This window comes from Lolium perenne, chromosome 5 (assembly GCF_019359855.2).
Source record: "Lolium perenne isolate Kyuss_39 chromosome 5, Kyuss_2.0, whole genome shotgun sequence".
Taxonomy (NCBI): domain Eukaryota; kingdom Viridiplantae; phylum Streptophyta; class Magnoliopsida; order Poales; family Poaceae; genus Lolium; species Lolium perenne.
The window spans coordinates 87,634,318-87,706,406 of NC_067248.2; the positions used below are offsets into that span (position 1 = coordinate 87,634,318).

Consider the following 72,089-nt stretch of genomic DNA (forward strand, 5'->3'; position numbering starts at 1 on the left):
ACTATTAAAAGAGACCGGAGGGAGTATCAATCATGTCAGGATAAGTAGTATGTTTCACCTGTTGAGGTAACAACTCATAAGTGCGTTCTTGCAAACAAAAACAAACAAACATTCCTCGACATAAGTAGTGCATTCAGATATCCAGCTTGCTAAAAAAAATTCATAGACTCATAACACATGTACAACTCGAACTCAGCAATCCGGAAATTAAAAAAAAAACATAAATAAGCAAATGAAACCCAAAGAATAAACATAATACTGAAGTTGTGCTATACAGGAAACACGGATGGTTAAAATCGATTGAGAACCTTGTATTTCATAGCATTCCACCGCGCTTGACAGCAGTAGAAAAGGGTTTCTGCTGCTCAATTATCGCCAATTTGCAAGCAAAATTTATTCAGACATGATACTGTTAAGCATTGAAGCAATTTTTGCCGTCTTGTAATCATCCCGGAGTTGAATGAACCTGCAATTCAGATCCCAACTTTAGTCGCGAGCTTAGCAAATAGTGGTATACAAGAGAAGTTCATTGTAGGTGCCTACCGTAAAGCATCTTTCCGGATGCTGGGGCTTCCTTCAAACAAGGAAGCTAGACTTTCGGGAGCAACAATAAAGACATTCGCCATGCTGCAAAACACATAAAGCAAAGAAACGTTAGGGGCAAAATTCAGACAACCATCAGGGGAAAAGAACTATAGACAAGTCATACTTACATTCCAAGCAGTTCAAATTTCTCGTCTATGGAGGGGGCATTGAAGCTACGGACAAACTCCCCATACTCAGTAATGTCACGTTTCAAACGTAGCCCACCACTGCAAAAACAAACATGGGACTGTACAGTCAGCCTCGGCCAAGACAAACAACTTTGTCGCCGCCAGCCTGGTCTGATTGTTCAAATGATCGGTGAATAGTACTATGCCTCAACAACAATATATCGAAGCATACATGAGAGCATAAAGGCATGCCTTAGTCTCGGCCTATAGGGTATCAACTTTATCCATGAAGAATATGATCAATAAATATGCATGTGGCCCTATACAGCTCTAGAAAATAGGGAACAGCAAATGTACTAGTCATTTAGTGTAATTAGTTGTTTTCAAGATAATATCACCTAAGATAAGTTTACATGCCGAGTTGTTACTTGCCTGCTATCATTATTATTTGCAGAGTGAATTTTGTAGAACTATGCATTTGATGGTAAAAATATCATGAAATAGATGTCACCAACACATGGACCACCTTTGTCAGAATAAATTAAATTTGGTGGGTGGAGTTTATTGTGTTTTCTATACTAAGCAAGTAGCTTTAACAAATGATCCTAAATGTCCAGTTTCCCACTAGTAATAGTCATATGTGTAGTTCGCGAAATTTGGTCGAAGTATTGTTGCTGATAGCAGACAAGACTACCTGACGGTGTTAAAAACTGTAGCATAAGGAGGACTAGTAGGAGTCTAGGAGGTCTAAGCAGCCGGTGAGTAAAGGACCTCTTCCGGCAAGAAATCAGTGCTGAGAAGGGAGAGAAGTGTGTGTGGATGGAGAGGGGAAGATGCAGCTGCTGTAGTGAGACGGAAAAAATGCGTGCACGGGAAATCGCCACTGCTCCTGGTGTCACTGGCATTGTTGTTGCTGCTGATTGATTGTGTTCCTTTTTGAAGTCCCTTGTGTAATCGTGTTGATTGGCCCCAATATGCCTAGCGCCATGCACTATTGGTGTGGGGGTTAAGTGGCGTTGCTAACCAGATTAGATATTAGACAGTCAACATGAATAAAAAATCAAAAGACAAAGATGAATAAATTCATCTGTTAATATACCTGGGACTAAATGTGAACTTTTGCCAATGATTAAGCAGACCCTTGTGCAAGCGGTTTCCCTAGAAGCACAGCTCAGTTAGCATGCCAATATAACACTGAGTAAAGAATCAAAACATAAGTGGTCATTATCAATAGCGGAGCAACCGATTACACGTGTTAACTCAGTATATTAGATTACAGTACAGGAGGGTTTTGATTCGCACATTTTGCTCCTGTAACCGATTACACTGGAATACGATGCCGTTAAACGTGTTTGTTTAAGTTGGCCTGTAAACAGGTTCCCCGTAATCGAGTCCCGCCGCTGTGTAACCCTGATACCGCCAACCCCCCGGCGGAAACGTATCACGTTACCAGAGGAGAGACGACTCTCGCTCGCGACCATCTACTCCCATCCCGTCACTCATCCGCGGCTCTGTCGAGTCCATCGCCCATCGCTCCTTCAGCAAGTCTGGCGCCCATCATCCCTCTGAGGAGTCCGCCGCCAGCAGCGCGGTGCATGCTGCCTTCCATCCCGCCCTCATGTGCGAGCCCGGCGAGGAGCAGCTTCTGCCCCCAGTCTCCGTCAGCGCCTTTGTAGAATTGAAGCTTTCCAGATCTCCATAGCCTCCTGATGCCGATTTGTTCTTTACTAGGTTAGCAGGTGGATCTTGGACTTCTGCCCTTCCAATTATGGTATCAAATTCCTTTCCGTAGTTAAAGCAAACAAAATCGATAATTTTTTTATTACTCCGCTGATACCTCGGTAAACCCATTCCATTGACAGTCCTGTTAACAGTTCCCGATCCAAACACGTCCATATTAGTGCATAAACAAGCTATCCCAGCTACCTGCATGTGTTTGCTTGTAATAAGAAACTTGATGCCAAGTAAAGTTTGGATAGTGACTAGTGCAACAAGTGCAGTGTGAAACAGGTCATGTTGTAATTAGGACGCTATTCTTCCACTTCTAATTCCACACAAAAAAAAAAATCAAAAACACGTAGCACTATAGCAGCATCGTTGTGCTAGGGAGTACTGAATATGAAGCACGTGTTTTGAAGGCGTGCCTTCAACGCCAAGGCATACCTGGACCTATAGGATGATAAGGCAATGCCCCTTGTCTGGCCATAAGATCATATGGCGGCAGCGGAAGTCTGCTGCCACACATTCGTGGCCGCAATTTTTATGTGGCAGCTACCGCTGCTCAAAACACCATGGTGAGCAGAGGCAGCATGATAAGAGAAGATGAAACCAAGATCCCTGCTGCTGCTGCCTCAAGGTCCTCCCACGGTGACCCAGAGCTCACCACCACCCGATCCCAAATTGATCTGAGAGCCCCGAGGAGAGTAAAATATATTTGGGGTACCCAAACTTGGCACCCGTGCCCGCCTCCATCACCGTACATAGGAATACGCAATATACGGTAACTGCAGATGGCGCACGGCCCATATCCGTCACTGGCGTGGGTAGAGCGTCGTATTTTGCTGACGTGGCTCACGTTTGACCCCATATGTCAGCCACCTACCTCCACACAAACACAAAAATCTGGGATAAAGTGAAAAATAACCAAGAAGGGGCTAAATTGCAAAGTAACCCGCGCAGCCATGGCCGACTCCGGCGACTCCTCCCCGCCTCCGCCCGCCACCAACTCCGGCGACTCCTGCCCGCCTCCGCTCGCCACCAACTCCGGCGACTCCTCCACGTTCTCCGCCGCCACCAACGACGTGCACGACGACAGCAACAATGCCTCAGACGCCGCCGCAGCCTGTCGCCGTGGCCCCGCCCCCCTCGCTCCCGCCGCCGCCCAAGGTGCGCCATGGCCCTGCCCCCTCGCTCCCGCCCCCTCCGCCCGCGCTCGGCCGCCGGTGCTGGCACCGAGGATGAGGCGCGCAGGCACTCCACCGCGTGGGAGAAGGATCCCAATCTCTGTCATTTTTCAATTTAGCCCTTGCAGTTCATTATTACTAACAAATAGTCTCTATGGACAGTCACTGGCTGACATATGGGGTCAAATTTAGGCCACGTCAGCAAAATACGATGCTATACCCCTCGCCAGTGACCATTATGAGCTCTGAGCCGACTTTAGCTAACGTAAAATGTGTATTCCTATGTACGGTGATGGTGGCGGGTAAGGGTGTCGAGTTTGGTGATGCGCGATGTATTTTACTCCCCCGAGGAATCCCTATCAAATCTAGATCTGAGCCCCCGTGCTGTTTTGTGCTGTGTGTTGTGTTCTGCACTGCTTTTTATTGTTTTTTTATGCGTGCACTCTGGTGTGCATCATTTGCTGTTTAGTGTATGATATTGCCTGCTTTGCCCTACTCGTTATCGCTGTTTGGGATTCACTGTGCTTGCACTCACTGGTTATTCCCTCATGTTTCTTCCTAAGTGCTTAAAAGGTGTAAAGGGGGTGGGCCGCTCATTTCCCCATCCTACCATAAAAACCATGTGTGCATAATCACGAAGCAAGAGAATGTCCTATCCTCATTTCTTGAATTCCGTAGCATATTTTACATGACCTTGTAAAGTTGCTTATTCATACACAGAAGAGATCCAACTGTTTGGGAGTCAAGAATGATCATACCAGCTCAGTCAAAAAGGACTGTTTGTTGAGGCCTTCTAGGGCACTGAATGCAACCTCCAGAACACGAGAGAGATAAGCTACAATTCTGACATAAACCAATAACAACACGTTCATTAATTTAGTTATCTTGGACCAGGCAAAACTAAAATATACAAACAAACACCTTATGCAAGCATTCGTTGGCCGATGATCTGGTGCAGCTCCATCATCTGGTGACCGATAATCTGTAGCTTTCTGTTCTGAAGATAACAGTCTTTCTACCTAAGAAGTAAAGTTTAAAAAATTAGGCTTATGAATAATTATTTTTTGCTGAAAATACCCTGTGACTGCACTGAATTATGTGATTCATTCATTTTTCGATGTAACAACTAACAAGACAAAAGGTAGATCAGAATGTATGAGATAAGTGGGATGAGTGCCAACTTAAGTATGACCGAGAAATAGTTGGGCCATTGAAAATAAGTATCAAGTCATAGATTTCATAACATAAATATGTAGTAACAGATTATTTCATCGGTGCAGGTACTGTGGCGTGCATACTGCATCTCACACTGTCTATGTAAGACAGTCAGCCCTAATTCTTAAAGAAGAAATAAAACACTTGTTTCATTCTGTGTATGCCGGCTAGAAATTAGCAATGTTTTGAAGAGCTCACTCCTTTTTATCTAGCCCTCTAACCTTTGGCTGGAGGCATAACCAAACAATCAAGGGGCGCACCCAAGTCTTGCCCTTCAGAGCTATCCCAAGCAAGTTAATGACAATACATGTATGAGGTCCATTTGAAACACCATTATTGATTGTTCCTTGTGCTCATGATTCAGCACAAGTTCTCAAGAAACTCCTGTGCACTAGTTTCTTTTCCTTCATTATTTGTTCATGATACCAATAATTATCATAACTCCGCCTATGCCTTTTAGGAATAGCCAGTCCCAAGCCCAGTTAAAGGAGGAGCTTTGTGATAGGCTTGGCGAGCCAAAGTAAAAAAACCAGCCATTCCGATGGATATGAAACCCAATAGAAACTCGTTGGGGCGTAACCCTCTTAGCGACGCGCCATATCGGAACCCGGGAATGGTTTTAAATGAGCAAGAGCTAGGCCGCCACCGCCTTAGTGGTGCACCATATCAAAACCCGGATGTGGTATTCAATGAACAAGGGCCGGGCCGCCACCGCCTTAGTTGCGCGCTACATCTTCGCCCAGATGTAGTGTTAAGTGAACAATGGTCTTTGCATCTCTCTCGACGGATGCGAAGGGCAAGGTAGCTAGCTGAGGCAAATAGGTTGCGGGTGGATAGTTGGAATGTAGGATCCTTGACCGGGAAGCTACGAGAGTTAGTGGATGCTACGATCAGGAGGCGTGTAAATATCCTTTGTGTCCAAGAGACTAGATGGGCGGCTCAGAAGGCGAGGGAGGCCGAGAATACCGGCTTCAAGCTTTGGTATTCAGGTTCAGCCAGTACTAGGAACGGCATACGTGTCCTCATAGATAAGAGCCTTAAGGATGTAGTGGACGTTCCTCATAGATAAGAGCCTTAAGGATGTAGTGGACGTTCGGAGAAAGGGGGATAGGATCATCCTACTCAAGCTACTTGTTGGGAATCTTGCCCTGAACGTTGTTAGTACTTATGCCCCACAAGTTGGGCTAGGAATGAGCGCTAAGAGGCAGTTTTGGGAGAAATTAGAGGATGCCATTAGAAGTGTACCGACAAACAAGAAGCTCTTCATTGGAGATCTCAATGGCCATGTGGGCACAACTAACATAGAGTTTGAGGGTGTGCATGGGTTTGGCGACAGAAACCAAGAGGGTAAAGACATCCTAGACTTTGCGGTAGCCTATGACTTATTAGTCGCTAACACCTTCTCTAGGAAGAGCCAATCTCACTTAGTGACCTTTAGTAGTGCCCAACACTTTGTGTGTTTGACTCTATCCTCATTACAAGAACCGATAGGAGGGCTTGTTTGGATTGCAAGGTGATCCCTGGGAGGTGTGTTGTGGCACAACAACATAAGCTTGTGGTAGCCGACTTCAGTTTTCACACTCGTATAATGTGGGATAAAGGCATCAAAATCACAAAAACAAAGTGGTGGAAGCTCAAAGGGAAGCACAACACACCTTTAGGGAGAGGATGATCACGAAAGGACCATGGGACGAAGAGGGAGATGCGGATAGCATGTGGATGAAGATGGGTACTTGCATTCGGAAGGTAGCTAGGGAGGTGCTTAGAGTGCCAAAGGGTAAGAAATCGGAAACTAAGGACACATGGTGGTGGAATGAGGATGTCCAAAGGGCTATCAAGGAGAGTGCTAGAAGAGTTGGCGCCACGATAGAAGCACAAGCAACAAAGTGAAGTACAAAGAGACCAAGAAGAATGCAAGGCGAGTTGTGAGTGGAGCAAGGGGCGGGCCTGTGATGAGCTATATGATAGACTAGGCACAAAGGAAGGCGAGAAGGATATCTACAATATGGCGAAAATTCATGAGAGGAAGACGAGGGACCTCAACCAAGTTAAATGCATCAAGGACGAGGCTAATCGACTTCTAGTGAAAGATGGATATGGAGGGAGTACTTTGATGGGTTATTCAATGATGGGAACGAGAGCACTATGCCCAAGCTGGATGACTCCTTTGATGACATCAATAGGCATTTCATGCAGAGGATCCAAGAGCTTGAGATTAAAGAGGCCCTCAAAAGGAGGAAAGGCCCTTGGCCCTAATGATGATTGAGGTGTGGAGAAGCCTTGGAGACGTGGCAATAGTATAGCTAACTAAGATATTCAACCACATTTTTCGGTCAAACAAGATGCCCAAGGAGTGGAGAAAAAGCATATTAGTACCTATCTTCAAGAATAAAGGAGATATTCAAAGTTGTACTAACTACCAAGGGATTAAATTATGAGCCATACTGATAGAGGTGACTTTCTTACTTCGCCAACTTATGGAGAAATATAGGGAGCAGAAGAAGGGCCTACATATGGTCTTGATCGACTTGGAGAAGGCGTATACCAAGGACGGTCATGTGGAAGGAGCTAGAGAAACACAATGTTTCAAGAAGGTACATTACCCTCATCAGAGATATGTACGACCGTGTTTGCGCAGGTGGATAGTGAGACCGATACCTTCCCAATCACGATAGGACAACATCAAGGGTCAGCCTTGAGCCATAAATGTTTTCCTTGGTGATGGATGAGGTGGACAAGGATATACAAGGAGATATTCCTTGGTGTATGCTCTTTGTTGATGATGTGGTGCTAGTAGATGAAACCAAGGCTGGCGTAAATAGGAAGTTGGAGCTATGGAGGCAGACGTTGGAGTCAAAGGGTTTTAGACTTAGCAAGACCAAGACTAAGTACATGCAATGCAACTTTAGTGGTGTTGGTGGCAAAGACAGAGATGTCGGTTCAGAAGGGCATATAGTGCCTAAGAGGGGCATCTTCCAATACTTGGGATCAATGTTGCAAAGCAATGGTAATATCAACAAGGATGGTTGCCACATGATCAAGGTCGGGTGAATGAAGTGGCGGCAAGCATCTGGTATCCTATGTGAAAAGAAGGTCCCACAAAAGCTAAAAGATATGGTTCTATAGGACTAGGACGGCAATCAAACCAGCGATGCTATATGGGAATGGTGGCCAACTAAAAGACAACACATCCAACAAATGAGTGTCCTAGAGATGCACATGTTACGATGGATGTGCGGCCAAACAAGAAAGATCACATTAGGAACAAGGTAATTCGCGATAGGCTAGGCATAGCACCGATCGAGGAGAAGCTAGTCCAACACCAACTAAGGTGGTTTGGGCATATCCAGCGGAGGCCTCCACAAGCTCCAGTTCGGTGGAATTCTAAAGAGTAAGGAGAAGACTAGAAGGGGTAGAGGACGACCAAAGTTGACTTGGGCGGAGGCGGTGAAAGAGACTTGGGATTGGAAGGTCCCTAAAGTCTTGGCTCTTGGGTAGGACTGCATGAAGATCAGCGGTCCATGTGCCAGAATCTTAGTTTACTCTCTTTTTTCCTTCTCCTTGTTTTGGTTTCCTTTTATTTTGATTGTGTTTCATATCTAGCCTAACCCAACTTGCTTAGGACAAAAGGCTTTGATGTTGTTGTTGTACCAATAATTATCATGGTCCAACAAATATTCACATATGAAAAAGAAAAGAAGGTAGCCTCATAAGATAGTATGAAGGGATTATAAAGGTTATTTGTGGACAATCTAACAGTTTTTTGTGTACTTGTTTCCAATATACGCCAAGTACTGGTGGCTATTTCATCAAGCAAGCGGGAAAAGGCTCTCCAGAGTCGCTCTGTTATTAACTAGGACTAAGAGCAACTCCAAGCCTAAGAGCAACTCCAACAGAGGCACTATATAAGAGGCGCTATATATCACGCGTTGAAGAAACTTCTTTTGTAGCGCGTGAACGAGCAAAACCGCGCTCCAGCAGTCGCTGCATTTCCGCACACCAGCTTATTTCGTCCCCGCACACGCTTTCTTTCCCGCATCCAGTCCAACGCGCAGCAAAAAACGAGCAGCGCGCAAATTCCCCAACCGCCCTGCATCTTCTCCCGAGCGCCCACCCGATTCGTCTTCCCCGCGCCTGCGCCGGCGATATTCTGGCGATGGACAGCCTCTCCGCGTCTGCGCCGCCCATTTCGACCACCGCCGTTCATCCCCGCGTTGCGCCAGTTCAAATCCTGCCTCCGGCTGCCGCGGCAAACCCTTCGGTTGTGCGGAACCTGTTCATGGCGCCGCGCCCAAACGCGACCAGCGGAATCGCAGCGCCATCTGCGGCACCAAGGACCGCGGCAGCCAAGCACCCCGCTTCTGCTGCGGCCGGTGATGGAGCGAGGAGGCCGAAGGCGACCGCCACGCTGACGGCTGTTGTTGCCTCTGCAGCGCCCCAATTCCCTCGACCGCAGGCGCCGCGCCCGATTGTTCCCCCGCTGGCGCCATCGACGTTCCAGCCATGGAGAAAAAATGCGACGCATGGAGTATGAGAGGAAAGTTGCTTTGGAGGAGAAGAGGATAGCCATGGAGAACAAATGCGACTCATGGAGTATGAGAACAATCTTTACTTCACCGATCTTCCTCTTATGATGACACTCAAAAGGAGTATGTGAAAGTGATGCGTGAGCAAGTGTTAGCTCAAAAAAAAATGATGGCATCCATGGGATGCTTCGGTGCCATGGGAGCAATGGGCGGCATGGGAGGAATGGGAGGAATGGGAGGAATGGGAATGGGAGGCATGGGAGGAATGGGAGCAATGGGAGGCATGGTAACTTTGGAGGCATGGGATCATCTTCAAGTGGCCATGGAGGTATGAGTGCCATGGGAGGAATGGGAGGCTTTGGATGCATGGGACCTCCACCGAGTGGATTCATGGCTTCCATGGTTACTCCAATGCCTTATCCGAATGATGGGCATGAAGAATCTCCGGCTAATAACACCAGAGTTGCCAATGAAGAAGAAGTTGTCCAAGATGGTGATGGACAAGATGAAGATGATGCTTGAATGCTCCGGTTTGTCTCATTTTGTTTTATGAGATGGTTTTGGATGCATTGAACTTTGTTGTCTGGAGTATGCATTGCTTTTGGACATGTGATGGTTTTACCAAATTACCTATGTTTAGTCCACAATTAAATCTTTTTATTTGATGTGCAAGATGAATGTTGATCTTGTTTCATATGTTTGATTTGATGTGCAAGGTGAAAAAACTGGCTAGCGCTGCATTATCGCACGCCTGGTAAACCTCTGCTTCTGCGCGCGATATTTTAGCGCCTCCCGTGAAGCAAAACCACTCTAATCCGCCCTATCTCAGCGAAACCACTCTATAGCATGGCTGTTGGGGTTGCTCGAAGAGCCTACGCAAACCTCTCGCATGATGGTACCAAATGCATCGTAACAGTCCCCATAAATTTGTTCTAGACATGAAAAAGGAAAAGAGAAGGTGCAAACCTCACACATGACGGTATCAATGCATTGTAACAGTCCTTTGTGTGCAGCAGCCTCAACAACAGATACAGCCGATCCCATATCTTCACAAGCAGCTGGATGAGCCCCATCGACAGGCAGCAGTAGACGCGATATAGTATTTGAGAAGTACTACACAGAGTAAAAATCAGCATGGTCCATTGCCTAGCAACCTAGGGTGCATATTTAACACATGTCAGTACATATTACCTGCTGGAGAATAGCTACACTGCTGGCGCAACGCTGCACGGCAATCATGAAGGATCTAAAGCTACTCTCACCCTGAGCAGCTGCCGCCTCTGCCTGCAAATGTTTCAGATCTAGTTAACTCTTCCAACCATGGGTAAATGTTCACAACTAGATGTGCCTCAAGGCCAAAAAATAGAAGTAGATGAAAGAGCAGAAAAGCAGACATACAGCAGAAGCAGCAGCCGCGGCAAGCCTTCTACTAACACTTGTCCCAATGCCATATTTATCCCGCATAACTGCAGCCTCATTTAAACTCTCTCTAGCACGGTCGAGCCCTTCGGTTAAGTATTGGCTGACCTATATAACAAAAACAACATTGTCATTAGAAGAGCATCATACTCCTGGATTGTCGTATGTTATTGATGGCCCATGGTTCTTTACTTACTTGATCAAGCAAGCACGCAAATATGGATCTCACATTAGTTGCGACAGTAGTAGGCTGCACAAGAATTTAGTTGTGATAGAAGAAAAAAATGAAGTTGAACAGCTGTGAAACTAACTTTCAAATAGTTTTAAGAGAAAATATGCTCTTGCCATGAATTCCATTTTGGATACTCCCTCCATCCCATGAAACATGTCTTAGATTTGTATAAATTTAGATGTATCTAGACACTATCTATTGTATTGATACATCACAACTGAGACAAATCCAAGAAAACTTTCATTGGATGGAGGGAGTACAAACTTTTCAAAAGTTCAATGCAAATACAGAGATTATTTACCCAGTAATATAGTAATTATTAACACAGGGAAAACCAGTTCAACCTGGGAAAACAACAGTGTGCATCTTGATATTGCTTCCTCGTTCCAACGAACAAATTCGTTGACTACAGTAACTGATAGAAGCTGCTGTGGTGAGGTAGTCGCGGATGCTCCTTTTGCACGTCCAATTGAGCCAGTCGAATCAGACTGTTGCTTTGCCTCAGCTCTCAATTCAGCCATCTGCCAAGTGAACCAGTGTTACAAAGTACGGTACTCTGAAATATTGCAATCTGAAGATGCAAAAACTTTAACCTTTGATTGATATAGCTGTCTGACTGATGCCTGCTCAAATTCCGTGTACTCATCTTTGTGACAAACATATATGGATTCCGTGAGACCTACAAGAAATAAAAAGAACAAAACCATGATGGCGCTAAGAGTGGTACTCCTTTGGTTTGTATCTAGTCTACTTCAAAAGTACCTAAAACATCTTATATTGATGCACCAGAGGGAGTATATTTAACTTAATACAAGACTAGAACTTCAATTAATTTGGAACGGAGGGAGTACTGTCTACCGAGGACCTTGAATTAACATACTCCCTCCGTCCTAAAAAAAAGCTGCTCAAATTTTTCTAGATACGGATGTATCTATAACTAAAATACTATGTCTATATACCTTCGTATCTAGACAAAGTTGAGAAGCTTTTTTAGGGACGGAGGGAGTATTTTAACTTGATATATTTATAGGACACCAGAAGTTCAGAACATACCAGCCAAAAGACAACTTCAAGAATATTATTAGTAAAGGTTAATGACACTGCATGCAAAATGTTAAAAGGTATGTACTGGCAATAAATTACTCGTAGCTCAGCCAAAGGACAGTCTACTGCTAGCTTTTCTGCTCCGGGAAATTTCAGCTAAAGCTGCCAGCTTCCTGGGTGGAAATCGTTTCTCTAAATGTTTTTCTTTCAAAAGATGCACTATTTTCAGTAATAATGTTTGCAACATGCAGCAGAAAGTAGTACACCCATGGTGATATCTATTTTTGCACTTGGGGTATTAAGGGTGAACCAGCGCTCCAAAATGGGTATATAGCCTGAAGTTTCTGGGAAATTGGGCAATTACTTGCCAGTTCGCGAGAGAAAAAAAAAAGATTAAGCAATACAATGTACCTTCAATATCTAAATCCCCACAGCCGATAGACTGTAACTCCTTGGCAAGTTCTTTTGTCTTGTCATATGCTACTGCCAGAACTCTTAGATACTGCCATTACATTTTGACAGGAACAGATCTCATGCATCAGTCAACGATGGCAAAAGAATACAATTAGGTTGTAGATAGTGTACACAGTGCTTACATGTAGAAGGCCACCTTCTTCTATAGGAGGCAAGCTAGCAAGAGAGGGCCTTATCAAAAGTTTATCAAGAATTGCTGTGACTCTTTGTTCTAACACTCGCTGAAAGGAGTAAATCATTAGTCTTGCTTTCTCAGTAAGATAAACAATGTTGATCACACAGACAGGGCTACTTAATAAAACATACCTGCACAAGAATTGACATGACCTCGTTCGGAGAAGGAAAGACGGCCATTATTGTAGTTGCCTCTTTCCTCACAGTATCTAAAACAGCAACAGGAAAACAACATTATCATAAAATTATCATCCAAGTACAGCCTATAAAACAATAAATATCACCGTATAACTTGTAAATACCAGCAATTTCCTTGTACAGGATAGACAGACCCTCCTCAATAGTACTGGAGTCAGCTTCAGGACCATCATCACCAAGAACAACTTGAATATCAGTGTTCATAATTTCCACATCAATGAACATTGGCCTTGTTGCAACATAGTGTTGCATGGCACTGGTTCCCCGATTGAACTGCATTCAATGTAGCATGATGAAGTACGCCAAATCAAGTAAGCGTTGAATAATACTACATGCCTGTTTAGTCTAGTGCCTGCTCCCAGAATCATCGGGAAAACACAATAAGCAGGGGCCAAAAAACCAAAAAAAGATCAAAAGAAGTAGAGCTTGAAGATGCTTACAAGCTTATAAGTTTGCAAAGGCTTATAGATTAATTTTATCCAGACAGCTAGACAGCTTACGACATATCAAATAAGCAAAGGTGCCTGAGCTTGTAAGCCAGAAAGCTGGCTTATAAGATAAGCTTAACCTAAGCAATGATATAACAGGCCAGACACTATATTTACTTATTTCTTCCTGCATACAGGTGGAGAGGTGCTCTGTGTCATCATACAGATATGTCAGTCCAGTCACACTGGACCCATTTTATATTTACCCCACATAAGTTATAATTCTGCACTCAACATAAGTATCAAATCAATATATTCAAACCAGTCATCATTATCTTAACCTTGCTAACAGTGCTACACCAATAGACACCATCCGGTGTAAGCAATGTGTTTTTCCTTCAAAAATCAGCCAAATTGAACATGAAAAACAGTAGCATGTCCTTTGCAAAGAGTGCATACCTGCGACAAAATTTTTGCACATTCCGCCATAGTAGACAACTCTCGTCTCTGTGATGCAGTATCAAACCGAGATAACAATCTATTCTCCAGTTCTAAACATAAGATTAAAAAAAAAGTCTTAAGTAGATGCCAAAAGCATAGTTAAGGAAAGTTCCGGGAAGAAAACAGACCATTGCAATATTCTTGAAGATTTGCAACTGCGACCTCCAAACCACGGCTTGCATTAGCAGAACCCACTGCTGACGCAACACCATGCCTTCCGACATCCTCCTCAGCAAATGATCCTTCATTACCACAACAACACATTCTAACATCATGCTAGGCACAAACATGATGGGCACTAATAGGCCTCGAAAAATGAGCAGGCAAACTACTATTTCAAGCTTGATGAGGTTTGCATTTATTGCTAAGTGACTAACTGAAGCTCCCTGTAAATAACACTAGCTGTAAGGTCCTATAGTGCTAATAAAATCATCAACTAGCATAAAGTTAAAATAACAAGGACTAGAAGATACTACAGCTATATCCATATTGGACTTAATACTTTCATTACAACTTGACTTAATGTTAATGTACTAGCAATAAGAAAAATCAAAAGGTAAACATGTACAATGGCTACGAACAAAATACAAATTCAGTTCCAAACTATAAATCAACTTTCTATTCTAGGTTTCCTATTGGTCTACGTCTCTAGTAAATTGACTCGTAGTTCAAGTCTCCTTGTACTGTATAGCTGCCCTTTGGGCTGGACGCAAGCATGCAACCTACGCAGCACCATATGGCTGAAACCTCATGTCCGTATTGGATACGGTATCCCAATACGGATGTCCCTTGTACGTGTTGGATACGTATCAGTGGAGTATCGGGGAATGAACCATTTAAAACAAAAAAATTAACTTCAACCCTGATACGTGCCTCATATTCTTCAACACAGATTGGATACGGCTTAGCACAACAGCCCAGTAAAGGGGAGCATAAACCTAGTTGACCAGCTTGATGCAATGCCCCTCCTCTCCATCAGTCCTCCAAGTAAGACCAAAGATGGCTCAGCTCTAGGGGCCACCACCAGATCCAGCAGCCGGCAGCAGGCTTCTACCTCCTCTCCCTCTCACTCTCAGGCTACGCCGCTCCAGCAGCAGCAAACAGGAACAGTTCGAACAGCAGCTCGCCTCCACCCTAGTCTCCAGAAAACAGCAATAATGTACACTCAGGTAGCGTTCCCCTTCTGATGTAGCCCCGCTCGCCAACGACACTACATCAAGACCAACAAGTCCCCCAAGTGGACCAATGACACGGGCTCGAGTCAAAACGGTACAAAACTCGCTCCTCACTACCCTCGATCTCGGTACCCCATTGGATGGCTTGCTACCTCGTGCCGACACGCTTTGTGTTATTAGGTACAAGGAGCATCAAGACCCTGGAGAGGAGGATACACCGTGGTCAAGAGGAGGAGAGGAGCAGCTGGACGTGAAGATGTGCATGGAGCTAGACCCGACGTCGCCCGAAGCGTGCAAAGGGAAGAAGGAGGCCAGCCGGTCCAGGACCCGGTCGACGGCCCCCAGACCGGGCCACCCGGTCCAAACCAGGTTTGGCGCTTGTGCCAACCGGGCGACATCCCGGGGCTCCAGGACCCCCCTCCGATCACCATCCGGTCCCAGACCCGGTCAGGACCGGACAGCCCGGTCCCAGGGCCGGGCCGACCAGGCCCCTGACCGACTTCGTCGAAACGCCTTGTCAAAACTGCTTAAGTCGTGTACTTCGTACCTTTTCGCCATGTGTCGCCTTGTAGACCTATATAAGGACCCAGGACGCCCCCTTTACCTCTTTAGACTAAATCTGAGCCTAAAACTACTTTTGAGCTTTGTCTCCCTAGGGTTAGATCCCCTTTGTAATCAAGGCTACTCTTGTTGAGGATTTGGATATTTGTGAGTGAGATTCAAGTGCCCCCACTCTCTCTCGCTCATCGGTCTCCGTCTCCAACACCAATCTCTCCTCTCGGAATTCTACTTCGCATCTCTTTCGGGTGGATTCTATTGGCGTGGTCCATCGAGCCACGAGGGTAAGAATCGGTTGTATCGGGTTGGTGTGCGTGGGTTTGTTCTTCGTGTTCTTCGTGTTCCTCATCCTCTCCCTCCTTCCCCCTTTGGATTCTGGGTCAATCGCGAGATCGGGCCACAAACTAGGTCTTAGACCTCATCATATGGTATCAGCAGCTCTTGGTTACCACGATTTTGACCCCCCACCCACCCAATTTCGTCCCTAGAAAATTTCCCAAAAAAAAAATCCCCAAAAAAAAAATCCCCAAAAAAAAAATAGCCCTAAATTGCCTTTGGATGGATCTGAGATTTGGTTGAGTTTTGAGTGGTTTTGATCTGTTGATTTGGTGTTCCTAGTGTTGATCTACTATTTCCCCCACCTTTTAGCCCCCAATTCCTTCGTTTCCTTTCGATTTGATCCTTTGGTTTTGGTTTGGGGACGAACAAGAGAGAGAAAACGAAGAACACGGCCAGCCGGTGCAGAACCCGGTTGACCGGAACCCCGACCGGACCAGCCGACCCAGCAACCGGTCGACCGGCTGACCGACCGGGCCATCCGGCCACAGACCCGGTCCAACCGGTTTACAGACCGGGCTCCCCGTCTTCGACTTCGACTAACACCACCGCCGATCACCACCACCACCATCATCTCCACCATCGCAGGTATAACTTGCAGTACCCTTGTAGCCCTCTTCTTTTTGCGATCTGTCCCACGAGCGAAGCTTTTTGAGTGTTGCGAAACATCGCACGAGGTCCCGACCGTGAGGGTGTGCGTTGTGTGAGTAAAGCTCATAAGTAGAGCTCGAGGGGTGGCAAGCAAAAGCATAAGAGCATAGTGTGCTAGTAAAAAAAAAGTGCAAGTGCCACCGATACAAAAAGAGTTGAAAAGCTTTTAAGCAAGCAAGAGAGATAGAGAAGAGAGACCTCGTGCGAATCTTGGTGTTTCTTTTCTATGCAACCTAGCTTTGATCTCTTCTTGTGTTAGTTTGACACCGAGCACACCCTTGCTAAGGGGTTCTTACGTTTTTCCGCTCGTTCCTTGGTCATACTAACCCCGCTCATCTCGTGTGTGAGTTCCACATCTTTTCCGTGTTTCTAGTGATCTCCACTTTGACACTTGATTTTTGGACCTCACCCACTTTTAACAACATACTTAATTTTGGATTTCATCTTTTGGCTTTCCACCATTCTTGCCTACCACCATATTTGCTAGCTTTTGCGTGTGTTTTTGTGTGTGCGCCCGATACAATCGTGTTTGCTCTCGGTTCGGTTGATCGCCTCAATACCATCACAGCAAGGTAAAGGTGCGAGGTAGTGTTCTTCCACTAACATACACAACATAGTTCTTGTCTTGCTATCATGGATAGGCATGGAGACCAAGCAAAGGAGGATGAAGTCCTACACAACACCGAGAGGTTGGCTACCCAACACAATCTATGGGCGCAACGCCAAGAGTTCAAGGAGCAACTCACCTTGTTCGAGACACGCATCGATGAACAATATGAAGAAGTGGCCCACAACTTCGCCCAAGTGAACCAAGATATATCACTACTTCGTGAAGCTACGGACAACTTGCATGACCAAGTGACGGCCAATGATGCAAACATGGAGAGGCGCATGGATAGTCTCGAGCGCGCCATCACCAACTTGGGTCGCCGACATCGACATCGCTCTACTTCCTCATCATCAAGCTCGATGCACGATTATTCCTCTCATGATCGTCATACTTCGTCTAGCTCCAACTCAAGGCATGAAGACCATCATCGTCCTCATCGACATCATGATCGCCATGAGGACTCACGTTCAAACTCTAGGCGTGGCGAGTTCCATCGCCATGCTCGTCCTCATGAACGTCCTCCGCAAGAAGTACTACAACAAGCTCGCCATCAACATGATCGCCATGCCCACCATGGGCGTGACGACCAAACTCACGACAACGTCCTCCACAACATGGAACCGGCACCGCATCGTGAGCCATATGTTGATGCTCAAGACCAAGGTCATCAAGATCCACCGAGGCGTGATCTTTGGAATCATCCTCGCCACAACCAACATGGAAGAGGAGAACCGGCTAATGCACAAGATGAGAGAGCCATCAATGAACGCCGTCACCAACCTCGACAAGATCTTCGACAACACCGTCATCGGGAACCAAGTGAAGCTAGTGTTCAACTTCAACACCAACCCAATGCTATGGTTGGCCGTGCAAGACCTCCTCCACCACCTCAAGCCGCAAGAGATGAAGGCTTCCGTCCTCGCCGAAGAAATTTGGAAGATGAAGAGAACATGTATGGCAAGCTCAAGTTCAACATGCCCAAGTTCAAGGGTGAAGACGATGCCGAGGCCTACCTCTCATGGGCACTCAAGGTTGACAAGATCTTCCGCATCCACAACTACTCCGGTGCCAAGAAAGTGGCCATGGCGTCTCTTGAGTTCGAAGATTACGCCAACACTTGGTGGGAACAAGTAGTCACTCTAAGGGAAGAAAAGGGTGAACCTCCAATTGACATTTGGGAAGAGATGAAGGAGGAGATGCAAACTCGTTTTGTGCCAACACACTACACGACCGATCTTTTCAACAAACTCCAAAAGTTGAAGCAAGGCACCAAGACCGTTGAGGAGTTCTTCATGGAAATGGAGTTAACTATGATGCGAGCAAACATCCAAGAATCCGAGAACCAAACGATTGCTAGGTTCTTCAATGGCCTCAATTACCCCATCAAGAGGATTGTGGAGTTCCAACAATACTCCAACATGGTTGAGTTGGTTCACCAAGCATCCAAGGCCGAACGCCAAGTGAATGAGGACATCAAGTACTCCAAATCAAAGCAATACTTCGCCTTCAAGCTAGCTACACCCACTCCTACAACAAGTGTCAAGCCATCTGTTTCCTCTACAACATCCAAGCAACCGACTATCCAAAGTCGCATGAAGCAACACAATTTGAACAAGAGACATGCTAAGTGGGTTGAATTTATTGAGTCCTTCCCTTATGTGATCAAATACAAAAAGGGAAAGGACAATGTGGTCGCGGATGCCCTTTCCCGCAAGAACAATCTCTTACTCACTCGCTTGGATTTTCATGTTTCGGGCCTTGAGAAGATCAAAGAACTTTACCCTTCCGACTCTTTCTTTGGACCAATCTTTGCAAAGTGTTCCGTTGACCGAGGGATTGATGATTTCTATTTGCATGATGGCTAATTGTTTAAAACTAACAAAATTTGCATACCCGAGTCTTTTCTTCGTAAGTTGCTTTTGAAAGAGTCACATGGAGGTGGTCTCATGGGCCACTTTGGTCGCGACAAGACGCTATCGATGCTATCAACCCATTACTTTTGGCCCAAGATGAAGCGAGACGTGGAGCGCCTATGCAATCGTTGCACCACATGCTTACAAGCTAAGTCTACAACCAATCCTTACGGTCTTTACATGCCTTTACCCATTCCATATGCACCTTGGTCGGATATAAGCATGGACTTTGTGTTAGGCTTACCAAGAACAAAACATGGTCATGACTCAATATTTGTGGTAGTTGATAGGTTCTCTAAAATGGCTCATTTCATACCATGCCATAAGAGCGATGATGCTTCACACATTGCTTCATTGTTTTTCAGGGAAGTGGTTCGCCTACACGGAATACCGGCAAGCATTGTGTCGGATCGAGACGTCAAGTTTATGAGTTATCTATGGAAGTCGCTCATGGCAAAGTTTGGAGTGAAGCTCTTGTTCTCATCGTCCTCGCACCCTCAAACCGATGGTCAAACGGAAGTGGTCAATCGAAGCCTCTCAACCCTTCTACGCATACTCGTGAAGAAAAATTTAAAGTCATGAGAAGAGTGTCTCCCCACGCGGAGTTCGCCTACAATCGAGCCAAGCACTCCACAACATCACGGAGTCCGTTCATGGTCGTATATGGCTTCGAACCGCACACGACGCTCGACCTCCTCCCACTACCTCTTCATGAAAGAACCAACATGGACTTCGACAAGCGCACCACCGCCATGAAGAAACTACATGAAGACACAAGAGCAACCATACAAGAGCATGTACTTCGCCAAGCTACCCGCCTCAACGCCAAGAAGAAGGAACGAGTGTTTGAAGAAGGAGACCTCGTGTGGATACATCTTCGGAAAGAAAGGTTTCCTCATGAACGCAACTCCAAGCTAAAGCCAAGAAGAGATGGACCTTTCAAGGTCCTCAAGCGCATCAACAACAACGCCTACGTCATCGACATACCAACCTCTAAGTACTTGGTGAGCAACACGTTCAACATCTCGGATCTCTCACCCTATCATGGAGATGAGGAGGAACAAGAGTCGAGGACGACTCTCTCCCAAGGGGGGGGGGAGATGATGTAGCCCCGCTCGCCAACAACACTACATCAAGACCAACAAGTCCCCCAAGTGGACCAATGACACGGGCTCGGGTCAAAGCGCTACATGATAAGGTGAACTCGCTCCTCACTACTCTCGATCTTGGTACCCCATTGGATGGCTTGCTACCTCATGCCGACACGCTTTGTGTTATTAGGTACAACGAGCATCAAGACCCCGGAGAGGAGGATAAACCGTGGTCAAGAGGAGGAGAGGAGCAGCTGGACATGAAGATGTGCATGGAGCTAGACTCGACGTCGCCCGAAGCATGCAAAGGGAAGAAGGAGGCCAGCGGGTCCAGGACCCGGTAGACCGGCCCCCAGACCGGGCCACCCAGTCCAAACCGGGTTTGGCGCTTGTGCCAACCGGGCGACATCCCGGGGCTCCAGGACCCCCCTCCGGTCACCATCCGGTCCCAGACCCGGTCAGGACCGGACAGCCCGGTCCCAGGACCGGTCCGACCGGGCCCCTGACCGACTTTGTCGAAACGCCTTGTCAAAACTGCTTAAGTCGTGTACTTCGTACCTTTTCGCCATGTGTCGCCTTGTAGACCTATATAAGGACCCAGGACGCCCCCTTTACCTCTTTAGACTAAATCTAAGCTTAAAACTACTTTTGAGCTTTGTCTCCCTAGGGTTAGATCCCCTTTGTAATCAAGGCTACTCTTGTTGAGGATTTGGATATTTGTGAGTGAGATTCAAGTGCCCCCACTCTCTCTCGCTCATCGGTCTCCGTCTCCAACACCAATCTCTCCTCTCGGAATTCTACTTCGCGTCTCTTCCGGGTAGATTCTATTGGCGTGGTCCATCGAGCCACGAGGGTAAGAATCGGTTGTATCGGGTTGGTGTGCGTGGGTTTGTTCTTCGTGTTCTTCGTGTTCCTCATCCTCTCCCTCTTTCCCCCTTTGGATTTTGGGTCAATCGCGAGATCGGGCCACAAACTAGGTCTTAGACCTCATCACCTTCCTCCTTCAGTCCCTCTCTCTCTTTCTCGTGTAGATTTCCATCTAACGGAGCTGCTTAGGAACAGGGTAGTCTGCTTTTCCTAGCAGCCAGCTACACATATTTATTAATTATTTTAGAAAAAATAGTAAATCATATCCCGCTATTGGTGCTTTTCAAAAATGGTGTATTTGCGTACCCATACTATATCTGTATAGGTGCCGCATAGGATGCAACAAGCTCTATCCATAACAACAAGAGCATGTTATCACTCCTAGATGAAAGAAAGAATGTAAAGTGCGACAAAAGGATCTACATAGTTCACTTAATGATATTAGAAAGAAAGAACTAATGAGAGCTTACGCAATTTCTGTGCAATTGAAGCAGCCTCAGCAACACGACTATCATCAGAAAATAAAGGAGAAAGTTCCATAAGGTCCCCAGGTGTGCTGTTGAACTCCATCAAATACTAAAAAGAAGCATACTTCGATTAAAATGAGATCTATATCAGACAACCAAACAAATCTTCCTCAAACAAAAAGATCATGACACCTTAATGAGATCAATCGTCTGACTGGCAGTTTCCCTCTGAGATTCTGCACTCTGAGGTGGAAATAAATATTACATTAGATTGGAGGAAGCAACAGAACAACTAAGCAAAAAAACTAAAGTTATAACCAATGAATCTACATAATAATAGCAGACAGATACTGTATAATAGATAATCACCTGTAGATGATCACCAATTTTAGCAGCAGTTTGCCCAACACTGGAGATCCGAGAATCCAACCTAGCAAAGCTATCAAATAAACCGTCCACACCTTTCTCAAGCTGGAAACAATAAAATAAAGAACATATAAAGCGAACCAGAATAGGCAGAACTTGTAAACTGTATTAGAAGAATATCGCATGGGGAATGGCTTAGGTGAAATTTATATTTCTTAGAAGGGAAAACGAAATCAATCATCCAGCTCTTCTTCTAAATTTGAGGAGACAGCAACATTGAACAAAGTTGCATAATGATAATGAGATGCATATAAAAAGCAGCTGCCAGACTAAAGATTGGAAACATTTGGCCAATAATTCAGGAAATTTTTGGCCAAAATAACCATCTTCACGTATATTTTATTCAAAAATGCAAAAGCAGAACTGTGTTGAAAGATGGCAGCCAATATCTGGTCACAACTAGTCAATTAGACTATCTCTTTTTTTTAGAGAAATCATTAGATTTTGGGTTCATTCATTCACTACTTTACCATCATGTATGTTCTATACATCAATTGCTTCAAGGATTTACTATATAACATTACTGGTGTGTGACTGTACTGCAGGATTCCATATCGATTGAAAGAACCCATATAAAACTAACTCCATATTGGAGCTTCACAACTTGTGTTCTCGAAAGAGCATATTTCTCAAAGCTTTGAAACAAAAGTAATGGGTGCAACCTGGAAACCAAATATACAGATTCTTCTAGTTCTCTTCTTTTTCTCGCCAACTCTCTGTTATTAAACTTGCCACCACTGGCTGTAGGAACAACTAATTGCAATCCTCTGACCTTCATTAGATTTCGGGTTCATTCATCCATTACTTTACCGTCCGTCATGTATGTTCTTCAACAATTGCTTTAATGGATTCACTACATAACATTACTGGTGCATGATAGTACTGGAGGATCCCATATTGATTGAAAGAACCCATACAAAAATAACTCCAGATTAGAGCTTGACAACTTGTGTTCTCGAAAGAGCATATTTCTCAAAGTCTTGAAACAACAGTAATAGGTTGCAACCTGGAAACCAAATATACAGATTCTTCTAGTGCTCTTCTTTTTTTCACCAACTCTCTGTTATTAAACTTGCCACCACTGGCTGTAGGAACAATTGATTGCGCTCCTCTGACCCTCATTGCCAAACACAGAAATGGGCGGCTAATGTGTTCTACATAGTATTTATCAAACAGCGTCTATGGTACAGATCTTAAAACTGGACACCTACTCATCATCATAGGTTGATATAGATCATAAAACGATGAAAACAAAAGAACAAAGTTAACATATAGGTAACAAAAGATTCTGCCAACTTGATCATTTAAAAATTGCTAGCATAATAATAACTAACCTCCCCGAGTGTCTTCCGATGCTTGGCATCCTGCGTAGCCACCTCCTTCTTCAGATTCTGGAGCCTCTTATCAATCTATCGACAGGAGGAGCACAAAACAGAAGAGTCCAGCATCAGCACATAGCATTCCATCACCCCTAGCATCAGCGAGTCGCAACCAACCTGACGACGGAGGTCGACGAGCTCCTTGCAGGAGTGCTTGAAGAGGCCGAGCAGCTCGTCGACGGCGGGGAAGACGGGCGGCGCAGCCCCGAGCAGGGGCGGCGGGGGCGGGGGCACCCCTGCCGCGTCGTCCGCACGGAACTCGGGCAGAAGCTCGTCCACCAGGTCCCCGAAGAGCGCGTCGAAGGAGAAATCCCCCTGCAAACCCCAAAACGCTTAGGTCAGGATGGAAGGAAGGGGCATGCCGAGATCAACAGAACCGAATCGAATCGAATGAGGCGGCGCGCCTTGAAGTCCTCGAGGTCGAGGGTGAGGGGCAGCGCCGCGGGCGGGTCATTCGCTGGCGGCATGGCGGCCAGCCGGCCGGCCGGGGAGATCTGGGAGGGAGAGAGAGGAAGCGGGTTTTGTGTATGATCTGGAAATTGGGTGAGCGGACTGGGCGGGGCGGACGGGACGAGAAGGAATCCACAACGGAGGCCGTGGATGGTGGAAGAACAAACAAGGGGCAGGTCACCGGGACACGGACTAGAATCCTGGCCGTCGGACAAAAAGTGAAGATTAGAGCAACTCCACTCGGCACGCCCCTAGCTTCAAAGGTTTTTTCGCCTCTTTCTTTCTATCGGTGATAAGAAGATCCCAATTGCTAAAAAGTGCTTGGATGCTCCCTGTCAAACCGAGCACTCGCTCGTGAGCCGTTGGATTCGCTGTTGACGGACGGATTTCACGTGGCTCTAGCGACCGGAACCCACCTGGACGCGGACCGTTTCGCACCTGAAACCCGGACCATCCCCACTTGTTTTTGTCGTCTTCTGTTGTCGATTCGGAGAGGCAGACCCGCGACGTTTTCTCCTCCATTTTCTCTTCCTCTTCTCTCCATCGCGATCCCAAATCCCCTCTCGCGTTAGGGTTTCTCGGTGCTGGTGGCGGAGCTCGGCGATCTCGTTCGCTGGCGGAGGCCGGCGATCTCGTTCGGTGGCGGAGGCCGGCGATCTCGGACGCTGGGAGTTTCGCCGTAGGGGGGGCCTTTCCTCGTTGGTGGTAGTGTGAACCGCGCCGTAGTGCGGCGAGCTCTGCGCCGGGGAGTGAGGCTTCCCCGTCGTTGTTCGGCGACGATTTTCGGCAGGGGGGAGGAGGTCGCGTGCGTCGAGGTGTTCCATCTGTCGACGCGACCAGAGAGTGCGCGGCCACTCCATTAGCCAGTCGTCGAGATCCGCGGTGTTGAGCGCGGCGGTGGGGATCAACAAGGCGGGAGATCTAGGTGCGGTCGTCGGCGGGGTGCGAGGTCACCAATTTTCGGCCGTTCCAGAGGTTTTTCCTAGCTTCATCCCCTGCTAATTTTTGCTTGTTGTTCGTACATTTTTTTGGAGCGAGCAATTCGATGCATAGGTAGTCCCCTGCAAAATTACTTTCGTGGGGACCAATTCGAGCCAATTCGAGCCTATCACGAACTAATTTTCGTGGTTGTTGAGGACCAATTCGAGCCAATCACGAATTAATTTCTCTTGAGGACTTTTTGCTAGGTAGCTGCTGGCGTATAGTCCTGGTGGTACTGCCCTTGATTTTTTGCTGTGTGTGCAACGCTTGTGCCAAATCATAAGAACCATAATGTACAAGGTAGATGCAATGGTAGGCTTTTTGACCAACGATAAATGGTGCGTTACTTCATAACAAATCATGGTGCGTCGCCGCGGAGGAGGTGGCCACCATGGATTTTCTGCATCTTCATGTTTCTACATGTTCAAGCCAGCTGAGAGGGAACCAGTAATTTTTGCTCTCGATGATGATGATGAGGAGGCTGCAGAAATGGCACTACGTGAGGAGGAGTTCGAGCTGTAGATTGTTTTTGTGTGCTGACGATACGTGTTGATGGGGAATGCACCTCTACCTGTTCAATTTTTTTCTACTCCTTTTTTGATGTTGATCATACTATACAGATGCAAATTTGCAGCTGAGACCAGGGATAATTGGACATTTGTGCTATTTATTCAGAAAACCAGGGATAATTTTTTTCTACTCCTTTTTGTGATGTTGATCATACTATACAGATGCAAATTTTTACTGCCTTGATTTGCTTATTAACATAAATACCGCTAGTGCTAAGTTGCATACCAGGGAGAGATCAGTCACTGTTTTTTCATTACCTTCTGCTTCATCTACGCTTACTTGTTCTTTTTTCTGTATGGGCAAACAATTTCATTTTGTATAGTCAGAACATTGATTAACATCTTGTTGATGCCTCATAATTTGAAAGCAAGGTCTAGTACAGAGCTTTTGGTGAAGAGACTTTTATGAGGATTTACTAGTAGGGATGTGCAACTTAATATTAGTAGGTATACAACTTAGGAATTGTGGGGTATGCATCTCAGCACATTTGTGAATTTCACCATCTATAAAACACTAACTTAGCAGATTTTTTGTGAGTGTACAATTTTATTGGGGTGCAAAATGCAACTTAGCTCATATGTGATCCAAGACAAAAGGTAGTTGACAAATCATGTTAGCCGATTTAGTACTAACTGTAGGCATCCTAGATGCATGGACTTTCAAGTTCATATGTAGTTGTGTGCAACTTTACTATAGTTGTTTTTGTAGCCAACATAGTGGCAGTGATGTACAACTTAGACGTGGTGATATATTTTTTTTTTGGACAGTGGATGCAACTTAATCATAGTGTGGTGTACAATTTAACAATAGTGGGTATACAACTTAACAATTCCTACTAGTTAGTTGTATACACACTTAATTTTTTCAATAGTGGGTATACAACTTAACAACACTGAGTATACAACTTAATTTTTTTAAATATACAACTTAACTATAGTGGCTATGCAAGTTAACATTAGTCTATGCAACTTACCATCGCAACTAAATACTTCTTTAGTTTTTTTTAAGTTTTCATATGTGTGTAGTTCCACATTTTTTAAGTGTTTGATTGCTGTTTTTTGGGTATTTTATAGTTGCATAGTTTTTTAGTTGTCTAATGCATTTTTTCTCTATTTCTACAGTGCCAAAAATTCTGAAATTATGAATAAGGATAATGATAAGCGGTCCCGACTACGGTTACCACAAGTTTCTGGAGTTGTCCGAGAAACAACTATCTCAACAGCAGCAGCACCTGCTCCACCAAATGTTTTTGCAGCCAGGAACTCTGTTGACCCATCCAGAAATGCAGCACCGAAGCCTACAGCTGCCCGACGCTTTAAGGTAGTGAGTTTTTTGTACGGACTTTTCTCTTTTAATCTTTTACATATTTTTTATTCGTAATTCAATGTTTTTTTTGGGTTTCAACTAACATTCCTTTCTGTTATGTTCAGCTTGGAAGGAATCGAGCTTCCCCTGCAAGGTTGTTTAAACTTAACAAGATACTTGTGCCAGCTCAGAAGGAACTCATTGAAGAATGGGGCTGGGGAGGAATGTTAAAGGTTGAAGCTAAAGAAATGCCCGTTGACCTGAGTATGTGGGTGCTTTCATGCTTCGATCCCATAAGAAGCGAGCTTGCCATTCCTGGTAGGGGGAGCATTCCTATATCGCATGACTACACCAGGATTTTTGGGATCCGAAATGAAGGCATGCCTGTTTGTTATGAAATGGAAACGGAACCAATTAAGTTCATGAACGAAGAGTATGGAATAGAAAGTGGTTCAGCACCAGACTTTGTTGATTGGTGCAAAATGATATCAGACATGGGAGGTTCAGCAGATATGAAGTTTCTCCGTGCATATTTTGCGGGAGTAATCAGCTGTTTCATTAGCCCTACAACAAGTCCAACTATAAGTCCCAGATGTTACACCAGTTTATTTGATCTCAATCAGTTCCGCCGGTTAAACTTCGCACAGTTTGCAATTGATCAAATCATTGCTGAAGTAAAGAAGATGGGAGTGAAGAAGAAGTCTGTGTGTTGTTGCCTGCATCACCTAGTGGTAAACTTCAAAACCAAATTTCTTTATTTTTTGGAACCACACTATAGTGTTTTCACGATACCAACTTTTCTCCTTTTTTACCTGAACCAAATCATGTTCTATCTGTTTTTGCAGATACTTTACCTCGATTCGTTGGTGGTTGATGAGCCTGTAGCAACTGATGAAGAGTGCCCCATTCGGGCTGCAGCATGGAACGATAGGCTCATACAAAATGTTATGCGCAAGGACTCTAAAGGCAATGGCGAGTTTGGGAAGCTTAGAGTAAGTGTTCTGAACCAATGAACTTTTTTTTTCAGTTTCTTTTTTTTCGGGGTTTTTTTTTGTGCCTTTTCTATCATATACTTTGTTTTTGACTAACACGGTGCTCTGTCTTTTTTCTTTCGTTTTTGTGTTTGCATGAAAAGTTGAAAGAAACAATTGGTGCAAGTTTAAGAGACTCTCTTTTTGTGGGAATGACCAGGGCGGAGGAATTTGTATCTTCAAAGTTGCCACGGAAATTTGCAAGCGAGGTATACATGTTGGACTATAGTTAATTTTTTTGCATCTCACGAGTGAACTTTTTACATGTTCTGGTATCTAAGTTATCTACCATTTTAGGACTGATTTGGCTTTTTATTTGTTAAGTAGCGCATCATTTTTGTTCCGAAGGTGCATACATATAAGTAAGTTGTGTAGTTGCCGTTTTTTAATGGTTCCACATATAAGCCAAGTTGTATATTGAATAGAAGAAATTGGCTAGTTCCACATTTTTTACCTAAATCTGTTTTTCGCATGTGATTTTTTTGTTTTGCTTTACACGTGTGCTAAGTTGCATACTCACTAATTCTAAGTTGCATACCCACTATGATTAACTTGTATCTACTGACTAATCTAGTTTCACCGTGTCTTTTTTTAGTTTGTGTTACAGTAAGTTGAATTACATAGTAAAACCAAGTTGTTTCATATGCATTTTTACTAAGTTGCCTTGTATATGCAGAAGAAACGAAAAATTGCTGTAATTGTTGGGGAGCTGTGCACAGACATATCAAACAGGCTTGGCACCTTTGTCGAATCGTTTGCGAATTTAATGGATGAAGAGCAGGGAGGTAGCAGGAAGAGGCAACGGAATGACAAAGTTGTTCATGATGAGGATGTTTGTGACGATGAAGGTGTTGATGATAATAATGCAGAACGTGAATCTGAAGAAGATAGTGATGGCGAAGACGATGACGATGATGACACCAGGGAGGATGAAGATGATGACAACAGGGAAGATGAAGATGACCCAGATGGCAAGAATGACAACCATAGCACTGGTACTGGGGAAGATGAACAGCACGAAGACCCAGCATTCAACTTGCATCCGCCTCCAAGAAGATCTGCTAGGCTAACACCTAAAAAACCCCATGATGGTCCATCTAGCAACCTCAGGAAGAGGGTTTGTGACAATGTAGATGATAACAACAGGGGAGATGAAGTTGATAACAACAGGGGAGTCGAAGATGATGCAGATGTCAGAAATGATAACCATAGCACTGGAGCTAGAGGGGAATATGAACAAGTTAAACACTCAGCTGATTACTTGCAACCGGCTCCAAGAAGATCTGCTAGGCTGACACCTCAGAAATCAAATGATGCACCATCTAGCAATCTCAAGAAGATGCCTTCTGACAATGAAACAAGTTCAGATGATTTTTCAACTCAGGGTCTTATTCAGAGTATTAGAAGGAGGGCTGAGCAAGAACGCTCAACACAGTTGCACACAAATCACGAGCATGACAATGATGATGCACCAAATGTATCAGATTGCAGTCCATTTTCTGAACTACAAGAGTTGGTTGGCTCAGAGATAAGACGTGAAATTGACATTCCTTACATAGAACCCCCTCAAATTTTCGACAACGATCCCCATTTGTATGCAAAGGGAGTGTTCATGAGTGTGATACAGAAGGATAAGCAGTCAACTCTGGAAAGCGACCCACCACTTACCACTTTTGGTAGTGATGAGGCAATACAAAAGCTCACAGCAGAGTGCTTTAATGTGCATAGATTGGATATCCAAGGTGCAGATCAGAAGCAAAAGACTTTCAGACAGAAGCAGGTGGTACATCGTGAACGTCCAGTTCAAAACCAAAAGAAAAGCAGGTTATCAGCTAATGATACTGGGAAGTCAACAATCCCAGTCACATTACAAACCGAACCAGAAGTAGTGAAAGTGAGCACAAATATCCCACATGGAACAACCAACTTGGCAAAGCAAAACAAGCATGTCACTGCAGTTCCTAATTATGGGGTTCAGGAAAATCCCCAAGTCATGTCTCATTGTGCAGTGCCACCAAGTAAGTTTTTTCAGTAACACACAAATCTATTAGCATACTTTTCTTTTTTTCTTTTTTGTATCAGAACAATGCTTAACTTGCATCAACACAAGGAACAAAGTTGTTTTTAAAAATGTTCTGCCTTGGTTTCTGGTTTTCCCAAAAGCCAGTTTCTGGTTTTCCCAATAGCAAAAATAATTTTGTCACTGCATGTGCAGATGCAAGACCAACAAGAGCAAATCCATTTCAGCCAACATCTTCCAGAGGAACTGAACATCAGCAAATCCCACAAGTCATGCCTCATTCCCGAGTGTCACCAACTAAAGTAATGAAAGCACCACAGAAACATGCACCACTGCCGCAGGGGATTCCAGCAAACAGAGAAGCTACATGCCCTACACGTAAAACCTGTCCACCCCCTGAACCAAAGATTACAAATCTTGATGAGGTCACGAGGAAACGTGCTATGCTGGCCAGAGCCCCGGATGCTCCGAGTTTTGATCTTGGTTTTGATAGCCCTGCAAAAATCGACACAAACACTCCATACTCATTTGGTATAACACCAGTTGACTTGGATGCTGAACGGTTTGGCAGCGAAGTAGATGATTGGGATGAAGCAACCTGGAAAGAAGCTTGTGAAGCCGTTGACAAGGTTGAAAAGGAGAAGAAGTACAGTAAGGAACAACGATCTACCGACAACAGCACTGTCCTTACTGGTAGTGGGTTCAAGACTCCTGTAACTACGGTGAACAACATTGCATCCAGCTCTCAAGCAGAGGAAAGCACAACAGCAGCTGAGAGGCCAGAAGAGAAGCGACGCAGACTAATTAGGCAAGCTATTTGTCAGTTATCACCATACATCACGTATGAAGATAGTAGCCTGTTCACATGTTCAGCAGAGGTCAAAGAGTTGTACAATGCAGTGATTGCCCATGGACGGAGATCTACGAGGGGCAAGGAAATTGACAAATCTCCAATAATTGTCAACTATGAAAGGTTTTTTGTATCACTGAAAGAGCTTGCCAACTCAATGATGCCTTCTGGTTTAGTGAGCAATACTGTAATGGAACTTGGAATCGAGTCCATCATGTTGAGGAAAGATAGGGATGTGAAGAAGATTGTTATGCCTTTGAGGGTTTCGGTACGAATCCATATTTTTTTGTGTGTTTTTTTGGTCTACTTTTTCTGTACTTTTTGCTGTACCATGTGTATATTCATAATCACATGCTTTTTATTTTACTATCTGCAGCATCTACTCAAAGATTTGAAAAAGAATGAGAAGGAGTTGAAAAAACACTTCAACAAGGCTACTGCACACCTTGACAGGAAAGACTCTGTAAGTTTAGTTTTTCTATACCATGATTAACTTTGATTTTCTTTACAGTGGCACTTAAGTTGTCTTAGTTTAGACGCGACAATTTTTTCTGGCCTATCTTGTGTTCCTTAACTAACCAACATGGATTTATCAAAAACAATTTTTAAGTCGCATTTAGTGACTAAAACAAACTTTTTGAATTACAAGACATGCACAAGTTGGATACTTAAGTTGCATTAGTGACTCAGTAAACTTGGATTCACAAGCATGCTCAACTTGTATTTAGCAACAGATTCTTTCAGTAAACTTGTAAATTCAGTAAACTTGTATTTAGCAAACATTTTTTTCTTAGGTTGAATACTTTGTTCATTTCCTATTTCTTTGCATTATCACCTAAATAAAAAAGAACAACACCAACTTTTATAATTACTACTTTCATGAAACCAACTATGATGAAACCAACACCAACTTTCATGAAACCAACACCAACTTTTTGTGTTTCCGGGATGATCCTTTTTTTGTGTCAATGGTCTGCATGCTAATTTACCCTTTTTACCTCTAATAAAATGTAGGTGATGTTGCCAGTAATTGAAGACTTGGTACCTGACGCAGATGAGCCAGTGAACCACTATTGGTTATTCGTCATCAACATTAGGGATAGGAGATTCGAGGTGCTGGATTCCGTTAGATCTTTGTCTGATAGAAAATTAGCTCAAAATGTCGAGGACATCCTTTCAGCTATTCACACATTGTGGGACCAGTATTATGCAAATTCACCAGTTAAGCTCAGTAGATTCGAAGGCCCCGAAGACATAAAGCCACCAAAGCAAGGGACCAAGTGAGTTCAGTTGGGAAATATATATGTACTGACTTTTGTGTTTTTTCCAAACATGTAGTAAGTTGTACAGAGGTTTTGTTTCTACATGTATTTAACTTGATTTCTACACATGCACTAACTTGATTTCCCATTCAAGATAACTTTGATTCCCAAAAGATGTACAAGTTGTTTGACATTTCAAAAAGCTAATTTAATTTTACACATGTACTAACTTTGATTCCCAAATTACTACATGTTGTTTGACATTCAAAACTAATTTGATTTCTACACATGTACTAACTTCATCCGCCATTCAAACTAACTTGAATTCACACAAGTTATGTTTATCCAGCAAGTTATGTTTATCCAGGTGTGCCACAATCCCGCAAAAATGTACAAGTTGTTTGTCCAGTTCAATTAACTTTCTTCTTACACATGTACTAACTTCATTTCCCATTTGAACTAACTTGGGTTCTCCGCATATGTTCAAAGTTTTTTTGTTTCTCCATGTTTAACTAAGTTTTTCTCCCATTCAAAACTAAATTGGTTTTTACACACACTGCAGCACGGAATGTGGCATTTGCACGCTGTTCAATGCAGAACATTGGAATGGCAGGAAGTTACCAAACTACTCAGCGTCTCACATCCCAAACATCAGGAAGAAGATGGCTCATACATGGGTTACATCTGTCAAGAATACTGTGAAATGGAAAGCAATTATAATGAAGAAGAAATGAGGTATAGTTGCTTGTTAAATCAAGCATTTTTGTAATACTACACCTTATGGAATTTGCTGCTCCAAAATGTATGTTCATACTTATATAAATAAAGAGCAATACATTTTTACATATTCATGACTACACATCATGTCTTCATTTTCTCTAGTTGTTTTCCCCCCAAAAAATTGCTGCCTTTTTCATGGGTGCCTGTCCTTATTGCCTAACGCAGCAGTACACGTCGCAGTGTTATGACCAGGATGTCCACACACACCACACAAAGTCACTTTTTTTGGCTGCAACTCAATACCTGCTGGAATTCTACTTTTCTTACGACCTTTAGTATTAGATCTGGGAGGATTGAGAATAACGAAAGGTTCATCTCTTGGCGCAACAACACCACCAGATTGTTGTCCCAAAGATGCTTGCTCATTCGCACAACTTCGATGCTGAGGTGCAGCAGATTGTGGCACAGACGACGTATGTTCTGTCTGTGTTCCTGAGAACTTTGCATTTGGAGAAGGACCCACATGGACACCTTGAGGTGATGCATAAGTTTGTTCCACAAGAACTTGCTGGTTGTTTTCCGTTGTTTTTGTTTGCTGTCCCGTAGGAGCGGAAGTTTCAAACCAGTTCCTACCAGTAGCTTTTGCTCGTTTACTGGTACTAGTTTTTGGCAAAGGCGCTGCATTCCTTGCTTGACGAGTAGTAGGAGCCGAAGGTGCTGCACGCTTCGCGGTAGGAGCTGCTGGTTGCTGCTGGGCATGAGGAACCGTTGTTTCCTGCTGCGCATTAGAACTCGATGAAGGTTGCGGCGCACTAGGACCTGATTGTTGCTGATGTGCATTAGCTCTAGGAGTAGGTTGCGGTGCACTAGGACCTGCTCCTTGCTGATGTGCATTACCGCTCGGTGTAGGTTGCGGGGCATTACGGCTAGCTGTATGCTGATGTGCATTAGCTCCAGGTGTATGATGCGGGGCATTAGGATCTGATGTATGCTGATGCGCATAAGTAGGTACTGTTGGCTGTGCTGCATTTGTAGATGTATTGCTTTTAGCCTTTTTCCTCCGTACTTTCTTCAATTGCACAAACTCAGCCTTCATCTCCCTAATGTGTCTGCGAGCAATAGCTGCTGCTTGTTCAGTTTCACTGCCCAGTTTAGCAACCTGTACAAATGATGTACATAAATTTGCATAACGCAACTTCTGTAGCGACTGTTCCGGCATCAACTCATCCAACGCAGGACCAGTAGGCATTGTGACACTTTCAACTGCAAGTTGAGTCCACCTCTTTGTGATGTACCTCTCTGGTATCCTATCAATGCCTATGTGTGTGAATACCTTTAAGACGTGACAGCAAAGCAAACCGTCGCGCTGAAACTTGCAGCAGTCACAGTTGTAGCTGTTTTCACCACTTGCATTTACCATGTAGCTTCTTTCCCCGTATGGGTAGCACCTCTCACTGTTAGGAACCAAATAGTACATGTTTGGTGCAAGAACCTGCACATTGTACCTACCAATGAGTTCAAACTCAACTTTGAATCTGTGGTAGATATCCCTTGTATAGACTGTAAGCGCATGCTTCTCAATCGGGAAAGTTGATTGTGGCACTACCTCAAGCTGTTCTGTCCTGTAGTCATTGTTCCCCTCAACTCCTAAAATTTTCCGCTGAATTTTCTCATATTGCTGCACAAAATGCTTAATTGAGTTGTGAGGATGAATATACCGCTTCAGCACAGCGTTGAACCCCTCACTTCTCTGAGTTGACTGCAAGAAGGGGAAGAAGCGATCTTTGAAGTAACATGGAACCCATGTGTGGGCATTTTTCTTTAACCAATCAAATGTTTCATTTCCTGCCAACTCCCACTTCAGAACCATTTCTTGCCAACGGGCTTCAAACTCTTCTACAGTCCAACTCTCATCAACACATGAGTTGAATTCCTCAGCCAAACCTGGACGCCTTCCTAAGAAAGAACCAAGTTTCTCATTAGCTTTCTTCATTATATGCCAGCGACAGTTTCGATGCCAGGTTACTGGGAAAATAGCTTTTATCGCAGACCTCATAGCCCAGTCCTGATCTGTGATTATGTTCGACGGCTGCCTGCCATGCATTGCTTTAAGGAAAGTGCGGAACAGCCACTCAAAACTTTCTTGTTTCTCATCTCGAATCAAACCACAACCCAGCATGAATGACTGTCCATGTCTGTTTATCCCGACGAAGGGGGCAAAAGGCATGCTGAAGCGATTTGTCAAGAAGGTTGTGTCAAAAGACACGCAATCATGATAGGATTCTTCATAAGCTTTCCTCGCAACACTGTCGACCCAGAATATGTGTTCAACTCTGTTCTCATCGTCCAACGAGAAATCATAGAAGAAATCTGGGTCTTTCTGCTTCAAGTCCTTGAAATAGTCAAGTGTCTCACTTATGTCATATTCCTTGTTCTCACTCCTGAATTCTGACCTCAAGTTTGATATCGTTTTAGGGCCATATGGGACAAAAGCATCTTCGCCATAAAATTCAGACATAATCTCCATCATGCGCCCTGCCATTTTTTTTATTTGCAAATGAAAAATAAAGCAAAATGTCAGTTAACCTATGATACATGTAACAAACCTTCCTTAATAGCAATAGGGGAAATCAACTTTTGTGTTTTTTAGGCAATACATACTGTTTCTACATCTGCCATGCAACTAATTCTACACTCTTATTTTTTTCAGGTCACTTTTTTCATAAAATGGAAGGCAGACATTTTTGCAACCACTGGCAAGGTATGTTTTTTGCAAACTCATATTTTATCCAAGGTAGTATCCCAGTGCAGGCTAACTTGCTTCATTTTTTAATCTTCTATACCTAAATTTTTTGCTCCATCAGCATGCTTTAACTAGCGAAACTCATATAAACCAAACCCAACCAAAATTTTCATCCTGCTACTGTACACACTTACTAATTTTGAACACTTTGTGAAGCAATAAGTTGCACACTAATTTTTACTTACTTTTTTCCTAAACTTGTTTCATAAAGATGCTCAAGTAGCGAACTAAGTTGGATAACTAAGTTGGTTTCCCCAAAAGGTAACTAAGTTGGATCCTAAGCATGTATATTTTTGGATTCACATTAACTTAAGCATGTTCTTTTTTGAATACTTGTATTTTTTTTAAATCCACCTTTGTTGATTCAGTAAATCAACTTAAGCATTTTTGCTAATCCAAGTTGGTTGACTAAAGAACACAAGTATTTTGTTAAGTTGTATACCCACTGTTTGTTCAGTTGCTTTACTGAATCACCAAAGTTGGAAACACCAGTTGATGTGTGCAACTGGTGTTCTCACTAACTTAAGCAAAATTCAGTAAAGCAACTTAAACAAATTGGCTAATCCAAGTTGGTTGACTAAAGAACACAAGTATTTGTTAAGTTGTACACCCACTGTTTTGTTAAGTTGCTTCACTGAATCAACAAAGTTGGAAACACCAGTTGATGTGTGCAACTGGTGTTCTCACTAACTTAAGCAAAATTCAGTAAAGCAACTTAAAACAAATTGGCTAATCCAAGTTGGTTGACTAAAGAACACAAGTTAGGTAAAAGCAAAAAGACAACTTAAGTGCAGTTTTACATTTTTTCAACAAGTGCATTCCTACTAGTTCAAAACAATTCTTGCAAAATGCTGACTACTCTTTAGAAACATTAAATGGGAAAGAAAAAATGGTTTGGTTTTTCATGGTCAAACCTGTTTGCAAATTGCAATTGTGTAGGCATCTTAGGAACTCTCTCTCATCTGGTGGAATACCCCTGTGTGATCTCAAGTATTTTGTGAGGGATGGCTTGTCAACCATGGCGTGGTTATGCTCTGCAATAAAATAGGTCACCTCCCACTTGTTGTTTATTAGCTTCACAAACATTCTAGCACGACAACTCGTCTGCTTGATAGTTTCTCTCTTGCGCTTAACCGCTAATCTACTAGAACTTCTTTTTGATGGTCCAGATTTGTCATCTTCATCATGTCCTTCTGAATTTTCTTCATCCATCTGTACTGGGCTCACTTCTTCAATAATGTTCATCCTTTCCCTCTGCAACTCTTCATCTGTTTTAGGTTTGCGGAATTTGTTGCATACAAACTGCTGCTTCTCCAGTGTGCCTGTATGTCTGTTCCTTTGGGATGTGTGAGACTTAACTGAGAAACCCAATTTCGCTGCATAAGCATTATAATGTACTCTTGCTGCTTCGACAGTATCAAACCGCATACCAATAAATGGTTCTGTTGGGGTGGAAAGAACTTCATGCATGCCTGCTATGTCATCTTCACCATCTTCAAACTCTGGATAAGTGGTAGATTCTGTAGGCATTGTAGTAGTCGGGATGCTGTTGTTCCCAACGTTGTGTGAAGCTGAATTGGTATGCGGGCCTCTATTACTGTGGTCATTTGAACCACCACCAACTTCCTGCTCGCTGCCTATTGGGTCTGGAGATTCTTCAACCATCTCCGGTGGCGGAGCTTGAGTGCAAAACGGAGGATCCATGTCAATGTCATCATCTTCTGTTGGACTGACATTCAGATCGATTCCTGACATCTGTTAAAATGAAAAAGCTCGTTAGTTTTTTGAACCAAACCAACTAAATGAACAACTACTTCAAACCTAGCATGTTTCGGTTTCTCATGTATTTTTTCTTGGGCCTATCATGTTTTCAATGCCAGAAGGAGCTTATATACAAAACCCTGGAACTACCTAAACATACTGATTTCCATTTTTTAAAGTTGCCTTTTTTATCTGATTACTTTCCAAACTGACAAGTTCATTTTTGCATTTTAACTATACAGGTTTTAATCAAAATGATCAAGTAGTGGCAAAAGAGGCATCAGCATATCAAATGGCAGAAAGGGGAAAATCATTCTGCAGCTGTATCGCTACGCCTTTTATGTTTCGGAGAAAACAAAAACACATATAGTTGTTCTTATGTGGAATGTTTGTTTTCCGAATGACCACTACTAGTTGGCAGTTTTATTTTTTCCCTGACCAAGAACTGGTGTTTCTGTCTACCTTTTGTCCTTCTTTTTTTCTCCAAACCATACTATCTACTATGATGTCTAGTATCTTTGTCTATACTATGATGTTACTACGCAAATGAAAACTATGGTTATATCTGTGCCACAGGTATGCTTTTGTCTCTCCCATTACTTGTGTCACAGTTCATCTGTTTTTAAATCAACCTAGTTTGGGGTAAAAAGTATCCCAGCATGTTGCTTTTGTAGTTTGATATCAGCCTAGAAATATGATGGAAAAGTAAAACAACCTAGTATCTGCAAGTGTTCATGGATAATACCACATTTTTGGTGGGTAGAACAGAAACCAACTTTCATGGAACCAACTATGATGTCTGCAAATTGTTGGGTACAACAGAAAAAGCCAAGTTTTGTATGTTTTGATCTTGGTTTTCCAAACAATATCTACAGATTTTTCATGAAAAAAATATGTTCTTTTATGTTTTTCTAGCCATATCTGTGCAGATGTCCATGAAAAGCTAGATCTTTTTGCACAGAATACAACAACACAAATTTCTAGGAAAAATAAACCAAATTTTGTATGTTTGATTTGTGTTTTTTTGACCATGCATCTGCTGTTGTTCATCATATACAAGTAAGTTTTCCTGCTGATGAAAATAGACAAGGATATGTGGAGATCTGGGAGAGAGGTGTTCATGTTGCTGAAAATAGACAAGGAGATCTGGAGATCTCGGGAGAGAGGTGTTCATGTTGCTGAAAATAGACAAGTAGGAGATTAGGGTTTACCTTCTGCTGAGATGTGTTCTTCTTAGATGATGGTGCAGTTGCTCTGAACTATTTTGGATCCATGGGAGTTCTCTGCACAAGATCTGGAGGAGGAAGAAGGAGATCTGGAGGAGGAAGAAGGAGTTAGGGCAGGAGCAAAGACTAGTTTCTTGGTCAGGACGACTTCTTTGTCTGGGGGGTCGAATTTTGTGTGGTCTGTACACCCGTTGGAGGGGTGGTACAGATATAGCATTGGTCCTCCTTCCTTTTTTGACTTGCTTTTGTCCTTTTTGCTGTTGTCTGGACGTGCTGTTGTCTGGAGATAGCCAAACTAGCACCGGATGCTGGCCCAAGCCATCCAGCACTCGGATGCTGGCCCAAGCCACCCAGCACTCGGATGCTGGGCCGGACCAGCTAGCACTCGGATGCTGGGCCGGACCAACCAGCACCGGATGCTGGCTAGCCACGTCCTAAGAAGTTTTATCTCCAATATCTTCAATGTAATATCTTCTTTGTCTTGATCATTTGATCAAGCTTGTCCTTCAAGCTTGATGTATCCGCTTCCAATTTCATTCTTTCATTGGCCTTTTCAGATCCTTTGGGCTTGCCATGGTTCCTTCCTTCATCATCGGTATCATCCATATTGAAGATATCCGATTTCTTGGAGTTAGATTCTTGATCCCTTACTTTCCACTTGTCAAGATTTTTAAACAATGCCCAACAATGCTTGAAGGCAAAAGATTTTTCCTTGGAACCGGCCATGTCTTTGTACCGCAAGTCCGCATATGTCTCCTACAATATGCATAATTGGAAGCATAGAATGATCACAACCGTGCATAATGTAAAAATAGGCATGAACCAAAGAGTGAGGTTGAGTACACTCACATAGTCACTCTCAACGGTGCCACTTGGTGGAGCATTGATCACTTGGTCCATAGTCGCACTCCAACGAGCACAAGAGGGTTTTATCACCTCCCACCGTCCTTGAAGTGACCGGTAAGAATGATGGACCAAGCGGCCGGTCTTGGGCTTAAGCTTGCAATACTTGTCCTCGATCCGTTGCCAATAGCGTTTCCCGGTTTGATCCGTGACATGATCCGCATCCATCCCAACTTCCAACCAAGCACGAACCAAAAGAACATCTTCAACCTCGGTGTAGTTCGACGATCGGATTACGGGTCGGCGAGCACCTTCCTCTTGAGCGGCTTTGAACGCCACCTCATTGATCTCGGTCACCTCTTCCTCCTCCTCCTCTTCCTCTTCCTCCTCACCTTCAAAGTCGAACGAAACGAGGGGAGGAACCCAATGTTCACCTCGTCATCGTTGAGCAGTCCCATGTAAGAAGCAGTTGGGGCCGACATTTCGTCGAGCACCTCATTGGCGCTTGGCGGCAGAGGGACGGACACGGGCGGAGGAGCGGCCTTCTTGCGGCTAGACGGCTTCTTCGGTCGGGCCTTCTTTGGCCCCAAGCTGGCCGGCTTGTTCCTCTTCGGGGCGGGGGCGCTCGGGGCCGGGGTGGGGGCGCTCGGGGCCGGGGCGGGACGCTCAGGGCAGGGGCGGTGACGGGGGCGCTCGGGGCGCTCGGGCGGGGAGATGGGCGGCGGGCCTGTGACGACGTGCGCCCGCCTCTTCTTCACGCCGACGCGCGTGGAGGCCACCATACCGGCCACCACGGCGGCGCTTGGGGCCGGGGCGTGAGGCGGCTGCGCGGGGGCGGGAGGCGGCAGCGCGGGGCCGCTCGAGCCGCTGCCGGACGTGGGATTCGGCGGTGGGGCGGGGACGGGGGCGCTCGGGGCAGGGCCCGACGGGGTCTCCATGGCCGGCGGCAGGTAGACGAGGGGCGGCGGGGCGCAGGGAAGGAGGAGCGGTTGAGGAAACTTCCCTCCCGCGACGCGGCGTTGACCAGATGAAGGGCCATGTGTATTTTGCCTCTCAACCTGTGTTTGTCTAGGTTGGGATGGAAAATGAGGGCCGGGCCTTCAAAAAAATTTGAGGGTTTATGGGTTTGAGGGCTCTGTTCCGCGCCAACTTTCGGCCTCAACCCTCAAAAATCAGTTAATTTGAGGGTTTGACCAGTTTGAGGGCTCTGCTAGTGTTGCCTGCCAAAACCCACCGGCGAGCAGTGGTTAAGCAACACGAAGAGCCGGGAGGCTTCCAATGCTGCAGGGGGCTCTGGTCCCTCGACGTCGTCCCGCAAATGCTCTGGCACACGACCTAGCGGTTGCAAGGGCGTGCCACCTGACCTATACCTGGTCAGAAGGTGTTGGATTGCTTCGATTAGTTTCCTGCATGGCAGACACGTAAACATTAAATACGAGCCCGATCGGCTCTCAGGTTGCCCTGTGGATCGACTCAAAGAGCCGATCGCCCCATGGTTTATGTCGGGTTGACGATGGCATGGGGCTCCTGCTTGATCAGTATAAAGCTAAACCAATCTACGACAGCTTAGGGTTTTCACTGTATGATCGGAACATCCTACGCGTAGTTGAGCCTAATAGACACGAAAGATAATGGAAAACTAACCCTAAAAGAGGCCTAAAAACCAACATTAAGTTAATTCCCGGAACATCCCTCTTAGGGCTAACAAACCATACCTAACGTACTACCGGATCGTTCAACCCGTTTGCAAGGCCTAACCATACAGATATTAAACCAATCCTTGAAGAATCAAGGAGCAGCTATAACGGATCAGATCTACTAAACAACGAACAAGTAAGACGCTGCCCTTACACCTATCCAGATGTAAGGGCAGCTAGATATCGAGGGACGGCACAGCTAAGCAGATATGCGTAAGAAAAGCATCTATGCAAGCCCCAAAACATCTATGATAAGTAGTGCTACTCGCCGTCAACAACGCTTCAGTACGAGCAGCACAAGGTAAACGAATAAACGTGTGCTGCCTAGATCGCAAGATGCGATCTAGGCAGCATGATGCTTACCCGGGAGAAACCCTCGAAAGAAGGGGTGGCGATGCGCCTGATTTGTGTTTGTTGTGAACGTGATTGTCCTCCTTTTCCGATAACCCTAGATACATATTTATAGTCCAAGGGACTTTCTAATTTGGACGTGCACCCAACCGTGCACGGGTTAAACTCTATCTTTTAATCTAAACTACGATGCGATCTACTATATTACAGATACATGGGCAATTAAGCCCAAACTCTTCGCGCAAGGCCGCTTCAAAGATGCTCCACGTGTATGTCTTTCAAGCCCATCTTCCCTTACGGCCCATCTCCTGATTTGGCCAAAATCTGGTGATAACACATGCCCCCCTGGTTTTGGCAATGATAATTTCAAAACCACTCTGTTTTTCCTTCGAAGGGTCATGTCGTGGCAGAGCAGAACCGTCGCAGTATTCTTCATCATGATGCCTTGCCTTCTCAACTTCCCTGCACGATTTGACAGTTGTGGCACCATATCCTCGAAAACTGCTTAAGCATTAAATCTCTGCTATATCCCCTTTTATTTAGCCACTTCTTGCAGTTCCCTTCTTCATCCCCTTCGCATTAGCACTCCAAAAGCCCTCCTCTGCCACCATGTCTTCCTCCTCTTCCTCCTCTTCTTCGTCGGGTCTCTCCGTCCAGTCCTCCCCCTTCCGGGAGACGACGCCGGAGTGGGACCCGATGGCGGCCCACGAGGCCCACATTCGCCGCGCCATAGAAGACGCCAATGAGTCCAGCCATGACTTCTCCGTCTGGTCTGAGGACGACCAGTCCTCGACCGACGGGGAGAGCGACCTCCGCTTCCTCGCCGACGGGGAGACGGAGGAGGAGAGCGACGACGATCGCTACTCCTGGGATGACGTCACCTCCTTCGAGGAGGAGGAGAAGGAAGAGGAGGAGGAGGACGACACCTCCTCCGACGAGCCGCCGGCCAAGCGCTTCTGCCCTTGGCCGGGCAACCTCAGCGACTTCGACAGCGACGAAGACGACGCTGAAGAGGAAGATGAGGACAACGAGGGTCTGTTACCACCCGATTTTGGCCAAATCAGGAGATGGGCCGTAAGTGAAGATGGGCTTTGAAGATTACACGTGGAGCACCTTTGAAGCGGCCTTGTACTAAAGAGTTTGGGCTAAACTGCCCGTGTATCTGTAACATATTAGTTCGTATTGTATTTAGAATTAAGAGATAGAGTCTGGCCCGTGCACGGTTAGGTGCACGCCTCAATTAGAAAGTCCCTTGGACTATAAATATGTATCTAGGGTTATCGAGAAAGGAGGACAATCATCGTTCAAACAAACACAAATCAGGCGCATCGCCACCCCTTCCTTCGAGGGTTTCTCCCGGGTAAGCACCATGCTGCCTAGATCGCATCTAGCGATCTAGGCAGTATACGTTTATTCGTCTACCTTGTACTGCTCGTGCTGAAGCCTTGTTGATGGCGAGCAGTACTACCTATCATTAGGTGTTTAGGGGCTTGCATTGATGCTTTCTCGTGCATATCTGCGTGGCAATGCCGTCCCTCGACACCTAGCTGCCCTTACACCTTTACGGGTGTAAGGGCAGCATCTTGCTTGATCGCTACTTAGTAGATCCGATCCGTTATAGTTGCTCCTTGCTCCGCAAGGATTAGTTTAATATCTGCATAGTTAGGCCTTATGTTGGGGTCGGACGATCCGGTAGTGCGTTAGGTGTTGTTTACCGTCCCTGCAAGGGATGTTCCGGGGATCAACGTTATGTTGGTTTTTAGGCCTCTCGTAGGGGTAGTTTGCATCATCTTCCGTGTCTGCTAGGCCCGATCACGCGTAGGACGTTCCGGTTATGCGGTGAAAACCCTAAACTGTCGTGGATCGTTTTAGCTTTGTTCTGATCAAGCAGGATCCCCATGCCATTGCAAATCCAACGAGAACCATGGGGCGATCGGCTCTTTGAGCCGATCCACAGGGAAACCTGAGAGCCGATAGGGCTCGTATTTAATGTTTGCGTGTCTACCATGCAGGAATAGTCGAAACATCTAACACCTTCCTGATCGGGTCTAGGTCAGGTGGCACGCCCTAGCAACCGCCAGGACGCGGCCAGAAGATTTGCGGGACGACGCGAGATGCCAGGGTCCACTAAGCGGCCCTAGGGAGCCTCCCGGCTCTTCGTGTTGCTTACCCATTGCCCGCCGGTGGGTTTTGGAGGGTAACACATTCTGGCACGCCCGGTGGGACATCTTCTGCAACATCCACGTCAACACCGACATCCGAGATGGCAGAGGAACAGATCACATACGAGGATCTCCCTGCGGAGCACAAGAAGAAGTATGATGACCTGAAGGCCATCATCGAAGCCGAACTCATCGGCTCCTTTGAGAAAACCCGTTCGCACGGCGTCAGGTTCAAAGGGTTCACGCCACAAGGCGTCCTTGAAGGGTTGGACTTGTCTCTCCCTTCAGAGGAACGTACCAGAGCCCTGCAGCAGGAAATCAACTACGTGGTGGCTCACTCGCTGCATCGGCACTCTGAGAGCCTGGTAAATACTTTGGAGCGCGTTGCGCTCCGTGTGGTGCAAGAGATCATGGAGCGTCGGTACTCCCCTTCAGGACCTGTTCTAGGGACTCACCAGGGAGAGGTGCAACTCCACACCAGGCCACCACTGCCGTACGCGATGGCAGCTCCACAGCAACAAGGTTCACCGGCATACGTTGTCTACAAGGTTGGAGGTGATCCGGGCGACTATCAGTTCTTACATGACCCGCCCAAGGAGATCCCACACGGATACGTGTGCACGTTTGTGCCGGACTGCAACAACTGGACGCAGGCGATCCAGGCTCCAACAGGAGGGATGGCCGGAGCAGGAGCAATTGTTCCGGCAGGAGGAACGACTGCAGCAGCGGGGAGTTCAGGAGCAGAAGCTGAGAAACAGGCGTGGCTAGCCAAGTATGCCACTGCACCAGTCCATGAAAGCTCAGCTGCTACTACCTCCACCGCGGATCAGATCAGTGCAGTCTTGAGAGACCAGTTCGGCATCCTGCCGAAGAAGAAGATAATCGGCTATTCCAAGCCGTACCCCAATGAGTTTGACCTGATCCCGCTACCACCTAAGTACCGGCTTCCGGACTTCAACAAATTCAGTGGGTCAGAAGGATCTAGCTCCATCGAGCACGTGAGCCGATACTTGGCCCAGTTGGGCATGGTTTCGGCATCGGATCAGCTACGGGTGAGGTTCTTTTCGCAATCCCTCACCGGTCCAGCTTTTGGATGGTACACCTCGTTGCAGCCAAACTCAGTGCGATCATGGAAGCAGCTGGAGGAACAGTTTCACACACAATACCATTCAGAGACTACTGAAGCTGGCATTGCCGAACTGGCACAGGTTCGGCAAAAGCGAGGAGAGACAGTGTCTGAGTACATTCAACGTTTCAGAACTGTCAAGAACCGATGCTATTCGGTTCACCTAACTGAGAAAGAAGCAGTCGAGCTGGCCGTGGCAGGCCTTGCAGCGTCGTTCAAAGATCTGACGTTCCAAGTGGAGTACAACTCGTTGACGCACCTGGTCAATCGACTGACCTTATATGAATAGCGCCATCCAGAACTGTACCAAGACAAGTTCAAGCGCGCGATAAGCCTGGTCAATACTGATGAAGATGGAGATTCTGCGGAAGATCAGGAAATCGCAGTAGCTGAATGGACTCGGACGGCAGTACCTGTGTCCTGCAAATAGGTGAATCCGCCGGGGCCTCCAAGAGGGTTTGACTTTGACGTGACCAAAGCTGAGCAGATTTTCGATCTGCTACTGAAAGAGAAACAGTTAAAGCTACCCGAAGGCCACAAGATTCCTACGGCGCAAGAGATGAACAAAAGGCCATACTGCAAATGGCATCATACGTTCACGCACACCACCAACGACTGCAAAGTATTGCGCGCACAAATTCAGATGGCGATAGAATCAGGCCGATTAACTTTCGGACAGTTTGCCATGAAGGTAGACATGCGTCCGTTTCCGGACGTCAACATGGTGGACCTAAGCCACTCCATAAGGGAGCCAGAGTTCTCTTTTGATGTCAATATGGCAGGGTTTGTGATCCGCCATGGCAAGGATAAAGCAGAGAGCAGCCACTCCCGTGGCCAGGATAAAGAGGAGGCCGTTCCACGCGACCGGCCCCAAGATGATGATAGACGGTACCTAACCGAGGAGGAGGTGAGAAGCATACGGTATCAGCGCCCACTCTCCGTACATCTCCTCAACAAATATGAGCAGCAGTACGACCGACGTCGGTGCTACGACGAAGACGATGAAAGATATCGTCGGTCTGATGCAGAAAACAGGAGGTATCGTCAGCATGATGGAAGCAACGACGGGTACGAACGTCGCGCTAGAGGGAGGTCAAGGGAACAAGACAACATGGATAAACACTGGGATTGTCCTTTCTTCAAACATTGCTGGGACTCAGGAATGAGCCGATTGCCAACAATCGAGAATTGCCCAGAATGTAAACAGCAGAAAAGGAGGACAAATGAAGTGTCAGTGTTCGAGCGTCTAGGGCCTCTCCCACCTCATAACAAACGAGCTGAGTCATCTCAAGAAGAAGACTTCGAGGAGTCAGATGGAGAAGAAGATAGGTATCACCGACCAAGGTGGTGCCCTGATGGACTCAGCCATTCTCAGAAGCGTAGGGTGCAGCGGCTGCGAAACCTGGAAGAAGCCGAGGCACAGTACCTGTACACGTTGAGAAGAGCACGGCCCGATCTGGCCGTGAAAATTCAGCAAACATTGGAGACAAGGGTGCGCCCGCCAAAGAAAGTATGGCGCCCCAAACAGACGAAGGCCGATGCACAGGCATCGGCTGGTGCCGATGCAAAGGCATCGGCTGATACAAACACGGTGTCCGTTATCCCAACAGAGTAGCAGGTCCAAGACATTGGACGTACGTGGCAAGGCCGATCCCTGCGATCGGCCCTCAAAAAATGAAAAGCAAAGGATCTTATCTCCAGCATGTCACGTAGCTACAGTGGAAATCCAAGGAGTTGCAAACCGTCGACAAGCATTGCAACGGAAAAGGAGGCCGATTCCCGCAATCGGCCAAAACTATCCTCAACATACCTTTGTCTGGTTCAGCATCGATCCAATGAAAGCCTGAAGAGCCGATACCATCAATTACTTGACATAATCGGCTCGGGGGGCACATAGATGGATGAGACACGAGGATACGAAGCTGAGGATGCATGCCAAATGCCCAGTGATACGTCTCCAACGTATCGATAATTTCTTATGTTCCATGCTACTTTATTGATGATACCTACATGTTTTATGCACATTATATGTCATATTTATGCATTTTCTGGAACTAACCTATTAACAAGATGCCGAAGAGCCGATTCTTGTTTTCTGCTGTTTTTGGTTTCAGAAATCCTAGTAAAGAAATATTCTCGGAATTGGACGAAACTTTCGCCCGTGGTCCTATTTTTGCACGAAGCTTCCAGAAGACCGAAGACCTAACGAAGTGGGGCCACGAGGAGGCCAGGGTGGCCGGCGCGGCCCGTGCCCTGGCCGCGCCGACCTATCCCCCTGGGCCCTCGTGTGGCCCCCCGCGTTGACCCTCCGCCTACTTAAAGCTTCCGTCGCGAAACCCCCGCACCGAGAGCCACGATACGGAAAACCTTACAGAGACGCGCCGCCGCGAATCCCATCTCGGGATTCTGAGATCGCCTCCGGCACCCTGCCGGAGAGGGGATTCATCTCCCGGAGGACTCTACACCGCCATGGTCGCCTCCGGAGTGATGAGTGAGTAGTTCACCCCTGGACCATGGGTCCATAGCAGTAGCTAGATGGTCGTCTTCTCCTTGTTGTGCTTCATTGTTGGATCTTGTGAGCTGCCTAACATGATCAAGATCATCTATCTGTAATACTATATGTTGTGTTTGTCGGGATCCGATGGATAGAGAGTACTATGATTATGGTGATTATCAATCTATTGTTCATGTGTTGTTTATGATCTTGCATGCTCTCCGTTACTAGTAGAGGCTCTGGCCAAGTTTTTACTCTTAACTCCAAGAGGGAGTATTTATGCTCGATAGTGGGTTCATGCCTCCATTGAATCTGGGACAGTGACAGAAAGTTCTAAGGTTGTGGATGTCTTTGTTGCCACTAGGGATAAAACATTGATGCTATGTCTAAGGATGTAGTTGTTGATTACATTACGCACCATACTTAATGCAATTGTCTGTTGCTTTGCAACTTAATACTGGAGGGGGTTCGGACGATAACCTGAAGGTGGACTTTTTAGGCATAGATGCAGTTGGATGGCGGTCTATGTTCTTTGTCGTAATGCCCAATTAAATCTCACTATATTTACCATGTCATGTATATGCATTGTTATGCCTTTCTTTATTTGTCAATTGCCCGACTGTAATTTGTTCACCCAACATGCTTTATCTTATGGGAGAGACACCTCTAGTGAACTGTGGACCCCGGTCCTATTCTTTACATAGCATACAATCTACTTGTTTTACTGTTTTCTTTGCAAACATCTTCCACTCGATACGTTTAATCCTTTGTTACAGCAAGCCGGTGAGATTGACAACCTCACTGTTTCGTTGGGACAAAGTACTTGGGTTGTGTTGTGCAGGTTCCGCGTTGGCGCCGGAATCCCTGGTGTTGCGCCGCATCACATTTCGCGACCATCAACCTTCAACGTGCTTCTTGGCTCCTACTGGTTCGATTAAACCTTGGTTTCTTTCGAGGAAAACTTGCTACCGTGCGCATCATACCTTCCTCTTGGGGTTCCCAACGAACGTGTGAGTTACACGCCATCAAGCTCTTTTTCGGCGCCGCTGTTTGGGAGATCAAGACACGCTGCAAGGGGAGTCTCCACTTCTCAATCTCTTTACTTTGTTTTTGTCTTGCTTTATTTTATTTACTACTTTGTTTGCTGCACCTAAACAAAATACAAAAAAATTAGTTGCTAGTTTTACTTTATTTACTGTCTTGCTCACTATATCAAAAACACACAAAAAATTAGTTACTTGTCTTTACTTTATTTGCCTTGTTTACTTTATTACTGTTATCATGAGTAATCCTGAAGTTGAAGTTCGTTCTTTTAAGCAACAAGGTGGAGAAAGTTTTAAAGATGCTTGGTATAGAATTAGTAATGCTCATCATAGGTGCATTAAGAAACACTCCACCACTATCCTTCTTAGGAACTTTTATGTTGGTTTATCTAGTTGGAATAGGTATGTTCTTGATACTCTTTCGGGAGGTAATTTCCTAGGTACTCCCGCTTTAGAAGCTAGTTGCATCATTGAGAGTCTAGTTGGAATACCACCTGTTAATGAAGTTAAAATTGAAATCTCTCTTGAAGATGTTATGAAAAAATTGGAAACCATAGAGAAAAATTTTCCAAGTATTGAAACTAAATTAGAAATGTTATTGGATAAAACTGATGAACTTGATAAATCCCTAGGAGGAATTGATGAAAGAATTAGAGTCCTAGGAACTTGTGTTATCCATGATAATTAAACCAATAGGATTGATGAACTTGAAAAAGCTATGGGAACCTTGGGTTCAACCTTTTCTTCTCTCAAGTATAATGAGAAAGCCTATGTGGGTAAAGAGCAAAAATTCATGTATGCCTCTAAAGTGCCTAAACAAAAGAATTACTATAGGCCTAAAATTGCTAAAACCCCTAGCACCACCATAGAAAATTTAGATAATGGAGCACCTAAAGCACCCTCTGCAACAAGTTGTGTTTGCATGAAAAATAATAATGTTGATGCTTCTACTCTCGATGTTACTTGATTTGCACTTTCTGCGCCTAGCTGAAAGGCGTTAAAGAAAAGCGCTTATGGGAGACAACCCATGTTTTTACCTACAGCAATTTTTTGTTTTGTTGAGTCTTGGAAGTTGTTTACTACTGTAGCAACCTCTCCTTATCATGTTTTTGTGCCAAGTAAAGTTTCTATGTCAAAGTTGATGTTATATTTGGGATCGCTGCGCAGAAACAGCATTGCTGTCTGTCACGAATCTGGGCACAATTCTCTGTAGAAAATTCGAAAAAATCTGCCAATTTACGAGCGTGATCCTCAGATATGTACGCAACTTTCATTAGTTTTGAGTTTTTCCATTTGAGCAAGTCTGGTGCCATTTATAAATTCGTCTTTACGGACTGTTCTGTTTTTGACAGATTCTGCCTTTTATTTCGCATTGCCTCTTTTGCTATGTTGGATTTATTTCTTTGATCCATTAATGTCCAGTAGCATTATGCAATGTCCAGAAGTGAAAATAATGATTGTGTCACCTCTGAATGTGTGAATTATTAATTGTGCACTAACCCTCTAATGAGTTTGCTTGAAGTTTGGTGTGAAGGAAGTTTTCAAGGGTCAAGAGAGGAGAATGATATACTATGATCAAGAGGAGTGAAAGCTCTAAGCTTGGGGATGCCCCCGTGGTTCACCCCTGCATATTTTAAGAAGACTCAAGCGTCTACGCTTGGGTATGCCCAAGGAATCCCCTTATTCATCGACAACATCATCAGGTTCCTCCCCTGAAACTATATTTTTATTCAATCACATCTTGTATTCTTTGCTTGGAGCGTCGGTTTGTTTTCGTTTTTGTTTTTGTTTGAATAAGATGGATCCTAGCATTCACTTTGTGGGAGAGAGACACGTTCCTCTGTTGCATATGGACACATGTGTCCTTAGGCTTTACTCATAATGTTCAAGGCGAAGTTTCTTCTTCGTTAAATTGTTATATGGTTGGAATTGGAAAATGCTACATGTAGTAATTCTAAAATGTCTTGGATAATGTGATACTTGGCAATTGTTGTGCTCATGTTTAAGCTCTTGCATCATATGCTTTGCACCCATTAATGAAGAAATACATAGAGCTTGCTAAAATTTGATTTGCATATTTGGTTTCTCTAAGGTCTAGATAATATCTAGTATCGAGTTTTGAACAACAAGGAAGACAGTGTAGAGTCTTATAATGTTTACAATATGTCTTTTATGTGAGTCTTGCTGCACTTGTTCATCCTTGAGTTTGCTTCAAATAACCTTGCTAGCCTAAACCTTGTATCGAGAGGGAATACTTCTCATGCATCCAAAATACTTGAGCCAACTACTATGCCATTTGTGTCCACCATACCTACCTACTACATGGTATTTATCCGCCATTCCAAAGTAAATTGCTTGAGTGCTACCTTTAAAATTCCATCATTCACCTTTGCAATATATAGCTCATGGGACAAAATAGCCTTAAAAACTATCGTAGTATTGAATATGTACTTATGCACTTTATATTTTACTAAGTTGCATGTTGTGCGATAACCATGCTTCTGGGGAACGCCATCAACTATTGTTGAATATCATGTGAGTTGCTATGCATGTCCGTCTTGTCTGAAGGTCTATCATTTTGGTGGTTGGAGCATGCAAAATTGTTAGAGAAGAACATTGGGCCGCTAACTAAAGCCATGAACCATGGTGGAAGTTTCAGTTTTGGACATATATCCTCAATCTCATATGAGAATAATAACTTTGCTACATGCTTATGCATTTAAGAGGAGTCCATTATCTGTTGTCCATGTTGTCCCGGTATGGATGTCTAAGTTGAGAATAATCAAAAGCGAGAAATCCGAAATGCGAGCATTCTCCTTAGACCTTTGTACAGGCGGCATGGAGGTACCCCTTTGTGACACTTGGTTGAAACATGGCATGCGAAGACCCGGTAGTCCAAGTTAAGTAGGACGAGGTGCGGGCACTATTAGTATACTATGCGTGAGGCTTGCAACTTGTAAGATATAATTTACATAACTCATATGCTTTATTACTACCGTTGACAAAATTGTTTCATGTTTTCAAAATAAAAGCTCTAGCACAAATACAGCAATCGATGCTTTCCTCATTGAAGGACCTTTCTTTTACTTTTATTGTTGAGTCAGTTTACCTATCTCCCTCCACCTTAAGAAGCAAACACTTGTGTGAACTGTGCATTGATTCCTACATACTTGCATATTGCACTTGTTATATTACTTTATGTTGACAATATCCATGAGATATACATGTTATAAGTTGAAAGCAACCGCTGAAACTTAATCTTCCTATGTGTTGTTTCAACACCTTTACTTTGATTTATTGCTTTATGAGTTAACTCTTATGCAAGACTTATTGATGCTTGTCTTGAAGTACTATTCATGAAAAGTCTTCGCGTTATGATTCAGTTGTTTACTCATGTCATTACCTTTGCTTTGATCGCTGCATTCATTACATATGTTTACAAATAGTATGATCAAGATTATGATGGCATGTCACTTCAGAAATTATCTTTGTTATCGTTTTACCTGCTCGGGACGAGCAGAACTAAGCTTGGGGATGCTGATACGTCTCCAACGTATCGATAATTTCTTATGTTCCATGCTACTTTATTGATGATACCTACATGTTTTATGCACATTATATGTCATATTTATGCATTTTCTGGAACTAACCTATTAACAAGATGCCGAAGAGCCAGTTGCTGTTTTCTGCTGTTTTTGGTTTCAGAAATCCTAGTAAAGAAATATTCTCGGAATTGGACGAAACTTTCGCCCAGGGTCCTATTTTTGCACGAAGCTTCCAGAAGACCGAAGACCTAACGAAGTGGGGCCACGAGGAGGCCAGGGGGGTGGCCGGCGCGGCCCCTGCCCTGGCCGCGCCGACCTATCCCCTGGGCCCCTCGTGTGGCCCCCGCGTTGACCCTCCGCCTACTTAAAGCTTCCGTCGCGAAACCCCGCATCGAGAGCCACGATACGGAAAACCTTACAGAGACGCCGCCGCCGCGAATCCCATCTCGGGGATTCGGAGATCGCCTCCGGCACCTGCCGGAGAGGGGATTCATCTCCCGGAGGACTCTACACCGCCATGGTCGCCTCCGGAGTGATGAGTGAGTAGTTCACCCCTGGACCATGGGTCCATAGCGTAGCTAGATGGTCGTCTTCTCCTTGTTGTGCTTCATTGTTGGATCTTGTGAGCTGCCTAACATGATCAAGATCATCTATCTGTAATACTATATGTTGTGTTTGTCGGGATCCGATGGATAGAGAGTACTATGATTATGGTGATTATCAATCTATTGTTCATGTGTTGTTTATGATCTTGCATGCTCTCCGTTACTAGTAGAGGCTCTGGCCAAGTTTTTACTCTTAACTCCAAGAGGGAGTATTTATGCTCGATAGTGGGTTCATGCCTCCATTGAATCTGGGACAAGTGATGTAAAGTTCTAAGGTTGTGGATGTGCTGTTGCCACTAGGGATAAAACATTGATGCTATGTCTAAGGATGTAGTTGTTGATTACATTACGCACCATACTTAATGCAATTGTCTGTTGCTTTGCAACTTAATACTGGAGGGGGTTCGGACGATAACCTGAAGGTGGACTTTTTAGGCATAGATGCAGTTGGATGGCGGTCTATGTTCTTTGTCGTAATGCCCAATTAAATCTCACTATATTTACCATGTCATGTATATGCATTGTTATGCCTTTCTTTATTTGTCAATTGCCCGACTGTAATTTGTTCACCCAACATGCTTTATCTTATGGGAGAGACACCTCTAGTGAACTGTGGACCCCGGTCCTATTCTTTACATAGCATACAATCTACTTGTTTTACTGTTTTCTTTGCAAACATCTTCCACTCGATACGTTTAATCCTTTGTTACAGCAAGCCGGTGAGATTGACAACCTCACTGTTTCGTTGGGACAAAGTACTTGGGTTGTGTTGTGCAGGTTCCGCGTTGGCGCCGGAATCCCTGGTGTTGCGCCGCATCACATTTCGCGACCATCAACCTTCAACGTGTTTCTTGGCTCCTACTGGTTCGATTAAACCTTGGTTTCTTTGTGAGGGAAAACTTGCTACTGTGCGCATCATACCTTCCTCTTGGGGTTCCCAACGAACGTGTGAGTTACACGCCATCACCCAGCAGCTCAGCAGCTCAAGATTTAAAAATGGAAAATCCAAAAAAAAATTGAGCACAGCCGATGCGTAGACGTCGACTTGAGAGTTAAAAGCCGATGCACGGCCATCGACTCAAGGGATACAGCTGTTACGAGCAGAAGCCTAATGGAGCAGTCATCAGGTAGCAAGGCTCTACTGAAGGAACCCTTCATATGGAATTGTCGGCGGCTCCGTTAGCAAGTCTTCAAGATCAGCAGCGCCAGCACAAGCATACAAATCAGGTTAAGGATGAGCCCAACGAAGGGAGCATATCTCTTCTAGGACCATGAGGATGGCCGATGATGGAGCAATCGGCTGTGTCATTGCTGCCTACGGGCTTAGCCAAGGTGACAACTGCACCGAACATCCTCACCAGAAATTGCATCAGTCTGCCCGGGGTGATGAGCCTATCTGAGCAGTGAGGCGCGAGAATGAGGCTAGGAGGAGTTCACGGGACACTACATTTGAGGCTTTTTTAGTTCAAGGGAGCTGTTGATCCTTCCCCAAGTTGTACTAGTGCATTATCTCCTTGGGCGTAAGCTTTCCTGCCCTGTTTTGATAAAGAGCTGAAGTGGCCCGGGGGCAGCCCGCCCTGAAACATCTATAGTCTGGAGAGCCGATTTTGTTTGGATCGGCTGACGCTGCATTGCAGTTGGGAGGCCGATGATGGCCCATTTGGTTGGTCCACTTATGTTCTCGCCTTGGCTGAGGCTCGGGGGGCAGCTGACCTTGAAGATTCTTCGCTCTGAAGAGCCGATGGTATTGAAATCGGCTATCTCTGCATCGTAACCATGTTGAAAGGTGGTGGATTATTGCAGAGAAGAACTGCCGGAGCTGATGAGAAGAGTTTGAAGAAGGAGCCATCATAATTGATAGGCTTTGGGCCAGTTTGTTGCTGCAAATAAACAAAGCATCGCAAGGAAGGTTGTAGGCGATCAAAATTTTCAGCAATGGCCCTGGAGTTTGCCTGAAGGCATCAATTCTAGGGTTGCCGATTAAAGTTAAGAAATCAGGGGGTTTGGATTTCCAAGATCTAAAGGTTTGCACGATTACGATTTGGTCTTGTTTGACTGGGACTTGAGGATCTGAACTTAGCTATCTCGAGATTTATCATAAGGGACCGTGCGTTGCCATCGGGTCATTGAGCGGTGGTCGAGCTAACCATCGGCAGAGTCAGAATCGGCTAAATCAACGCAAAAGAAATCGGCAAAATCAAGTTAAAGGGGATTCTTCATTGATAGCCAGATTTCTTACACAAAGATCTAGTGATTCTCAAAAGAAATTGCTGGGGGATACATTGCCCCGTCTACTACTCCTAGCTCTACCCTATTTAGGGGCCGCTACTACCCTCGTCGTCGTCTTCATCACCATCGTCGGCGCTGCTCCCGGCCGGCTCATCGTCGCTGCTGTGGCGGCCGCCGGCGGGACCCTCATTGTCCTCGTCCTCCTCGTCAGCGTCGTCATCATCGCTGTCGAAGTCGCTGAGATTCCCGGGCCAGGGGCAATGGCGCTTGGCCGGCGGCTCGTCGGAGGAGGTGCTGTCCTCCTCCTCTTCTTCTTCCTTCACCTCTTCGGAAGAGGTGAAATCATCCCAGGAGAAGCGGTCGTCGTCGCTCTCCTCCTCCGATTCCCCATCGGCAAGGAAGCGGAGGTCGCTTTCCCCGTCAGTCGAGGACTTGTCGTCCTCCGACCAGGCGGAGAAGTCGTGACTCGACTCATCCCCGTCGGCAATGGCGCGGCGGATGTTGGCCGCGTGGGCCTCCTGCGGGTCCCATTCCGGTGTCGGCTCGCGAGAGGGGGAGGACTGGGTAGAGAGACCCGATGAGGAGGAAGACGAAGACATGGCGGCAGAGGAGGGTTTTTGGAAGTGCTAGTGCGAAGGGGGTGAAGAAAGGGACCACAGGAAGTGGCCAAATAAAAAGGGGATATAGCGGTTTAATACCTAAGCAGTTTCCGAGGACGTGGTGCCAGAACTGTCAAATCGTGCAGAGAAGTTGAGGAGGCAAGACGTCATCATGAAGAATACTGCGACGGTTCTGCTCTGCCACGACATGGCCCTTCGAACGAGACAGATGGTTTTGCAATTATCATTATCAAAACCAGGGGGGCATGTGTTACCACCCGATTTTGGCCAAATCAGGAGATGGGTGATGGCGTGTAACTCACACGTTCGTTGGGAACCCCAAGAGGAAGGTATGATGCGCACAGTAGCAAGTTTTCCCTCAGAAAGAAACCAAGGTTTAATCGAACCAGGAGGAGCCAAGAAGCACGTTGAAGGTTGATGGTCGCGAAATGTGATGCGGCGCAACACCAGGGATTCCGGCGCCAACTAGGAACCTGCACAACACAACCCAAGTACTTTGTCCCAACGAAACAGTGAGGTTGTCAATCTCACCGGCTTGCTGTAACAAAGGATTAAGCGTATCGAGTGGAAGATGTTTGCAAAGAAAACAGTAAAACAATTGCAGTAGATTGTATGCTATGTAAAGAATAGGGCCGGGGTCCACAGTTCACTAGAGGTGTCTCTCCCATAAGATAAAAGCATGTTGGGTGAACAAATTACAGTCGGGCAATTGACAAATAGAGAAAGGCATAACAATGCATATACATGACATGGTAAATATAGTGAGATTTAATTGGGCATTACGACAAAGAACATAGACCGCCATCCAACTGCATCTATGCCTAAAAAGTCCACCTTCAGGTTATCGTCCGAACCCCCTCCAGTATTAAGTTGCAAAGCAACAGACAATTGCATTAAGTATGGTGCGTAATGTAATCAACAACTACATCCTTAGACATAGCATCAATGTTTTATCCCTAGTGGCAACAGCACATCCACAACCTTAGAACTTTCTGTCACTGTCCCAGATTAAATGGAGGCATGAACCCACTATCGAGCATAAATACTCCCTCTTGGAGTTAAGAGTAAAAACTTGGCCAGAGCCTCTACTAATAACGGAGAGCATGCAAGATCATAAACAACACATGAACAATAGATTGATAATCACCATAATCATAGTACTCTCTATCCATCGGATCCCGACAAACACAACATATAGAATTACATATAGATGATCTTGATCATGTTAGGCAGCTCACAAGATCTAACAATGAAGCACAACAAGGAGAAGACGACCATCTAGCTACTGCTATGGACCCATGGTCCAGGGGTGAACTACTCACTCATCACTCCGGAGGCGACCATGGCGGTGTAGAGTCCTCCGGGAGATGAATCCCCTCTCCGGCAGGGTGCCGGAGGCGATCTCCAGAATCCCCCGAGATGGGATTCGCGGCGGCGTCTCTGTAAGGTTTTCCGTATCGTGGCTCTCGCATCGGGGGTTTCGCGACGGAAGCTTTAAGTAGGCGGAGGGTCAACGCGAGGGGCCACACGAGGGGCCCAGGGGATAGGTCGGCGCGGCCAGGGCCTGGGCCGCGCCGGCCACCCCCTGGCTGCCTCGTGGCCCCACTTCGTTAGGTCTTCGGTCTTCTGGAAGCTTCGTGCAAAAATAGGACCCTGGGCGAAAGTTTCGTCCAATTCCGAGAATATTTCTTTACTAGGATTTCTGAAACCAAAAACAGCAGAAACAAAGAATCGGCTCTTCGGCATCTTGTTAATAGGTTAGTTCCAGAAAATGCATAAATATGACATATAATGTGCATAAAACATGTAGGTATCATCAATAAAGTAGCATGGAACATAAGAAATTATCGATACGTTGGAGACGTATCAATGGGCCGTAAGTGAAGATGGGCTTTGAAGATTACACGTGGAGCACCTTTGAAGCGGCCTTGTGCTAAAGAGTTTGGGCTAAACTGCCCGTGTATCTGTAACATATTAGTTCGTATTGTATTTAGAATTAAGAGATAGAGTCTGGCCCGTGCACGGTTAGGTGCACGCCTCAATTAGAAAGTCCCTTGGACTATAAATATGTATCTAGGGTTATCGAGAAAGGAGGACAATCATCGTTCAAACAAACACAAATCAGGCGCATCGCCACCCCTTCCTTCGAGGGTTTCTCCCGGGTAAGCACCATGCTGCCTAGATCGCATCTAGCGATCTAGGCAGTATACGTTTATTCGTCTACCTTGTACTGCTCGTGCTGAAGCCTTGTTGATGGCGAGCAGTACTACCTATCATTATGTGTTTAGGGGCTTGCATTGATGCTTTCTCGTGCATATCTGCGTGGCAATGCCGTCCCTCGACACCTAGCTGCCCTTACACCTTTACGGGTGTAAGGGCAGCATCTTGCTTGATCGCTACTTAGTAGATCCGATCCGTTATAGTTGCTCCTTGCTCCGCAAGGATTAGTTTAATATCTGCATAGTTAGGCCTTATGTTGGGGTCGGACGATCCGGTAGTGCGTTAGGTGTTGTTTACCGTCCCTGCAAGGGATGTTCCGGGGATCAACGTTATGTTGGTTTTTAGGCCTCTCGTAGGGGTAGTTTGCATCATCTTCCGTGTCTGCTAGGCCCGATCACGCGTAGGACGTTCCGGTTATGCGGTGAAAACCCTAAACTGTCGTGGATCGTTTTAGCTTTGTTCTGATCAAGCAGGATCCCCATGCCATTGCAAATCCAACGAGAACCATGGGGCGATCGGCTCTTTGAGCCGATCCACAGGGAAACCTGAGAGCCGATAGGGCTCGTATTTAATGTTTGTGTGTCTACCATGCAGGAACAGTCGAAACATCTAACACCTTCCTGATCGGGTCTAGGTCAGGTGGCACGCCCTAGCAACCGCCAGGACGCGGCCAGAAGATTTGCGGGACGACGCGAGGTGCCAGGGTCCACTAAGCGGCCCTAGGGAGCCTCCCGGCTCTTCGTGTTGCTTACCCATTGCCCGCCGGTGGGTTTTGGAGGGTAACAGGGTCCTGCCGGCGGCCGCGGCAGCAGCGACGACGAGTCCGCCGAGAGTAGCGCCGACAGCGGCGACGACGGCGATGACGAGGGCAGCGACGGCCCCTAGATAGGATCTCTAGCATAGGATCCGTAGTAGTAGATGGGGCAATGTATCCCCCTAGTTCTTCCTTTTGAGAGCAATCAGCTCTTTCATGTAAGAAATCTTATTATCAATGAAGAACTTCCCCAATCTGACTTTGCCGATTTCTTTCATATTGATTTTGCCGATTGTCAACTTGGTCGATGCTCAATGAGCCGATGGCAACGCATCAGTTTTTTTTCTTTTCACAATAAATTGCAAGCCAGGTCAATCCAGTTATCCTCTCAGATAGTCACTTGCAATCCCTGCTCAAATTCAGATCCCAAATTTCCAATCGAACAGGTCCAGCCCACAGCCGTGGGACCTCTAGACTTTGGACTCCAAATCACCCGATCGTGATGCTAGACCTGACGGCAAAACTCCTGAATTAACGCCTCCAGGAAAGCTTCTAGGACCATTGCTGAAAACCTTGATGTTGAAGCTGACACTCCTGCAAAACAGGTGCCATTTGCCCACAACTTTCCTCGCGACGCCCTGTTTCTTTGTAGCAACAAGCTGGCCCAGAGCCTATCAATGATGACGGCTCCCTCCTCAAACTCCTCCCATCAACCCTGGTGGTTTTCTTCTGCAAGAACTCGCCACCTTTCAACACGGTTGTGATGCAGAGACAGCCGATTTCAACACGATCGGCTCCTCAGAGCAAAGAATCTTCAGGGCCAGCTGCCCCCGAGCCTTAGTCAAGGCGAGAACGGTAGTGAAATAGATGGCTGCCAGGACAACTTTGAAGAGCAAACACCCCTCTAGGCTTCAGCAGCCTGTTAAGTCCAGTAATCCTGCTCTTGTAGACCTCTACTGAAGATAATATCAGCGAGGGCACGCAATCCAGCCGACGAAGCTCCAGCCTGGGCACCTCTGAGGGTACCACCACGCAAAACCGGCCAGATGTGCCATCATCGGCCTCCAAGAAGAGGTCAGCCCCTGAACTTGCTACCCTTCTAGCTCATCAAACACAGGGTACCATCTTTGCCAGAATCTTCCAGTGGGGATACTGATGAAGTTCTGATGCCCTCCACACTGACGGTGTCGTTGACCAAGTCACCATTTTGGCCAAACCCCAGGCAGAAACGCCACAGCCGATAGCGTCGTCATCGGTTGCTCCCATGGTCCTAGGAGAAGCATGCTCCTTTATTGAAACATTGGTCGAAAATTCTGAGGAGGTGAAGCACATCCTTGAAGAAATCCAGCCCTACGTCCCAATGACGCTGCAGTTGAAGCTCTGGTCGGTCATGACGTTGTCCTCCTTCAGGCCAAGGATGATGATGATGAGGCCGGGATCACAGAAATGGATTTCTGTGCCTTAGAGATTCTCCTTCATCGAGCTTAAACTCTGTAATTCTAAAGTCGATGGCTACGCATCGGCTGTTTATTCTTGAGTCGATGCCCGAGCATCGAGCATCGGCTGTGCTTAAAATTTTTGTATTTTCGATTTTTTATCCGCCGATAGATTTCATGAATCGGCTCCCCTTGGGTACATACTTCGTGGCCTTGTACGCCTTGTACCTTCTCTGTGTATGCCCCTCGAGCCGAATCCTTCAAGTGATTGAAGATATCGGCTTTTCAGCCAATTCGAAGCCTGTCACGCAACTCGCCATGCTAAATAACACGGCGACTAGCAAATGTGGTGAGACTGATTCCAGCAGGCTTCCCTTGCAGTTGTTGATCCAACTATTTGCTGATAAATGTTGGTCGTGGCTTATCCCCAGGACCAATGTCGATCTCTTCTAGCCCGTCAGCTGCTGTAAACCCATACCCCAGCTTTCTATCGCCTGCCAAATCAATGATGAACACCGGCAAAAGGCATGGTGAGGTTGATTTTGGCCGATTGCTAGAATCGGCCTCCTTTTCCATTGCAATGTTTACTGAGGGTTTACAACTTCTTGGTTCTCTGCTATAGCTACGTGGCCTGCTTGAGGTGAAATCCTTACTTTTTATTTTTTGGGGCCGATCGCAGGGATCGGCCCTGCCACGTACGTCCATAGACTCGGATCTTGCTACTCTGTCAAGCCAGTGGATAAGACCAGCCTCACCCCATTTTTTGTAGCTTTGATGCGCTCACAGCCGTCCAGATTGATTCCAGAGAGCGGCTCTTGGTCGTTTGCTTCCCAGATGTTCATGGCAGCCAAAGAGATGTCGATCGAATCATCTGCATGAACAACCTCCACTTCATCTCCATCCCATTGTATGATACACTGATGCATTGTGGATGGAATGCAACAGTTAGCGTGGATCCAATCCCTTCCTAGCAGGACAGCGTAAGTACTCTTGCTGTCGACGATGAAGAAGGACGTAGGGATGGTCTTTTGGCCGACAGTTAAGTCCACGTTCAGAAAACCCTTGGCTTTTGACGGTTGGCCGTTGAAGTCGCTTAGCGTGACGTTGGTCTTGATCAAATCTTCATTGGAACGTCCCAAACGTCGTAACATGGAGTACGGCATTATGTTGACTGCTGCTCCCGTGTCAACCAGCATCTTGCTAATAGGCTGCCCATTGATATAACCCTTCAGGTATAAGGCCTTGAGATGCCTGTAGCTCCTTTCTCTTGGCTTCTCGAAGATAACTGGTCGTGGCCCGCAATCAAACTGTGCCACTGATACTTCCTCATCTCTTGGAGCACAAAACTCTGACGGGAGAACGAACACCATGTTTGTATCAGCTGATGCCTCTGCATCGGCTTTTGTCTGCTTGGGTCGCCACACTTTCTTTGGTGGGAGAGCCTCTATCTCCAGCGTTTGCTGAATTTTCACGGCCAGATCGGGCCGTGCTCTCCTCAACGTGTACAGGTACTGCGCCTCGGCTTCTTCCAAGTTTCTTAGCCGCTGCACTCTGCGCTTTTGGGAGTGGCTGAGTCCATCAGGACACCACCTTGGTCGGTGATATCTATCTCCTTCTTCTGACTCCTCAAAGTCTTCATCTTGAGATGACTCAGCTCGTTTGTTCTGAGGTGGGAGAGGTCCTAGACGTTTGAACACTGAAACTTCATTTGTTCCCTTCCTCTTCTGTCTACATTCTGGGCAGTTCTCGATTGTAGGCAATCGGCTCATTCCTGAGTCCCAGCAGTGCTTGAAGAAAGGACAGTTCCAATGCCTATCCATGTCCTCTTGCTCTCTTGACCTCCCTCTAGCGTGACGCTCATACCCTTCGTGTCGACGGTATTTCCTGTTGTCTGCATCAGACCGACGATATCTATCATTATCTTCGTCGTAGCGTCGACGTCGGTCGTACTGCTGGTCATATTTGTTGAGGAGATGTGCGGACAGTGGTCGTTGATACCGCACGCTGATCACCTCTTCCTCAGTCAAATACCGTCTGTCATCATGCTGGGGCCGGTCGCGTGGATCGGCCTCCTTTTTATCTTTGCCGCGAGAGCGACTGCTCTCTGGCTTATCCTCGCCATGGTGATCTGCAAGCCCTGCCATATTGATATCAAACGAGAAACCTGGCTCGCGTCCTATGCAGTGACTGAGATCGACCATGTTGACTTCCGGAAACGGCTGCGTGTCCACTCTCATGGCAAACTGACCGAAGAGTAATCGGCCTTGTTCTATCGCCATTTGAATCTGTCCGCGCAAAACTTTGCAGTCGTTGGTGGCATGGGTGAAAGTGTGATGCCATTTGCAGTATGGCCTGCCGTTCATCTCTTGTACCGTGGGGATTTTGTGGCCTTCGGGTAACTTCAGCTGTTTTTCCTTCAGCAGCAAATCAAAAATTTGCTCCATTTTGCTCAAATCGAAGTCGAACCCCTTCGCAGGCCCTGGTTGTTTCACCCACTTGCAGGACATGGGTTTTGCCCCCCGGGTCCACTCAGCAACAGCGATCTCCTGATCTCCTGCAGAATCTTCATCTTCGTCCATCTCGATCAGGGCGACGCGCTTGTACTTGTCCTGGTACAATTCTGGATGGCGCTGTTCATACGCTGTCAATTTCTGAACCATGTGCGCCAGTGAATTGTACTCTGCTTGGAAGGTCACATCTTTGAGCGGCGCTGACAGACCTGCTATCGCCAGCTCGCATGCTTCCTTCTCAGTTAGACGAACCGAATAACATCGGTTCCTGACGGTCCTGAAGCGCTGAATGTATTCAGACACCGTCTCTCCTCGCCTTTGCCGAACCTGGGTCAGATCGGCAATGCCAGCTTCAGTAGCTTCTGAGTGATACTTGATGACCCACAAGTATAGGGGTGTATCGTAGTATCTTCGATAAGTAAGAATGTCGATCCCAACGAGGAGCAGAAGGTGTTGACAAGCAGTTTCGATGAAGGATTCACTGTAAATGCTCACATACAAGTATTCAAGGGGTTTTGATGTAACAGATGAAATAAGTACGAGTAAGTAAAGTGCGAGAGAAATAATTGCAGCGAGTGGCCCAATCCTTTTTAGCACAAAGGACAAGCCGGTTTGTTTACTTATAATGACCAAACGTTCTTGAGGACACACGGGAATTTAGTCTAGTGCTTTCGCTTCATACAGCTAATTAATCTTCATTGTTTTGATAAGTGTTGTGTGGGTGAACCTATGCTAATGCACCGCCCTTCCTAGGACTAATACATAGTTGTGATTATACCCCTTGCAAGCATCCGCAACTACAAGAAAGTAATTAAGATAAATCTAACCACAGCCTTAAACTCTGAGATCCTGCAATCCCTCTTGCATCGATATACCAACGGGGGCTCAGGTTTCTGTCACTCCGGCAACCCCGCAATTAGCAACCGAATACAAGATGCACTCCCCTAGGCCCATAAATGGTGAAGTATCGTGTAGTCGACGTTCACACGACACCACTAGAAGAATGACACCACAACTTAAATATCATAACATTGAATATTACTCAACCATAGTTCACTACTAACATTTTGACTTCACCCATGTCCTCAAGAACTAAACGAACTACTCACGAGACATCATATGGAATACAATCAGAGGTGATATGATGATGAATAACAATCTGAACATAAACCTTGGTTCAATGGTTTCACTCAATAGCATCAATAACAAGTAGAAATCAACACCGGGAGAGTTTCCCCTATCAAACAATCAAGATCCAACCCAAATCGTTACAGCGGTGACGAGGTGCAGCGGTGGTGATGGCGGTGTAGATGGTGGAGATGATGATGATGATGATGGAGATGATGTCCAGCTCGATGACGATGGCGATGGCGTCGATTTCCCCCTCCGGGAGGGAATTTCCCCGGCGGATTCCTGCCCGCCGGAGAGCTCTTTTCTCTCTGGTGTTCTCCGCCCCGCAGAGGCGGCTGTAACTCTCCGCGACGTACCCTCTGTGGCTTAGGTTTTCGGGACGAAGGAGTACGCGAAGAAAAGGAGGCGAAAGGGGCTGTGGGGCCCCCACACAACAAGGTGGCGCGGCCAGGCCATGGGCCGCGCCGCCCTATTGTCTGGGCCCACCTTGGGTCCAGCTGGCTCCCCCTTCTGGCTTCCTTCGTCATCTAGAAAAATAGGATTTTTGGTATAATTTCCTTCCGCAGTTGATCTTCCGAAATATTGCGTTCTGACGGTGCTTTTTCCAGCAGAATCCTGGTTCCGGCGCTTGATCCTCCAATAATCATGAAATATGCAAAATAGATGAAATAACATAAGTATTGTGTCCCAATATGAAATATATCAATGAATAATAGTAAATTATGATATAAAATAGTGATGCAAATTGGACGTATCAACTCCCCCCAAGCTTAGACCTCGCTTGTCCCCAAGCGAAACTGAGCTCGATAAACAAGACCACATGTTTATGGAGTGAAGAGTCGATAAATAAAATACGGACAAGAAGCATTGATACGTCTCCAACGTATCGATAATTTCTTATGTTCCATGCTACCTTATTGATGATACCTACATGTTTTATGCACATTATATGTCATATTTATGCATTTTCTGGAACTAACCTATTAACAAGATGCCGAAGAGCCAGTTGCTGTTTTCTGCTGTTTTTGGGTTCAGAAATCCTAGTAAAGAAATATTCTCGGAATTGGACGAAACTTTCGCCCAGGGTCCTATTTTTGCACGAAGCTTCCAGAAGACCGAAAACCTAACGAAGTGGGGCCACGAGGCGGCCAGGAGGGAGGCCGGCGCGGCCCAGGCCCTGGCCGCGCCGACCTACCCCCTGGGCCCCTCGTGTGGCCCCCCGCGTTGACCCTCCGCCTACTTAAAGCTTCCGTCGCGAAACCCCCAGTACCGAGAGCCACGATACGGAAAACCTTACTGAGACGCCGCCGCCGCGAATCCCATCTCGGGGGATTCTGGAGATCGCCTCCGGCACCCTGCCGGAGAGGGGATTCATCTCCCGGAGGATTCTTCACCGCCATGGTCGCCTCCGGAGTGATGAGTGAGTAGTTCACCCCTGGACCATGGGTCCATAGCAGTAGCTAGATGGTCGTCTTCTCCTTGTTGTGCTTCATTGTTGGATCTTGTGAGCTGCCTAACATGATCAAGATCATCTATATGTAATTCTATATGTTGTGTTTGTCGGGATCCGATGGATAGAGAGTACTATGATTATGGTGATTATCAATCTATTGTTCATGTGTTGTTTATGATCTTGCATGCTCTCCGTTACTAGTAGAGGCTCTGGCCAAGTTTTTACTCTTAACTCCAAGAGGGAGTATTTATGCTCGATAGTGGGTTCATGCCTCCATTGAATCTGGGACAGTGACAGAAAGTTCTAAGGTTGTGGATGTGCTGTTGCCACTAGGGATAAAACATTGATGCTATGTCTAAGGATGTAGTTGTTGATTACATTACGCACCATACTTAATGCAATTGTCTGTTGCTTTGCAACTTAATACTGGAGGGGGTTCGGATGATAACCTGAAGGTGGACTTTTTAGGCATAGATGCAGTTGGATGGCGGTCTATGTACTTTGTCGTAATGCCCAATTAAATCTCACTATATTTACCATATCATGTATATGCATTGTTATGCCTTTCTCTATTTTGTCAAATGCCCGACTGTAATTTGTTCACCCAACATGCTTTATCTTATGGGAGAGACAGCTCTAGTGAACTGTGGACCCCGGTCCTATTCTTTACATAGCATACAATCTACTGCAATTGTGTTTTACTATTTTCTTTGCAAACATCTTCCACTCGATACGTTTAATCCTTTGTTACAGCAAGCCGGTGAGATTGACAACCTCACTGTTTCGTTGGGACAAAGTACTTGGTTTGTGTTGTGCAGGTTCCTAGTTGGCGCAGGAATCTCTGGTGTTGCGCCGCATCACATTTCGCGACCATCAACCTTCAACGTGCTTCTTGGCTCCTACTGGTTCGATTAAACCTTGGTTTCATACTGAGGGAAAACTTGCCACTGTGCGCATCATACCTTCCTCTTGGGGTTCCCAACGGACGTGTACATCTACGCGCATCAAGCAACTTTTTCTGGCGCCGTTGCCGGGGAGATCAAGACACGCTGCAAGGGGAGTCTCCACTTCTCAATCTCTTTACTTTGTTTTTGTCTTGCTTTATTTTATTTACTACTTTGTTTGCTGCACCTAAACAAAATACAAAAAAATTAGTTGCTAGTTTTACTTTATTTACCGTCTTGCTCTCTATATCAAAAACACAAAAAAAAAATTAGTTACTTGCATTTACTTTATCTAGTTTGCTTTATTTACCGTTGCTAAAATGAATACTCCTGAAAATACTAAGTTGTGTGACTTCACAAATGCAAATAATAATGATTTCCTATGCACACCTATTGCTCCACCTGCTACTACAGCAGAATTCTTTGAAATTAAACCTGCTTTACTGAATCTGGTTATGAGAGAACAATTTTCTGGTGCTAGTTCTGATGATGCTGCTGCCCATCTCAATAATTTTGTTGAACTTTGTGAAATGCAAAAGTATAAAGATGTAGATGGTGAAATTATTGAACTGAAAGTGTTTCCTTTCTCATTAAGAGGAAGAGCTAAAGATTGGTTGCTATCTTTGCCTAAGAATAGTATTGATTCATGGACTAAATGCAAGGATGCTTTTATTGGTAGATATTATCCTCCCGCTAAAATTATATCTTTGAGAAGTAGCATAATGAATTTTAAGCAATTAGATACTGAACATGTTGCTCAAGCATGGGAGAGAATGAAAACTTTGGTAAAGAATTGCCCAACCCATGGACTGACTACTTGGATGATCATCCAAACCTTCTATGCAGGACTAAATTTTTCTTCGCGGAATTTATTGGATTCAGCTGCTGGAGGTACCTTTATGTCCATCACATTGGGGGCGGCTACAAAACTTCTTGATGATATGATGATAAATTACTCTGAATGGCACACGGAAAGAGCTCCACAAGGTAAGAAGGTAAATTCTGTTGAAGAAACCTCTTCCTTGAGTGATAAGATTGATGTGATTGTGTCTATGCTTGTGAATGGTAGATCTAATGTTGATCCAAATAATGTTCCTTTAGCTTCATTGGTTGCTCAAGAAGAAAATGTTGATGTGAATTTCATTAAAAATAATAATTTCAACAACAATGCTTATAGGAACAACTCTGGTAATAACTATAGGCCATATCCTTCTGCTAATGGTAATGGTTATGGTAATTCTTATGGGAATTCTTACAACAATAATAGGAGTGTACCCTCTGGTCTTGAAGCTATGCTTAAAGAATTTATTAGTACACAAACTGCTTTTAACAAATCTGTTGAGGAAAAGCTTGATAAAATTGATACTATCTCTTCTAGAGTTGATAGACTTGCCTCCGATGTTAATCTTTTAAAATTGAAAGTTATGCCTAATAATGATATTGATAATAATATTACTACTACAGCAAATGCCATCCAAGTTAGAATTAATGAGAATATAAGATTAATGGCTGAACTGCGTGCTAGGTGGGATAGAGAAGAAAATGAAAAACTAGCTAAAGAGAATAATGTAGCTAAAGTTTGGACTATTACCACCACTAGTAATGCTAATTCTTCACATGTTGCTGCACCTCCTACTATCAATGGTAAAATAATTGGTGTTGGCAATGTTTCTACTCCTAATGCAAAGCGAACAAAACTGCCTGAAATTGCTAAAACTGCTGAAACTGCTTGTGATAAAACTGCTGAAATTTTTTCCAACCTTGGGAACAATGATCCCATTGCTGTAGCTCATAATGATTTAGATTTTGATGATTGCCACATCTCTGAAGTTATAAAGTTCTTACAAAAACTTGCTAAAAGTCCTAACGCTAGTGCTATAAATTTAGCCTTTACAAAACATATTAGAAATGCTCTCATAAAAGCTAGAGAAGAGAAACTAAAACTTGAAACTTCTATTCCTAGAAAGTTAGAAGATGGTTGGGAGCCCATCATTAAAATGAAATTCGATGACTTTGAATGTAATGCTTTATGTGATCTTGGTGCAAGTATTTCTGTTATGCCTAAAAAGATTTATGATATGCTTGACTTGCCACCATTGAAGAATTGTTATTTGGATGTTAATCTTGCTGATAATGTTAAAAAGAAACCTTTGGGGAGGATTGATAATGTGCGCATTACGGTTAACAATAACCTTGTCCCCGTTGATTTTGTTGTCTTGGATATCGAATGCAATGCATCTTGTCCAATTGTGTTGGGAAGACCTTTTCTTCGAACTGTTGGTGCTGTTATTGATATGAGGGAAGGTAATATTAAATATCAATTTCCTCTCAAGAAAGGTATGGAACACTTCCCTAGAAAGAGAATGAAGTTTCCTTTTGATTCTATTATTAGAACAAGCTATGATGTTGATGCTTCTACTCTCGATGTTACTTGATTTGCACTTTCAAGCCTAGCTGAAAGGCGTTAAAGAAAAGCGCTTATGGGAGACAACCCATGTTTTTACCTACAGCAATTTTTTGTTTTGTTGAGTCTTGGAAGTTGTTTACTACTGTAGCAACCTCTCCTTATCATGTTTTTGTGCCAAGTAAAGTTTCTATGTTAAAGTTGATGTTATATTTGGGATCGCTGCGCAGAAACAGCATTGCTGTCTGTCACGAATCTGGGCACAGTTCTCTGTAGAAAATTCGAAAAAATCTTCCAATTTACGAGCGTGATCCTCAGATATGTACGCAACTTTCATTAGTTTTGAGTTTTTCCATTTGAGCAAGTCTGGTGCCAGCTTTAAATTCGTCTTTACGGACTGTTCTGTTTTTGACAGATTCTGCCTTTTATTTCGCATTGCCTCTTTTGCTATGTTGGATTTATTTCTTTGATCCATTAATGTCCAGTAGCATTATGCAATGTCCAGAAGTGAAAATAATGATTGTGTCACCTCTGAATGAGTGAATTATTAATTGTGCACTAACCCTCTAATGAGTTTGCTTGAAGTTTGGTGTGAAGGAAGTTTTCAAGGGTCAAGAGAGGAGAATGATATACTATGATCAAGAGGAGTGAAAGCTCTAAGCTTGGGGATGCCCCCGTGGTTCACCCCTGCATATTTTAAGAAGACTCAAGCGTCTAAGCTTGGGGATGCCCAAGGCATCCCCTTCTTCATCGACAACATCATCAGGTTCCTCCCCTGAAACTATATTTTTATTCAATCACATCTTGTGTTCTTTACTTGGAGCGTCGGTTTGTTTTTGTTTGAATAAGATGGATCCTAGCATTCACTTTGTGGGAGAGAGACACGCTCCGCTGTTGCATATGGACACATGTGTCCTTAGGCTTTACTCATAATGTTCAAGGCGAAGTTTCTTCTTCGTTAAATTGTTATATGGTTGGAATTGGAAAATGCTACATGTAGTAATTCTAAAAATGTCTTGGGTAATGTGATACTTGGCAATTGTTGTGCTCATGTTTAAGCTCTTGCATCATATGCTTTGCACCCATTAATGAAGAAATACATAGAGCTTGCTAAAATTTGATTTGCATATTTGGTTTCTCTAAGGTCTAGATAATATCTAGTATTGAGTTTTGAACAACAAGGAAGACAGTGTAGAGTCTTATAATGTTTACAATATGTCTTTTATGTGAGTTTTGCTGCACTTGTTCATCCTTGAGTTTGCTTCAAATAACCTTGCTAGCCTAAACCTTGTATCGAGAGGGAATACTTCTCATGCATCCAAAATCCTTGAGCCAACTACTATGCCATTTGTGTCCACCATATCTACCTACTACATGGTATTTCTCCGCCATTCCAAAGTAAATTGCTTGAGTGCTACCTTTAAAATTCCATCATTCACCTTTGCAATATATAGCTCATGGGACAAAATAGCCTTAAAAACTATCGTAGTATTGAATATGTACTTATGCACTTTATATTTTATTAAGTTGCTTGTTGTGCGATAACCATGCTTCTGGGGAACGCCATCAACTATTGTTGAATATCATGTGAGTTGCTATGCATGTCCGTCTTGTCTGAAGGATCTATCATTTTAGTGGTTGGAGCATGCAAAATTGTTAGAGAAGAACATTGGGCCGCTAACTAAAGCCATGAACCATGGTGGAAGTTTCAGTTTTGGACATATATCCTCAATCTCATATGAGAATAATAATTATTGCTACATGCTTATGCATTTAAGAGGAGTCCATTATCTGTTGTCCATGTTGTCCCGGTATGGATGTCTAAGTTGAGAATAATCAAAAGCGAGAAATCCGAAATGCGAGCATTCTCCTTGGACCTTTGTACAGGCGGCATGGAGGTACCCCTTTGTGACACTTGGTTGAAACATGGCATGCAAAGATCCGGTAGTCCAAGCTAAGTAGGACGAGGTGCGGGCACTATTAGTATACTATGCATGAGGCTTGCAACTTATAAGATATAATTTACATAACTCATATGCTTTATTACTACCGTTGACAAAATTGTTTCATGTTTTCAAAATAAAAGCTCTAGCACAAATACAGCAATCGATGCTTTCCTTTTGAAGGACCTTTCTTTTACTTTTATTGTTGAGTCAGTTTACCTATCTCCTTCCACCTTAAGAAGCAAACACTTGTGTGAACTGTGCATTGATTCCTACATACTTGCATATTGCACTTGTTATATTACTTTATGTTGACAATATCCATGAGATATACATGTTATAAGTTGAAAGCAACCGCTGAAACTTAATCTTCTTTTGTGTTGCTTCAACACCTTTACTTTGATTTATTGCTTTATGAGTTAACTCTTATGCAAGACTTATTGATGCTTGTCTTGAAGTACTATTCATGAAAAGTCTTTGCTTTATGATTCAGTTGTTTACTCATGTCATTACCTTTGTTTTGATCGCTGCATTCATTACATATGTTTACAAATAGTATGATCAAGATTATGATGGCATGTCACTTCAGAAATTATCTTTGTTATCGTTTTACCTGCTCGGGACGAGCAGAACTAAGCTTGGGGATGCTGATACGTCTCCAACGTATCGATAATTTCTTATGTTCCATGCTACTTTATTGATGATACCTACATGTTTTATGCACATTATATGTCATATTTATGCATTTTCTGGAACTAACCTATTAACAAGATGCCGAAGAGCCATTCTTTGTTTTCTTGTTTTTGGTTTCAGAAATCCTAGTAAAGAAATATTCTCGGAATTGGACGAAACTTTCGCCCAGGGTCCTATTTTTGCACGAAGCTTCCAGAAGACCGAAGACCTAACGAAGTGGGGCCACGAGGCGGCCAGGAGGGAGGCCGGCGCGGCCCAGGCCCTGGCCGCGCCGACCTACCCCCTGGGCCCCTCGTGTGGCCCCCCGCGTTGACCCTCCGCCTACTTAAAGCTTCCGTCGCGAAACCCCCGATGCACGAGAGCCACCATACGGAAAACCTTACTGCGACGCCGCCGCCGCGAATCCCATCTCGGGGGATTCTGGAGATCGCCTCCGGCACCCTGCCGGAGAGGGGATTCATCTCCCGGAGGATTCTTCACCGCCATGGTCGCCTCCGGAGTGATGAGTGAGTAGTTCACCCCTGGACCATGGGTCCATAGCAGTAGCTAGATGGTCGTCTTCTCCTTGTTGTGCTTCATTGTTGGATCTTGTGAGCTGCCTAACATGATCAAGATCATCTATATGTAATTCTATATGTTGTGTTTGTCGGGATCCGATGGATAGAGAGTACTATGATTATGGTGATTATCAATCTATTGTTCATGTGTTGTTTATGATCTTGCATGCTCTCCGTTACTAGTAGAGGCTCTGGCCAAGTTTTTACTCTTAACTCCAAGAGGGAGTATTTATGCTCGATAGTGGGTTCATGCCTCCATTGAATCTGGGACAGTGACAGAAAGTTCTAAGGTTGTGGATGTGCTGTTGCCACTAGGGATAAAACATTGATGCTATGTCTAAGGATGTAGTTGTTGATTACATTACGCACCATACTTAATGCAATTGTCTGTTGCTTTGCAACTTAATACTGGAGGGGGTTCGGATGATAACCTGAAGGTGGACTTTTTAGGCATAGATGCAGTTGGATGGCGGTCTATGTACTTTGTCGTAATGCCCAATTAAATCTCACTATATTTACCATATCATGTATATGCATTGTTATGCCTTTCTCTATTTTGTCAAATGCCCGACTGTAATTTGTTCACCCAACATGCTTTATCTTATGGGAGAGACACCTCTAGTGAACTGTGGACCCCGGTCCTATTCTTTACATAGCATACAATCTACTGCAATTGTGTTTTACTATTTTCTTTGCAAACATCTTCCACTCGATACGTTTAATCCTTTGTTACAGCAAGCCGGTGAGATTGACAACCTCACTGTTTCGTTGGGACAAAGTACTTGGTTTGTGTTGTGCAGGTTCCTAGTTGGCGCAGGAATCCCTGGTGTTGCGCCGCATCACATTTCGCGACCATCAACCTTCAACGTGCTTCTTGGCTCCTACTGGTTCGATTAAACCTTGGTTTCATACTGAGGGAAAACTTGCCACTGTGCGCATCATACCTTCCTCTTGGGGTTCCCAACGGACGTGTACATCTACGCGCATCAAGCATCATATTCATTCACACAAGACATTCTAGTAAACAACTTCCTCATATAACTCAACTTG

At 45.0% G+C, this 72,089-nt stretch overlaps 1 protein-coding gene across 1 annotated transcript; it reads right to left on the minus strand.

Annotated features, from left to right (window-relative positions):
• Positions 1-225: 225 nt before the first annotated feature.
• Positions 226-23,871, minus strand: LOC127300744 (exocyst complex component 5). The gene is made up of 24 exons (XM_051330905.2): positions 23,705-23,871; positions 23,418-23,615; positions 23,256-23,330; positions 21,865-21,966; positions 21,688-21,738; positions 21,499-21,604; positions 13,956-14,069; positions 13,786-13,877; positions 13,003-13,171; positions 12,833-12,909; positions 12,649-12,747; positions 12,464-12,554; positions 11,602-11,687; positions 11,353-11,529; positions 10,973-11,026; positions 10,756-10,884; positions 10,549-10,641; positions 10,324-10,470; positions 4,538-4,635; positions 4,375-4,459; positions 1,813-1,871; positions 714-812; positions 544-627; positions 226-466 (listed from the first exon to the last, which is right to left on the minus strand). The coding sequence occupies exons 1-24, from the start codon at positions 23,765-23,767 to the stop codon at positions 394-396; spliced, it is 2,421 nt and encodes an 806-aa protein (XP_051186865.1). The 5' UTR covers positions 23,768-23,871; the 3' UTR covers positions 226-393.
• Between the last annotated feature and the right edge of the window lie 48,218 nt (positions 23,872-72,089).

What these genes read in the sequence shown, in the direction of transcription:
- LOC127300744 (XM_051330905.2), bottom strand. Translation starts at nt 23,767, where the DNA reads ATGCCGCCAGCGAATGACCCGCCCGCGGCGCTGCCCCTCACCCTCGAC. An exon ending in TCTTCAAGAATATTGCAATG is followed by an intron (nt 13,878 to 13,955) that starts GTCTGTTTTCTT and finishes TCTTATGTTTAG; the next exon opens with AACTGGAGAATAGATTGTTA. An exon ending in GACAGCTATATCAATCAAAG is followed by an intron (nt 11,530 to 11,601) that starts GTTAAAGTTTTT and finishes TTCACTTGGCAG; the next exon opens with ATGGCTGAATTGAGAGCTGA.